Here is a 71,804-nt window from a genome sequence, read left to right on the forward strand (position 1 = left end):
ACTAAACATGAACCATACCTAACAAAAATATTTAGTTATACCATAACTTGTCAGAAGTACCCAAGTCCTTCTGACCAAACCAATTCAAGCACTTGAACCGCAAAATATATAAACACTGTCACAGGTTCGAATAAAAACATAATTTGCTCTGATACTCTGATCAATAAATTTTTCAAAATAGTGATTTAACTGATAAAAAGTTATTAGCCTTTTAAAATATATAACCTCTGCTTAATCTATAAAAACCTGGGCAACTGAAATTTGCAGATTTAAAGGATTCCTGACTGTGAGATTAATCCCCCAAGAACACCTGTATAGGAATGTCTGTCTCCAAATTCTATTAAAAAGTGCTCAATATGGTATATGAGATCTTCAATAATGTAATATTTTCATATGTAAGGAAATAGCTTCCTCTTTATATATTTGAAAACTGAGGTGGAACTTTTTTTTGCCACTTATTTTAGCTGACAGTATTGATCTTCACCTTTAACCCTGTAGAAAAGAATTTTAAAGTGAACAAACTTCACATTTTAAAAGGCATCACTAAGTTGTATAATTTTATGACTAAGTTAACCTCTTGTCCTCTTAATAAATGGACAGCTAGGCTTAAAAATCACCCTTTGAGAATTTTAAGTAAATAGTTGAATAAAACACTACTCTTACTATTTTGAGGAAATGTCTATACATGATCGTGATTTCAGTCGCAAATTTCAAGTCTAAGTTAATAGAAATGTGATCCTCCCCAACCTAATAGGCATAGGCAAAAGACATTCCCCCCCTATGTGAATATAATACACCCCACAGGAAAACACCTAATAAAATCTAGTTTCTAAAAAGAAGCTAAATTCAGGGCTTTAAGTAGAGCAGAAGAATACCAGTAGAGCCTAATTTAAAATGACTCTCAAAAGCAACCTCCCTTTATTTTGGGGAAAAATACACCGCAAATCAGTGAGCTGCCCCATCCCACCCTCAGCTCTGCCAATACTTAAAGGTGCCTAAGTTAAGAAATTTCTGCTGTTAGAACATTCCTTCTTATCTCGGTGAGTGACCTTTGATTTTGGGACAATAGGAAAACAAAAATAGTAAACACTTTCTGGAAAATACTGGCTTAGGGAAAGTATTTTGCCTACTCTTTATCTTAAAATACGGTATTCACTTTTTCTTTCCCATAGCTCACATTTATTTGTCTTCATTCAAGAGACAAGGCAGAATACATTACTATTACTTTTGAATAGTTTCGTAGTCAGTTTGTTTATAATATCAGGGTTGTTATTAATGGTAGTCTGCAGAGGAATGAGCACATTACTTTAAGTAAACTTCCATTCTGAGTTGCAGAACTTCTACCATTTTGACTAGAGGAACTAAGAACACCTCAAGAAAAAGAATTCACAAGGAAAACTATTGTATTAGGGCTATCTTCAAGAGAATGAGATCAATATGAAAAAAAGAAACTTTAATAAAGTTTATTTTCAGAAACAATGAGAGGGCTCTCTATATGGTACTTCTTGTACGTTGGAAATATTTCCTGATGATGCATCTTTAAAAAATGTCAAATATTCCCTCATTGTTTCTCCTTGACTTGCTGGCATGTCAACTGGTCAAGGACGCTAGGAAATAAAATGCTTACTGAAGGCATCATACAAGTGTTTCCCTTTGCCCACCTCTGTATGTTTTCTAGGATCATTTCTAAAGTGGATATGCCACAATTTCATCAGAAAAACTTTATCCACAGCCTGTATGCCAAAGCCAACATTCCTTCTTGATACTTGTCAACATAGCTCTAAACCCCAATAAAGCTACTTCCTGATTCTTTACTAAACCTCCTCAAATTCAGTCCTTTTTACTATCCTGCTCCTTTACTACCTTCCCTCAAACAGGTGCCCAATCTAGTACTAAATTTGAGGACAGGAACTCCATTTGACTACAAATGTCTCAATCACAGAACTACAGAATCTGTTTTACACAATTGAGCCCATCACACCCCACCCAAAATCACCAACACAACATTTTGAACATGTTAAATTTTATTAAAAATATTTAACATTGTACAAATATTCCAATACAGTTATGGTACCTGAACACCATACCAAAAGCATGATCTTTATTAAACTGCTGATTTAATGGTCTTGCAAATGTTCCTATTTTAATATTCTCATGTTACTGTATGCATACCAGCAATGTAAAGTTTGTAGGAGCTTTCAGCTCAATTATACAAACAGCCTTGTAACATAGTGCTAAACATCGTAAAAAGAGTCATTAAAATACAATTCTACCTATCTTATTGAACAGGCTGAAGAGGCTACAGAAGTCTCTTTTATCTAACCATCATAATGAGAAATCAAGATAAGCAATGTTCCTGGAAACCTGACAAAGTTACTACATAAAATGAAAGCCCTTATTTATATTTGAGGAATCTAAGTTCCCCGCCACAATGCCTCTTTTTCTGGTCCCATGAAATGTATCCTGTTGTTAGTGTATAAAAGCCAACAAACTTGCACAGCATTTTCCTTAACTTACATGAAGTGCTCAGAACTACTTGAGTGTTTTACTGCTTACTTTAAAACTTCCAGAGGAGCACATTAAATGCAATCTTTACAGTTCTATACGCTGTTCTGTTCTATCATTGATACATGCATAAAACATGTCCAAAGAGAAAGAAGCACCTTAATACAATACACCCACTGAAATTCTTAAGGTATAATTTCACTGCAGTGATGTACAGCTAGTCTACAGCAAGCTTACAGACAAGAGTTTATATTCATGACACCAACTGGCACACGTTTAACACCTAAGAGATTCTTCCTAGACTGATACACCCAACCAACAAAGGAGGCATAAGAATACTGAGGAGGTTCTTCAGGCATGAAAATCCATAATTACTTTTAATCAGTGCTTATGTTATATTACATTTTTATGGTATAGTCAGAAATGCTTAGTTATTAATTTCCTCAATTTACACTTTACTGTCATGAAATCCCCTACTGAATATAAAATATTTTAATCTTTAGCACTCATTTAAAAATTGACTCTTAATTCATCAGTATCTACTAATCCCACCTGTCATAGGTTTCAGACAAAGCACAAGTTATTAATTTGTATTTCTGCTATGTTCAAGGTCCTAATATTTCAGCTATGTATTTTCCTTTTGACCTAAAGTCATTATTATCAAATATATCTTTAAATTGAGTCAACTATTGTTTTTCAAATTGCTTAAACTTTTAAGTTCCATTTTACAACATTAATATTTCTTTTGGAGGCTTTAAAAAAATTTCTCCCGGTATTTAAACCCTCCTTTCTATCAACACTTCTCTATTTTTACTACTATTAGTGAGCAACATCTCTTAAGATGCATTATATGCTAATATACCCATTAAAATGTAAGTATGATATAAATATAATGAAAATTAAAGGGATTGAAATCACAGTAAAATAAAGCAAATTTATTGTCTGAGACTATTTAGTCTTATCTTTTAAAGTATCTATCTTGATCATTTAAACCCTGAGTATTTCATTGCTTCAAACTTGTAGACCTTTCCTGCTAATCTACCAATTTGAGAATAAAGAGTATAAAGTACTTATTATATGTTCCTATTAAGAACAGAATTACTTAAAGAATTATTTATCTTTCTACAAGGCCAACATAAATGCCCACTTATAGAATTTGGGCATTTTCCCACACTCAATGCCCCACTACTGATAAAAAAAAATAGGAAAAAAAAAGTTCTTACCAACAATTCCACTGGTTATCGTCCCCAGCGAACCCCACCTAGCAAGTCGACATCATGACATGTCAGGTCAGGGCAGCCTCAACCTCGCTTCCCTGATAGTCAGGTGATAAAAGGAAGGAGTTAAAACAGGAAAAGTACACTTGCAGATTTCTGGATAACATCTGAAAATGATTAAAAAACAAAAACAAAACAAAAAACCCAGAGCTTCTGGTAACCTCTAAATAAAAAAAAAAATATATGTATATTTTAAAAGAAAAAACACTCCCAGAAAGAGTAACAATAACTACTTCAAATTAAGTGTTTATATTTAAATTACTGACCTTTACATTAAATATGCAATATTTTTAAAGCTTGGTGTTTGCATTCCAAAACATAAGAACTAAGCAATAAATTTCTAATGGAAAAGTAAACATGCCTGGTTAATGGATTTGTCATTCTGGATTCTCTAGTCAATCACCCAATCCACTAGCTTACTCAGAACTAAGTTAACAGAAGCTCTCATTCTTAGAGAAACATAAACACACTTATAAATCCAGTGCACTCTTTCTATAAGGCTTTTTCACAGCTGCTCACTTAAGAGACTTTGCAGAATAAAAGACATTAACATTTCTTCCACATACTTCAGTTGGTTTTCTTAACGAATACTGGATAGCTCGGTATAATAAAACTTTCTTTGTAAAATCAAAACCACAAATTTTAACATAATCAGCAGTCTTTATAATTGACAAGTAACAGCCTTATAGCAAGTATTTACTGGAAGGATTTGGTTTTACAAATAATACACAATTAATAAAATGTAGATATGATTATCCAAATGGGCAGGAGGCAAATGATGTAATGAGTTTCAAGAGTATTATATGGCTTTACACTAGGAATGGAATTTTATGTCCCTTCTCTTTTGGAATTTAAAATATGTATATAATTTATTTTGATGCATGCTGACCTTTTTAAAAAGAGGGTTCGCCTCCTAAGTCAGATTTCAAAGTCAAATGAGAGAAAAATTATCTACTAACAGAAAGCATTGGGCCTTCTTATGCAGAATAACCCCAGTAACTAAAAAACTGAAAAATATTTATGCTGAACTCTTTTTTTTCAAAAAACTAACTACAGAACCATAGTAATTCAATTTCCATATCAATTGATCAAATAAACTTAAATTAGAAATCTGGCAACTTATTAGAACTTTTTTGCTTTTAAAAAATTAAAACACCGTCATATAAGTACATCATTTAAGCAACTGCTATAAATGAGTGATCAAATAAAAATTAGCATTCCATTTTGGGGAAGGGGTCTATTTGTCAATCTCAGGTGGGTGCCTACAGAGAAGAGGTCTACTTGAATATAAAGTAAATATACTTCCCAACACACACATTACTGTAGCAGGCTCATAAATAAAACCAAATGAATTAGGTTGGGGAACAAAAAAGATGGCAGGAGGGCAGAAAATCAAATTTCCCAGAACTCATACTTTGTGCCTATTTAAAAAATCTTTAATGCAAATATGAAGACCTCCTTAAATTAACATTTTTTTAGGTTTACATATTAGATTGCTAGATTTATTTTTGTGAGAAGATGAGCTCTGAATCTATTTTCTCTAAATGCTGCTAAGGCAATAATTTACAAGACATCAACAAGGGGAAAGCTCTAAAGTGAGATTTAATATTTACAGTTATGTTCTTCTGTTAAATAGCCACAAAAAAACCTATAAAGTAATATTAGAGGAACATTTCTATAGATGAATAAAATATAATTTGCAATTAAAGAAAAGAATTTTGATTTGGAACCCAAGTTTTGTTCTTATGTTTTTGCTAAGGTTTATATTTTAGGATGGATGGGGGAAGCACAAATTACTTTTCTATAATCACTTCTATTCCCAGTCCTAATTTTCTTCGTGACAACTTTGTAGTTGGTACCATCTAATTTTTAAGAAATATAAACAACGAATTTTATTTGTAGACCCTTTCTTCTCTCCAAGAAAAATCAGGGTTTTATTTAAGTCTCATTTAGATTTACAGTTATAGTTTCAAATTGTATTTTCAAAGTTTAAAATCAGCATTTAAAGAATGTTTGGTGTCTTTACTTACACACATGGGCATTAAAAAAAGATGGATCTAAGCTTTACCAAACAGATACCCATGTTGACTTGAAACTACTCTTAAAACAGACTACACAATTTATCGGTTTATAAAAACATAATAGTATTAATAATGCCCATTAACTTACTGTACTATATAATTAAGTGAACTTTTAAAGAGAAATGGGATATACTGACTTTCATCAGCAAATATTTTCTTACTTTAAATCAAGAGCTGCCATAAAACTCAAAACATGATCTAACCAAATTCACAAGGAATTAAGTGGGTAATGATTTTGAAATCCAACTGCTGTCATAACAGACACCAAACAGGAACAAAACACAAAATAAAGGTGTGTCTGTTATTCCCCAATGGCTTATTTTTATAATTTAAAAACATTTTAGACCCACCTAAGAACAAAACGAAAGGGAAAACTTTATGATAATTTAAAAGTGATCCAGACTTTTCTGTACTGTAAAGTCTGGATTCTTTTTGTTCCTCTGATTCTCAAACAAAAAATTCATTCCAATAAATCAGAATTTATAAAGGAAACAGGGAAATAGATGTTATGAATTGGCCAACAAAAACTTTAGCCATTAGGGATAGTTAAAAAAATAAGAGGTATTAATAGAAAGTCAGATGTAAGTCTACTAGATACTTTTAAGCCTCTCTTAACAAGCCTCGTGTTTCTCAAAGCAAATTTACATAGTAATAGAAAATTATATTCCTAACCAGTAACTGAAGTGCTATTTCCTATCACGTATACTAAAATTGAGTTCAGTACGCAGTGCAATTGACGCCACAGTACTAACATTTTTCCTGTTATATACATTCATTTATCCAGCAATAAAGTTTTCAGACAACAAATCATCCTTTATAGAAAGAAATGTGGGTCAAAATAAATTGCAGTCTGCTTCCCTAACCCCATTTTATTTAATGCAAATTATCCAATGCCTGCAAGAATATTCAAAAGCCTTTGAACCTGTTGTATAAAAATAAAGGACAAAATTTCAAAATCAGAAAAGACTATGAGAGAACACCAATCAATGAAGTGTTATTTGGAATAAATACTAGAATTTAGACTAATCCTCAGTCTGATAGCCACGATACATATTGGAATAGACTTTTGCATGAATTTGATCACTCACATAGGCAGTTATAGTTTGAAAACAATATTCCTTGCAAGGATTACGAATAAAATAATGTTTTAGGACACAATTGAATTTGAAATAGGTAATGTTTTGAATAGATTTTTGAGTTTTATTGAAATCTTACATGAACAAGAAATTGGAAATACAATCACATCAAAGAACAAATTGTCACGGCTTTGACGTTTAAGCCAAACAAATTTTGTAGGGCAGATTTCAAAAAGGTGTGAAGTTATAACAATTTAAAAACACAGTTAACCTACTTCTAGGAATGCAAAACATACAATCATAGGTTATTTTCAATACAAGAAAACTTAAATTGGTTTGCTTTAATTTCTTAAAACTACTAAGACAAAGCACTAGCTTGTATTTTTATTTACAGCATACTCCATACTCCTATGTAATCTATCTCAAATCCAAAAAATGAAACTGTCCAAAACCAAAGGTTCTGCAAAATCATGATTTAACAGTGTGCTCAGCTTGTTTTGAAGCTAAAATGAAGCCTGAAACGATAAAAGCATTGTAATCCCCAGAATAAGGGAACTCTGCAAGCCCAGTAATGTCCAAGAGCATTTATGAAAAGAGGAAAAAAATAAAAAGACTTGAGTATATACACAATAGTGATTTCTTCAGCCCAATACAAATGGCAGCAAATTGCTAAAGATGAAACAGTTAAGCCAATTTTTTTGAAGAATGTAGATCTAGAGCCAATCGTATCTTGCCAATATCATTTTCAAGCCCTCACTTGTCTATTTCCACTGTTGCCCATAAGTATCCTGATAAAATTCCTGGTTGTCATTATTGTAACCATAGTTACCAGAATAGTCACCACCTTGCTGAAGCGGCTGCTGAGCGATGGGTTGGGAACCCCAGTTCTGTTGGTTGTTGGTCTGACGGCGCTTGGAATCAGGCTGGTTGTACCCATCTGCCTTTCTCTTGCCTCCTACATTGCCCCCACGATTGCCCCGAGCTCCACGAGAACCACGGCCTCTCTGTTGTTGTGCAGGACCCCCTCTGCCACCCCTAGAGCCTCTTGGTGGTCCCAAAGGTGCCCCCCTCTGTGAATAGCCAGCTCTACCTCTTGGAGGTGGTGCTCCCCGCCCCCTTGGTGGTGGTGGAGCACCTCGCCCTCCCCTTCCTCCTCCTCTTCCTCTTACTGCATAGCCATCATCATAGCCGTAGTAGGGATCTTCATAGCCTCCACGATAGTCGTGATAATCATAACCATAGTAATCGTCATAGTAATCTTCATAGCCATAGTAATCTGGAGGGTAGCCATATCCACCTCTCCCCCCACCACGACCCCGACCTCTAATTGGAGGTGGCATGCGAGGAGGAGGGTGATAGTAATAATCTTCATACCTAACAATAGAGGGAAGGGAGAAAAAGAAAAAACAAATTAGTTTACTTCAATACTCTTCTTGATTTTGTTTTATCAACCTGATTTCTATTATCAAGTTATTCTCTGTTCAAAGGTATATTTGCTAAAATGCAGACTCACGCAGTGCTTCTGGAGGCCTGTCTAGCAGCTTGGCGCTCTTTCCTTTTCTTGTCTGGTGGCTTGGCTAAGACTATTTCAATCTCTTCCCCTTCTATTTCTTTGCCATTCATTTCATCCATGGCCTATACAAAATTAGAAAAATAAATTTATTTTACAAGCAACAGTATTTTAAAACATAACTACATAAACATATCTGTGCCTGTTAATACACGAATTAACAATTTCCTTAAATATTTTAATTTGCAAAAGATGAAATCTAGCCACAAACCTTTCAGGATTCAAATTTTTAAATAATAAATACATGATATTCAACATGTAGTTCTTCTACTGTTCTTCCATAAAAAATTTTAAGGCTATTAAACACAAATGAGGTTACTGAATGAGGTCAGCAGTGAAATTCAACAAGAAACTGACCAAAAAAAAAAGCCTGGGTTTACCTTGCAATACTTAACCTGGAACATACTTTGCCTGAACAGTTAGAAGCACAGAGCCCAGGAAAGGCCTAGACTCAAGTACTCACGTGGAAAGCATTCTATGTTCTAGTCCTTTATTTATGTTGTTCCACCTAACAGCCTCTGCCATACTTCAAGTCTCAGGTAACTCAGTAACAAAATATCGCCTCCTCACCACAGCTTTTCTATTTCCCCATACAACTTTTTCCTCTCTGGACATACATAAATATTCTATCCATAATGAGTATTTAGTGATTTACAAATCTCTAGACAAAGATTAAGTCAGTCTAGATATTAATTCCCCCCCCCCTTTACCACCTTAGCTTTTGGCTAACTTCAGCTAAAGAAACTAAATGAGTCTTGGTATAAATAAAGAATAGAGAATCTACTCTTACCTGGCCATCCTGATTCCCAGATGTTGAGCTAAAAATTTTATGATTTCAGACTTCTCTGGCAACCACCCTACCGTTTTTTATGCAACCAGTAATTTAATACCAAGTGAATCAAAGGAATATTCAGAAGGTATAAATTTTATTAGTTATCTGTGTTTAACACCACTGGCAATTTAAGAAGGCAAACATTAAATTCTATATTATGCTGTGAATTTTATAAGCAATACTGTCTAATTAATTAATGCCATCAAAAAGCAAATCAATAAACTTTAACTAGTCAAAAATTCTTCTATAAGGTACATTTAAAACCTGTACCCTGGGCAGGAAACAAAAACTGCTCAACTAAGAGGTGGTACCACTCTATTGATAGAACATGTAGAAAAAGAACCAAGTCTGAGTCACTGAGGATTTTGGATCCATTTTCCCGGTTACATAAAAAGGCTTCTATTAGTATCCCCCCACCCCTGCAAAAGAGAGAACAAGAGGAAGAAGAACCTGGAAATTTTACCTATCAAAGATGGTGCTGATCCATTATCAACAGAAAGGAGCAATATTTAGGTTTTATGTTCTAGACACTGTATGAAAACACTTTTTTCACACTTTTCATTACGATCATCAAGGAATAAATCAATTATATCCAAGAAATATGTCTACTATCATCGAAACTGATAAAAGTCAAATACTATTAGAATTCTAAAATAAAGGTGAAACTATAAAGAACCATTACCTCAAAACACATCTACTGAATTAAATATGCTGTACTGTATGTAAAGTTATGTACACAGCTCAGTTTCTTTCAAAGGTCCACAAACCAAGGTAAACAAAGTAGTTTTAATACATTTGTTATCTGTTTAGTATTTATAGCAGCTAATTATTATGCCTGTAATATTCCAAGGCATGCTGCTATCAAAACTTAGGTTTGCAAAAACAACAGATTATAAAAATAACTTGCCTGACATCACAAACCTAGTTAGTAATGAGTAGGCTTTGAAATACAGAGTCTTTCTTGTTATACTACCACTTCACAGAAATTATTAAAAGAAAGTTTCAGGGTTCAGCAAAGCTGAAAACTAATTTTATTTCTGTTTTTAAAGTCACTTTATGTATTTAGCAAGTTTAACAGAATTCTAATATTAAGAACCAAAATTTCAAAATTTCTACCTTAACAGCTGCTCCTCTGTCTTCAAAATGAACAAATGCATAATCTTTCAACTTCTTCACTCTTTCGAGTTTTCCAAATTCAGAAAATGACTTTTCCAGTATTTCTTCTGTCACTGTAGTAGCCAAGTTTCTCACAAATAAAACTTTCACCTAATAGAACAAATATACAAAATTGGCATTGGCTACTTAACTTTAGCTCGTCTTAAAGTGTTGCTTCCTATCTTCACGGCATAGGTTTTTCTTCTCTAAAACATTAAGTGCTGTATAAAAACTACCAACGAAATGATTCTGATACTAGTTACCAATTTATATAAATTATTGGTTCCTTCTCCTGCCCTATCATTAAAGTACCTAACACTGTGAATAGCACCTTCAAGAAACCAACATATAATTATTACTAAATTAACTTACAAATTTAACATAGTCCCTAAGTTCCTGCTAAAAAAAGTTTTTCTCATTTTTTCCCCTACAACTAGATAAGGTGATTCTAAAGTTCGTATAAAAAAACAAGCAAGCAAGAATAGCCAGGAAAAAGATAAAAACAAAATTTAGAGACTAGCCCTACTAGATAAAACCAACTATAAAGCTTAAATCATTGAATTAGTGTAGTGTTAATCTGGATGAAGATAAAAGCTGTATCCATATCTCACAATATATACCAGGATACTCCAAACAGACCCCTTGCTTCCCAAAAAAAGGATGTCAGGGGGACTGAAAGTATTAAAAGAAAATAACGTTATAGAAAATTGTACTGGGAAAGGCTTCATGACTTAAAATCTATACTATAAAGGAGTGATGAGTTCAACTCCCCAAAATAAATGACTTCTACATGGAAAAAAATAACACAAGCAAGGTCAAAAAACAAACAACTTATACTACACTCCTTCTTTTACATCAGGGTCCCACAAAAATAAAAAACAGAAAAACTAAATAGAAAAATAGGCGAAATTCCTGATTACATAATTCATACAAAGCAGCACAAATGGCCCTTAAACACGGCCATGCCACTCTGAACGAGCCCGATCCCATATGATCTTGGAAGCTAAAAAGAGTCAGACCTGGTTAGCACTTGGATGGGAGACCACCTAGGAAGACCAGGTGCTGTAGTTGTAAAAAATAAAAATAAAAAAATAAGGGACTGTAAGCTGACAAGGTCCTTGCAATCTGTGAGGTCGACCAAGGGTTGCCTCGCCTAAAAAAAAAAAACAAAAAACAAAAAAAAACACTCATACATAATGAGAAGAAAAATCTTAATGGCTCTGAGATACCATTTGTTATCAGACTGTAATCTAAAAGTTCCACCATACACTATTTTGACAAGGATGAGGAGAAAAGAGGCCTCTTGTTTTTTGCCAATAGGAGGGTAAAATGAGACACCTCCTACAGAGGGGAATCTTAAAAATAATAGATATACATTTACTCTTTGGCCACAACTCTATCCCTGAGAATCTATCCCACAGATATATCTGCACTTATAACAACTGACATCATACAAGCTTATTCATTACAGTATGACGAGAGCAGAAAAAACACAATATATAGCTGGTTGAATATACCATGGTACATCCACAGAATGGAGTATTATGTAGCCACAAAAAAATGAGAAAGAGCTCTAACAGCTGATATGGAGATTGCCAGGATAAATTCTTGGTAAGACATTTTTTCATCTCCAAAATGGCTCCAACTTATAGTCAATGTGATAGGCAAGCACTGTGTCATAGTTTAATGGGCAAAATTTTATAATTTCTTAGTGGTACATATAATGGTATACTTTCCTTAGAGCTGATGCAATATAATGGTAAATAAAATAAATATAGATCAGTAAATACGGTTAAGTTGCCAGAAACCACCTGTGTAAGAAATAAAGAATATATACTTATATTTGTCTGTATTTGCCTAAGGAAACATTAAAAGGATAAACCATAGTCTACTAAAACTGGATGCCCAGAGGGACATGGGGATATGGTAGATTGGGCTACAGGTGGAATTGGGACTTCTCTTGTCTGTACCTCTCTATAGAATTTTGATATTTGAGCTAAGAATATACATTACCTAATCAAACAAACAAACAAAAAAATGAGCATATCTACTGAACAAACTGTTGCCTTAGGTTGAGATTTTATGAATAAAAAATATTTGTGGAGAAAATATTAATTCAATGGGTGAAAAAAAATGTAACATTTTCCACTTGTCCCTCTACTCTACTTTTCTCAATGCTGTCAATACTGAGGTCTAACTCTACATTAAGACAGGCCTCCAATAATTTACTTTTAAACTTAACATGGATCTTTTATTCTTTTGAGATGAAACCACAATATACTATATAAAAATTACTTGTTGAAATTGTATTAAGAAAGATACATTTAGGCTCTTACATTGTGTTTGATTATAAAACTAACCCAACTTGGCAAAAGATCGTCAATAAATTATAACTGATAAAGTGAAGTAACAGTAGCAGCTTTGGTAAACTCCTCATTAGAAATCAAGAAAGGAGTCAGTATTATTCAATCAAATTTATTCAATTAGTATTGTTCAAGTTTACAGAAGTCTCTTTTTCATTCTGAAACTTGTTCTTGACGTTTTCTAACCCTATAAAAAGATTTACAATATATTTCAATCTAAAAGGTTACCAGCGGTATGTGAAAAGCGGTTGACAGGCAAATTAGTAGCTAGCTACACTTGAGATTTTCTCAGGATTTTATTCCCACCTCTTCTAATGTAATATATCTCTCATGCTATTTAGAAAATGTTTTTATAAACAAGCAATTAAGCTACAATCAATTTCTACAAGGTAAAGTCAAAGTTGTAAGGGATCCAAAGATATTTATCCAATCCCAATAAAATAGATGACATCCAGTAAGTTTGCTCAAAGTCACAATTTTATTAAAACAAGTGAAATTAAAGTTAAGCTAGTAAAAAAGAAATCAGGGCTATTTAGATTCCCAGTCCCTTTCCTTGATACCCATCTAACTCAAGGAAAATGAGAAGATACTGAGTAGCACTTCTGAGAGCCTCTGGTTCATTCTCAATGGATCTTCTCTGCTTAACCCAAAGATGTTTTTTGTCTATGAAAACTCTGTTATACTATCATAAACTGGGACTCTCCTCCAAACTATCAGAGTGAGGACTGCCTCCTAAGAATCTGAAATAAAAAGCTGGAGGAAAAGACTTCTCAGTCCAGAAGAATCCAACAACTAATTTATAACCATCCATAGAATTACCACCTCCCTGAGAAGGGAAAAGACATATACCAAAATACTCAAAAATTCACTAAAAGCAGCAGAAATGCAACTCTGATGTGTCCCTTCGATCCCAGGGGTCACCCCAAAGGAAAGCCTAAGAACCAGGATTCATGGCACTATCATTTACCAAGCAAAGATCTTAGCAATGCAAGTATGGGGAGAAGGAAAGTGAGGTCCCTCTACAGCAGTGGTCCCCAACCCCCAGGCCGCGGGCAAGTATTGATCTGTGGCCTGTTAGGAACTGGGCCGGCAGCAGAAGGTGAGTGGCGGGTGAGTAAGCAAAGCTTCATCTGTATTTGCAGGCGCTCCCCAGCACTACTAGCAATGTCACCTCAGCCCTGCCTCAGATCATCAGGCATTAGATTCTTATAGGGAGCACCAGTCCCTGGTGCCAAAAAGGTTGGGGACTGCTGCTCTACAGGACTTATTATGCATGTTTTCCTCTACCATTTAACAGCAAACATGACAACCCTTTGCCTTTCTTCACAGGGAGAATACTCTAAAGGAGCTTGATCATTAAAAAAGAAAAATTAAAAAAAAAAAAAAAGAGGAGAAAAATTAGCTGTAAATCTAAATAAAATATAATTCATGGCCATGTAATAAAAGACACAGTATATAACCCATGAAGATTATAATTCATAAGACCCTGTCATTTTCCCTTGTAAAACTTCTGTATAACTAAACAAGTTCTCAGTGTGTATAAAACGACTTAATCGAAAAGATTTACTTCCTTTTGTACATTTAATCTGCAGCAAAAGGGATGGTTAATGGAAATTCCTGGTTACTAAGAAAGGTTGTTATGTCTGGTGTTAAAGCAGGTCCTTGCCTAAACAGTTAAGACCAAAAGCTGCACTTTGTATTTATTATAAAACTCAAAAATTTGAGCTTGATTCTGAGTATAAAATTTAGATGATAACTGTACCTCCATCCCAAGCAATTGCATTTACCTTAGCCATGACTTCTGGATCTGGTTCTTCCACAGGGTCAGCCCATTCAACTGTAACTACATTTCCCCAAACTTTTACTTTTCCACTCATCAGCCGGCGTCTGGCTTGTGCTGCTGACTTGTGATCCTCGTATTCAAGGAAGCAGAACCCCCGATTCTTCTTTTTGTCATCGGGTTGATGATAGAGAATAACGTCCACCAAACCCTCTGTTAAACCAACAGCCAGATAAATAAGCCAAAAGCATCCACCACACATCTAATGATTAGGCAGACCTAAATCCACTTGCTGAAGAGCAAAAAATAACTGAAGAAGCCTCAAAATGATTCACTAATTACCTAGTAGACAATTAAATCAGTATTATTAGATATGAACTTTGTAACAGTATTTTATGTTCCCTTTTAAGGGGTCGTGAAGATATAACCATAAACAGCAGGTCCAACTTTGACATATAACATTCTACAGTGTCTTAGAATAGTGATATAACATGACCTTATAAGTTACGAAACACTACCAAATAACTTAGAAACCAAATTATTAATATAAATCAAAGAGAACTAACATTCAACAACTAATCATGTCCAAAAATCATCCTTGGCTCTAACTTAAAAGTTGTGGTTTTTAACAAATATGAAAATAACTGCTAAATATTGGTGTCCGTCTGGTCTTAGTTCTGTGCCCTCATCTTTCCATATGTTCCTTCTCAGTAATACCAGCTAGTTCTCACTTTTAAGTACTTTCTCTATCTTTAAAAATGCTTAGATTTTATTTCTAGCCCAGACTTGAAGACATTTCAAATATAACATGTCCAAAACTACACCACCACTCCCCAAATCTGTCTCTCTAGACTTCCCTATCTAATAAATAGTACCATCATCTGGGTTCTCAAGACAGAAACTGAACTCATTCTTGATTTCTTCCTTAACTTCATCTCCCCTACCTAATGCCAAGTCAATCTATCTTTTGCATCTCCAATGCTATTACCTTAGCCCAATCTCTTCTACCGGGACTACTACGAAAGCTTCTATTCTTAACCCCCTCTGAGCCATTACCATATAACAGTAGGAATAATATTCCATAAACAGATGTTATACCCTGCTTAAGACCTCCAAATACCTTCTCATTATACATACAATAAAACCTAAACTCCTTACATGGTCTACTTCACCGCATATAATTCTATTCTTAATTCTACCTTTTAACAATACTGGCCTTCTCTCTGTTACTTTTATACACCAAGTTCTTTCTTGCCTTAGTGCCCTGGCATGTGTTGCTCTCTTGGAATGCACATCTCTTTGCTCTTTACATGGTACACCTTCCTCATTCTTCATGTCTTGGATGAAATGTCACATTATCAGAAAAGCTTTCCATAACCATCAAAAAACACAGATAGCAGCTATTCTCTAGCTAAATATCCTTTATTTCCCTCTTCACAGTGCTTATCAAAATGTGTAAATATTTTTTTGTCTTATCTCTTTCCCCCAAATGTAAGTTCTATAAGGGCAAGGAATAGATCTCTCTGATTGACCACTGCATCCCAGCACACAGCATAAATACCAGCACTTAATAGGCACTGGATGAACACTTGCTGAAAGAATAAACGGATATGAAGCCAGAAAGGAGCTGGCAGGCAATAAAAACATGATGAGGTCAAAGAACTGTGCCATTAGGGCTATCTGACCAACGCAATTGATGGATAGTGGCAGTGGTTTCAAAGTGGGATGCTAGAAGTCAAGATTCCAGAGTGGCTAGAATATGTGGCGACAAGATCCAGAATGTGACCTGGATGTAGGGGAACTGAAGTAGAGGAGTGGATATGAGGTGGTCACAAAACAGAGGCTAGGGCATTAGATGGTTCATCCACATAGATATAAAAGTATTAAGAGTAAGTCGATTTAGGGCAGAAGAGGAAGACAGTGAGCCAGCAGCAATCTTCAATTAATGAAAGACTAAAATCAGAAGAGCAAGAGATGACAGCTTGAAGGAAAGAGAAAGGATAGGTATGTCTGGATGACAAAATATAAAGGATTAGTGGTTTTTAAAAGGGAAAGCAATGGTCTAAAACAGTGTTGAGCCACAGCTGTCATTTAGTGGTATCCATCAGCACTTAAAAAATGAAATGGAATAGAAAATATCAGACTAAAGCATGTATAATAAGTGAAAGCATGGTTTCATTAAATTTTGTTACACAGAAATGTATATAGACTTGTGATATAAAATGCACTTCTGCATCAATTCCATGAATTTAGACTTGGAAATTTTGAAAAATCTGATCTAGAGGAGGCAAAAGGAAAGAGGAGGATAAGAACTCTCAACCCGTTGGCCCTAAAGCACACTGAATGTCAGAGGGGAAAAGCCTTCACTTGAGGGCTACAGGACAAAGACTCTGGCAAAAGAAAAGGTTCAATTAAGGCAAAGAAGGGGACATTCCAAGAAATTTAGGATATGAGGGAACTTGCTTAGTCCAAACCACTATAAAGCAGAAAAGAGGTGATTTAGACACTGAATAGACATTTGAATTCTTAAGATTAATATAGACCTTTTTTTTGCACTAATAAATAACCACAGATTTCCCAAAACTAACTTCTAAATACATTTTTGTTTTACCTGTGACTTTACTGAATTCTTCCAGAATGTTTTCTTTAGTCTTATTCTTCGGAATTGATCCAACAAAAAGCCTGTTGTTTGCCACAGAAATGCACACTCCAAGATGTTTACCAGGGCGGATTTCATAGCTGTCACACTGCAAGGAAGAAAAGAACCAGATACCCCACAACCACCCCTAACTCAGGACTGATCTCGATCTAAAAAAGTTAACAATTTACGGTCAAACACTCCCTGCTTCGTGAACTCAGAGTTCCTTCAGGCTTGCCAAAATATAAATGTGTAACTAAAACAGTCTCATTTCAGCTTAGTTCACTGCTCCTCCATATATAAATGATTCAAAGTTATTCATTTTATTTTTTTAAATATCTTACTTCATGTGGTGACAGGAAGAAATCTAACTATAGGGGGTGAACACACAGTGTAAATATATATATATGCCTTACTGTTAAAGTGTATATCTAAAACTTATTGGATTTCGTTAATGTCACCATAAAAAAAATAAAATAAAATAAAAAATAATAAATAAAAAAAAATCTTATTTCATATTTCAACTTTATCTAAAATTTTTTTCCCAGAGAATTTCAGAACAACTACCAGAGACTTATTATTCAGGGTCCTTAGAAAGGAAATTAGATCTAGATAAGCCATAAGCAAAATAATAAAATATAATGACTATGTTTAATCAATGCAAAAAAAAAGTAATACTTCATTCTACACAAAACAGAATTCTAAATATATACACATAAGGTTTTAAACTGCGTATCAAACACAATCCTTTCAAAATTATATGAAATGACAGGAATAAAAAATGTTTTATTTAAATCACTGTATACTGGTTTCCTTGATAAACTTTAGCTTCTCATGCTTCAACATTACTTACCATTTACTAAAATATGTCATTAAAAAATGAAACCATCCATACATTGCCAGAAATGTAGAAATAAAGCTTTGAAAACTTCTCAATATTAAATAAACAAACTGTAAGGAAATGTCCATAATAAAAACTAAAGTCTGGGCCAAGCCAGAAGTGGAACTAATTTAGAAGCAATTAATGAAACCAAAGAAAGACTTGATAAAAAGGTTATCATTCCAGAAGGATTAGAACTAGACTAAGTGAGGTCTTTACATGTTTAGCAAAAGTTTATGCCAAAACATGACAGTTATTTTAAGTTACTGAGATGGTTGTATCTTAATGCAGTAAGACTGAAGATATACTTAATTTGCAGAACTTTGTTACTACTACTACTGCTCTGAAATAAGGGCAAAAAGTAAAAGGCCCTACAGAAAAGAATTAGTAAACGACTATTTTATAATAGAAAAGAGAAAGATTAAAGACAGAGAGGACTGAAGAGCTCAGAAACAAAAAGATAGAAAACAAGAACATACTTAGAAAATAAATAAATTGATTACGCTGGGACAAAAATAAAAAAGATTCACAACCATTTCCTGAATTGTATCCTGAAAGTCACTGTCGCCTATTGTTGTTTCCCAGAACCTATCTCAGCCTTCACTGCACTTTAAGAATCCTATCCTAAAGTATAACAGCAAGAACTGACATCCTTTTTTGTCCTAAATCAAAAGAGAACTGCAGAAGCCAAATATTCAAATGAAACTTTAGATATTAATCATTCTAATGGATAACTTTTATAATTACGGGAGACTTTCCCTAACACATTATTTCTTGAGTACTTTCATTTTTTTTACTTTTATAATCAGAAAAAATAGAGCAAAGGTTACATACCAGTTCGCTCAATATAAAAACATCCAAAGCAAAAACTAAATAAAATAAAACAATGTTAACCGCAAACATTTTTACTTGAGGTAATTTTCTCAAATAATGACTTGGTAGACAGTGGGTATTTGTTATCACATACCAGTTTAACAGCTTCCTGTGCAGCTTCCTTTCCACAGAAGGTGATAAATGCATACCCTCTGTTCTGACCAGACAGTGGATCCATCATAAGACGTAGATCCCAAATGGGACCAGCCTTTTCAAAAAGGGGCACCAACTCATCCTCATATAAATCTCTTGGTATTTTACCTACAAAGACCTGAAATAAAACCTCTGTATTAGAATCCCAATATAAGCATTTAATTTTAGAGCCATAAAGTCTAACTGCCTTTTCTTTAAGGGGGTGGGGACACAGAGATAGTCAAGAAAAATGGAAACAATTTAAATCTTACAGAACTAACTCTAGTTTTTATTATTATGACTTCAGAATCATCAATATAGAATATTCTATATTAAAAATGGAAACTGACCAGTAAGTGTGCAAAATTTGTACTAAAATTTGAAAATTATGTCTTTTGCTCACAAAAATAAAGAGCATGTATTATCTTCATGGAAATATAATGTCTGTGTTTTTATAAAAATAATTAAATACAAGATTTATGTGGTCTTCCTCAAGTTTTCTCAACTCTAATATCTTTACTATTAAGAACTCCAGTGCTTCAATGCATCCTCTTTCTCCATCAGAACATTAAAAATATAAAAAAATTCTTCACCATATGAAGATTTGGTGTTCTGTCTTAATTAAAATTACATAATAGGATTAAATTGTAATATACAATGTTAAATTAGAATTAAATAATCAGAAACCTTCTCAGTATTTATCATCAGACCACAATTTTCTTCAAGTTTCCACCATGTCAGCAACATTAAAAACAATCTTTTACATTAAAGCATTTGCAATCCACACAGTCTTAAAGAGTAAATTAGTATTTGCATGAGATGAATTTTCTAGTCAAACTCTTCTACATCAACATTTCATATTCTGAAAAAATGACCTGATTAATAAGTAAGTAATAATAGCAATCCAAAAGATGTAAAATTATACTGAATATTAAATTTCTGATGTTTAAGTTCTACAAGTTGTGCTATCTTAATACAATCTTTTTCAAAATAATCGAATTCACCTTCACTGCTGTCTGTACCTGAGGTCTTCTTTGAATCTCTAGCATGATTCTCACGCAACCTATTCCAATTCTTCTATCTCCTTAAAGTCTCCAATGCTCATTCACTAAATCTCATTCTAAGATTGTCTGGGAAAGTTATTGGTTTCCTCATAGTCTTTCTTCTCAGCCTTAAAAACCTTTCTCAGTATCTATTTTCATACCTTTCCTTTGCCTCAGAGAGAGAAATTTACTTCCTTTCCACGGTTAACTCCTTTATCCTAATAAATAAGCTCATTTCTTCTCACCACCTTCTGGAAATCATTACAAACCTCTGTCCTTTCAAGTCTACTTTGCTCAGTACATCCTTTCCTTCCCACTGGTTCCTTCCTCTGTCTTCAAACATGCCAAATCTTTCATAACAAAACAAAATACCAACAAAAAATCCTTACTTTAGCTTATATATCTTTCCTTTCATTTTTATGTGCTTTGAACACACACCCCATGTTTTAATTCACTTGTGCAGTTATTCTTTTCAACACATCTACTATATGCTTAGTACTATGCAGCTACAGTGAAATATATATAAAACATTTAAAGTGTCATCTAAATGATATCCCTACAGAACCATCTAACGAAAACTTACTCTGAAAATCACTTGGCATCTATGCTCTCTCTAAAATTGTCTTCTTCCTCTAACTCTAACACTAAACTGCATGCCCAATGTCATAATGGACTTCTAATAACCAAATTCAAGTCCTTCCTCAGTCTCATTGTCCTTGCCTTCTCAACAAATATTAACATTGGTGATGCTACCTTTTGAAAATTCTCTTCCCTTAGGTCTTCAGAATCCACCACTAACCTGGTATTTAATTACTTCTCTAGCCTTTCTATGGTGATTCTTCTATCCATCCAACAGTCTGTGTGTTTGCCAAGGTTATGGCTCTATCTTCTATTCTTCACTGTATTTTCTTTAAAGATCATATCCATTCCTAAAGTCTAAAACTATAAAGTTATCTCCCAGATCCACATTGCAAGACCTAATTCTGTAACTCCAACTACCTATTAAACATTTCCTCCTGATTGTCCTGGTTTTACCCTCAAATCATCAATAAGTCTAGAGCTCCCAACTTTTGTTTTTTGAATATAGATATAAGTATAGATAAGGATAACAATATCAGAATACTAATACTTATCAATGCATGAAAAACCTGTTCTAATTTTATTCTTCTTCCTTATAATTTTCTAAATATTCCACAATAAAGACATGTTTGTAACAAATGTTTCCTTTTTCCAAAAATCAAAATAACTAAAACCTACCGTTGTCAACCAGCTCCTCTGTTTTTTCGTCATTTCTCTTGGAAGAACATAATTTCTGCTGCCCTCCCCACAAGATGACTGAGGAAATAATATTCCCATTAATAAAAAAATCTCAGATATTTTGAATCCCCCCCCATTCCCATCCATATCCAATTAATGTTTTAAGTATCAGCTTGAAGTTGCTCCAATGCATAATGCCTAGCCTATACAGACAACTGGTTCCCTCTCATAAGACAAATTTTCATGAGACATGGAATCACATATACCTCGGACTCATGCCATGTACTTTTCTAAGTTCTAGAGATAAGTGAACACCACAGACAAGGTCTAGGCATTCATGAAGTTTATATTTTACTAATAGAGACAGACGAACTAAAAAAAAAAAAAAAAAAAAGTATGATTTCAGGAGGTGTTAAAGGCTAACAAATATAAAAGCAAGGAAAAGGAATAAATGAGGAAGATAATATATTTTAATCAAGAGGGCCTCCCTAAAGAGGTTAAATTTGAACTAAGACCTAAGTGAGAAAATTAAGTAAAAATCTAAGGAAAGAGCATTCCAAGGTGAGGAAACAAGTACAAAAAGATGAGAGTACAACTGACATAGCTGAAGAACAGCAAACAGACCAGTGATGACTGGAATGCAAGGCCCAAACAAAGAGTGTTGAAAAAAAGAAAAGACATCAGATTAAGTTAAACCATGGTTAGGAGTTTCGAGTTTTATTCCAAACATGCTGGGGAAGACAAGAGAGGTTTGAGCAAACGAGTGATCGGGTATGACTTATGTTCTAAAAGAAATATTCTGGAACTGGGTAGAAAATGGACTATATGGAGAAACTGGTCCGGTTAATGGGGCAACCCAGGCCAAGAGATAATGTGGCTTGGCATAGCAGAGTGATTGCTATAAATGTAGGAAAAATGGGAGAAATGATGAGTTTCAATTATGTTGGATTCAAATCTACATTTTAGTTACCTTGAACAAGTTTCTTAATCAGTGAGTCTCAATAGCCTCATCTGGGAATAACATTAGCAAGAGGGTTCGATTTCCACGAGAGCAGAGAGCTCACAACCTGTTTCTCATTTTACTCTCAACATTGAACACAGTGCCTGGGATATAATGAGTGCTCAATTTTGAATGAATGTATGAACAGTTACCTCACACAGTTAACTTATATCCTAACCGGATGCCATTTCTTCTCTCCTACTTAAGGACACATGGTCCAGCAACAATTTTATCATCTATTTCCCCTTTTATACATGGACTATTACTATTAGCACACAAGTATATAATAATTTCTCCCTTAATACTGAAATTAAAACTAAAATATATCTTGACTACAATACCTTTCAGCTATTGTCCCATTTTTCTGCTACACTTTGTAGCAAAATTGCTCGAACAACTGTATATAATACTTGCTGTCTCAAATCCCTCCTCTCTCACTCTCTTGAATCTTCTCCAAATCTGGCTTTTAATACCATTCCTGTCAGAGTAACTAATGACATCCACAGTGCCAAAATCGAATGTTGATTTCCCAGTCCTCATCCTACTTAGAAAGTTTGATATAACTGACCATCTTTCCTTCTGTGAAAACTTTTTTCACGTGATTTCTGGGACACCACACTCATTTTTCTCCCACCTCATTGGCTCACTCTTCTCTATTCCCTTTGTTAGTTCCCGCTTATCTCCTCAAACTCTTAAATGTTGACAGGCTGCAGGGATCAAATCTTAGACCTTTTCTCTTAGCTACACACACTTCCTTGGTGACCACATGCAAATTTGTGGTTTTTAAATACTATCTAGATGCATATGCCTCCCCCTACATTTAGAATCTCCAGCCAAAACTCTCTCCTGAACTCCAAGCTCATATAAGCAATTGATCATACAACAGTTAGCAATTTGGAAGTCTAAGAAACATCTAACATAACATGTCGAGAACTTAACTATCTTTCAAATCTGTTAATTTGTTCTTCTCTAAAGCTTTCCTCATTTCAATAAATGGCTACTCCATCCTTCTATGTACTCAGGTCAGAAGCCTTGAAGTTATCCTTGCTCCTTTCTCTCATACCTCCATATCCAATCCATCAATAAATACGGTTATATATGCCTTCAAAATATCCAGAATCTGACTACTTCTTGCTAGCTTCAGTTATACAACCTGTATTAGCGACTCGATAAACACTCATTAACAGCACAGCACCAAAAAAAGCTACTGATAAAAGGTGCCCTGAGATAAGAAATATACAAGGGTAACTGACGTTAATTTTGAAATGCACTTTTTTGGTGTGGCTAGACTCTCTGGCCTAGTCTGATTAGAGTATTTTTATATTTGAGGATATCTGAGTATTTTAAAACTGTTTTGGGAAGTAAATTCTGCTTTATGTTGTTTCTACTAATATAATGCAATGGTGCCCCATAATTACGTGCTTTACCAACCATATTTTCTCCCTACACATTACATACATATACATGTAAAAGCAAAGAAAGCACACATGCAGTGGCACTATGAAAATATATGACACAGAGGAAAGGGAAGAAACTAAGTGGCAGATTATTATACTACTTATATAACACTTGTACCTATATTTTTAGAACCAGACAAGTTTGCATCATTAAGCATACTCAAAGTGAAAAACATGTATTTTCAGCAAAAGTAATTACTTTGATGATTGAATAATCAATTTACAGAAAGGATTCATAAGAGCAAGCTCCTTATACTCTATCATTTGAATGTTAAAAGTCCAGCTGACAGATTTTCCAAGAGAATACTGTTTTATTTTAGAATATCTACAAATCTGTGGTCAACAAAGTACCCAATATTATAATCACTGAGGTCCATAAAGAAATAGACCAAAAATATTGATTATCTGAGAAATAGGAGGTAGCCTCATTTCGAAATCAGTTTAACTTAGGACATTAAAAGAACTTAAAAAGGTTAAAACTAAACAATATTCAAGAATTAAGTATCACTCCTTTTAAAGCATTTTAAGCTCAATTTTTAATTACCTAAATATTTTCTTTTGTTCTCTTTTTTTTTTTAAGGCGAGGCAAACCTTTGGTTGACTTCACAGATTGCAAGGACCTTGTCATCTGACAATCCCTGATTTTTTTAGATGCCTACAGCACCTGGTCCCTCTAGGTGGTCTCCCATGCAAGTACTAACCAGGCCTGACCCTGCTTAGCTTCCGAGATCAGACAGGATCGGATTTGTTCAAGGTAGCATGGCTGTAGACTTTCTTTTGTTCTTTTGTCTAAATATACTTTTACTAATCTGTTGGTCCCGGAGCCATTCTGGCTCCATATGAGCTATTCAAAGTAAACATTCAATCATGGGCAAGTAATCTTCCACCTCCCCTCCAGAACCAACAGAATCTGGTGAATACCATAACGACAGTTTTTCCTTTACTCACTCAGCATCAAGGCTTTAGAAAAGTTTTGGCTGTCTAATAGTGATCCATCGAATATTCTAACAGTAACAGAGGAAGCCCTTTGAGGCTCTGGAAGTAATCGACATAAGTAACCAGGCAGCTCAATAGTCTTTTGTGTATCTACTGGGGTTCTTCCATTATCCCATTTACTTGCTATATTGCAAACATGGAAGCTCTTCCTTATACACATAATTCAATTCAGGCACTACAAAGTCATATACTTTTAGGTTTCCATTAAATAGGTCTCTGTTACTGGTTCTGTAATACCTCCATTAGTGAATAAAACAAAGAATTAGATCTCAATCTACCATTTCCTTTGAATCCTTCAACAGAACACCAGTTCTATGTAGCTTAAACAAATAAAAGCTTACCATGTAGCCGTGATCTCCATGGATGTTACAGTTTTGTTAATGCAGACAAATAAAAATAGAATTTGTTCCCCAAAACAGTTTTATAATACCAGCTGAAGACTATGCAGATATTATAACCAGATTAGGTCTGAGAGCCATGGCACACTAAAAAATACATCCCAAAATTAATACCAATCATTCCTGTATATTTCTCATCTCAAGACAATGCTTGGTAACAATTTCTTGCTAATAATGAATGCTCATTTGTAGGATTAATTTACAGTAGATTTTATCCAAAGATAAACCACGAAGTCTTCTTATAACTTAATTTTGTCAGTCTCAGGAACTGACCCTAATTTCAACTTCCTCAATCAAGAGCTAAAAAATTTTAATGACTGTAATGAAACAAACAAAACAAAAACCTAAACCCCAGAGGATCAAAAAATATCAATTAAAACCAATTTATTAAATCTACCAGAAACCCAATATATTAAAAACCTATTTTTCTGATTTTTCAAAACTTTAATTTTCAACAAGTACAGGTCAAATCTCGGGAAACTTAAATTTATGAGAGGAAGCCAAAACTTTACACTGTGATTCTGTTGTAATAAATTGTATGACAAGAGTGGCTTAGGCTGATCTCATACTGGGATTCTGCTACAATACCTACTGTATGTAATTATATCTAATATAGAGAAAAAAATCTTCTAAAGAAGCAATGCAATTTAAAAGAATGTATACATATTTTACAATTAGCACTGTAATTATAAAATTGTTTTTAACCGGATACCAACTATTTGTTTCTAACTGGATACTCAAAACAATTTCCTATTAAATTGTTCGGATGCTTCCAGTAAAATCTTAGAATACTAGCAAAGTCTTTCTTTATCTATTTAAAGCATAGATAAAATAAGTCTCCAATTAATGAGCTCATTAATGAAAGCAATCAAATAGGCTAAAAAAAAAGTTCATTTTTATAATTATGAAATAGATAACAACCAATTTTACACGAGGTTGTATTTAGCATTGGGAAGAATATAACAGTATTATATAGACTTAATGTTTATTCCTAAGGATTTTATAACTAGTTGAAAAAAAACAAAACTAAGATAAATGTTATAACTGATAAATACTAACATGGATATCATATGCTGAATGGTATACTATAGATAACTTTTTTAAACTGTATTCCCCTCTTGGAGGTATTGTAGGCTGTCTCAAAAACAAGGAAAAGGCACTTTAATTATTTTATATGAGGATTTAATTAAAAAAAAAATTCTGATACTAAGAACAAAATTCAAAACCATTAGACAAAAATACATATGCTGTACTAGTCTAAGAAAGCTGAACTATATTTCTATGTTCTTTAAAAATAAAATATAAATGTAGATTTGAAAGGATTCACTACATAGGCAGAAGATAAAGGATAGCAGGGAGGGGGAGTTAATGAGGGGACAAAAGTGAAAAAAAAAAACGCAAAAATATCATTCACTTGTACACTATGTTTTGATGACATTCACTCCTATAAGGAACATAGATGGCTTGGAGCCCCAATTTCAACACTATCAATAATTACATAACATTAAGTAATTCAGTTTTTTTTTTTTAAAAGAGACTAAACAATCATATATAGCTGATTCAGGTATTAAAAACACAAAAAGCTTAAGAGCCCCTTTACATTTTCTTTAAATATACAGAAATAGAAAAAAATAGACTATTAACTGTAATGTTTAAAAGAAATTCAGGAAACAAAGACCAGTGAATGTAAATTCCACTCTATATACAGAGAACACAACCAGAATTAGTTCTGATACAGATCTAAGAAATTATGTTACATGGTGATGTCTTTGTCTAGTTACGAACTAGAAATAATCTGCTTTTGGCTACCTGGAAAGTTAAGTTTTAACTTTTGAGAGTGTTACGGATAACAGTTTAAAATGAGAGAGTTAACTTTTAAGATTTCTTACAATTCTAACATAAGTAGGAGATATATAATACCACCCAAATATTTAACTGACATCATCACCTAAAGAAGCTACACCCATTACTTTGTTTTAAAGAAAATACTATAAAATTATCATTTAATCTAGTTTAAAATTTAAGTTACAAAGCCACAATTTTAGTATCCAAAGAAAAAAACTGTAACCAATCATTCATCAAATATTGTGTGCCTACTATATTGCTGCATTATGCAAGGCACTAAATACAGACAGTTGAAACACTAAATGAGAAAATGTCCCTGCTGTAACAGAGCTTACGTTTTGGCCCGTAGTTTTCTCCATTTAAAGGATTAAAATAGGCTAGCATGAAGGCATATGAAGAAACCTTTATGAAGGCACAGATGAAGGATGAATTACTTCTTTGTTCAAATATAAACCAATGTGCTCAACCTTTTATTCCACACCCTTCCCTTGTAAAACCCACTCCCATCAATAAATCTCTCAGTAAATATTGAGGACCCTCTATGTGATGGAGGGGAGGGAGGGTAAAGGAGAGAGGAAAAGCACTATTCAAAATCAGACATAAAACAAAACCAAAAAAAGAAAAAACAATTGTTTCTCTTGAATACCTCACCCAAACACCTAAAATGGTGTGTTGCTAGTCGCATAGTTTTAGCAATCAGCTCCAAGAATTCTACATTCTTTTACAAGGTGTTTGAGTATCTACTAGTCACATGATTACCTTTGCTTATGATGGCAGCAAAATACAGATGGATATCCAAAAAAATAATAGCTAAACTTTTAAAAAAGAATCAAGTATTTTTCCTAATTGCACAACAGAGAGAATAATCTACACACTGGAAAGATTTTGGCAAACAGCTGAAGAACACTTACTTCTGTTCCAATTCCAGGTTGCATGCCAGAATACACACTGTCTGGTGGAGGACCACCATACTTCCTCTGTCCTGTGGTTACATCCAGAGTATAACCAGTCCTCTCAAGCAAGGCCTAAAGATAATTTGTACAACTGTTTATTCTTGAATAATATCACAAATCAGTATATTAATATTTTCCAAAAGCACCTCAACTCTTAGGCTATGTATCTTATAATTAGGTTTAAAAAAAAAGTCAAAATTCACACTGGTTCTTCTCACATATTCCTCCCACTTTATTTTACTTCTCCTTTCCATACATTTAATGGAAAGGGTTATAGGCAAATTAAGTCTCTAAGGACACACCTTCTTCTGTTATGAGAACAGAAAAATGGGGCAAGGGTTATTAATAATTCAACACATGCTGAACCCAAGCTACCTACTCATATTTATGTAGCACAGTATTCCTCATTTTGCACCCCCTCTACTTCAATTAGACTTCTTTCCTTACTTGTTCCCTTTACATACCATACTTATATCCACCAGTGATTCTTTTCAAATAAAGTGTTCTCTACCCTTAAAAAAATTATAAGTCCTACCTCTCAAACAGCTTCTCTCATTTACTATTTCTCACATCTTCCTACTTTCTATTATACTCAAACAATTTAACTTCTACTTTGTTTGATCCTTTTGCTTTATATTCCTGCTATACCATAAACTCTGTAAGAACCAGACCATTTCTCATATAGCACAAACTCAAAATATTTGGCAATACCAAATGAATACAAATCAGGTTTCAAAAAGCAAAAACCTCATGTTTCCTGATTTCCAACCTTCCTCACAATATAATATTAGGTATCAAGAGGAATTGCAGAAAAGAAGATATTGTCCTTGCCCTTAGGTTTTGTTAGTTTATATAAAGGGCCTACAGAACAAAGCCACATGGGACAAAAAAAGAAGCATAATCTACCTAGAAAGGGAAGAATTCTTACACCTCAGGTTTTTAAAATTATACAATGTCAAAGCAACAAGAGATTTTAGACACCATCAAATTCAGTAGTTTTCAAAAATATCTCCATTTTTTACCTTTGACTCAAACTGAGCTACTCTACTTTTTTGTTTGTTTGTTTATGTCGTTCTACTTTTAAACACAGAAATACATGTAATATATAAAATATACATAATATGTATATTACACATTTACTCATGGTGGTACTTATATAACATGTAATACACACATATTACATATATTATACTTTATCAAGAGTAAATAGCTTTAGGGACATAATATAGGACTATTCAATGAAGTTATGTTTTTTGAAAAACTATTAATATGAAATGGAATTTTCACATATTTAATTATTTTTAAAATAGTAATAAAAGGATTATCATTTTACAAATGAGGGGGAAAAGTTATAAAAAGAGCTCTATATAAGCTAATTATATGACGGAAACTACAAGTTATATTTCCTATCTACGTAAAACTGTACAAACTTCAACATTAAATAACTATTTCAAATTGAAAAGTCTATTACTACAGCAAAACATCAATGTCCATCTAAGGAATTAGGTTCTCTGGTCTTTCACTAAAAGCCCCATATGTACCTTTCACAGCAGTGTATCTAAATAATAATAATAGTAACAATAATATCTCATAGTTACACAGTTCTTACAACATTCCAGGTATTATTCTAAGTGCTTTACATATTTTAATTCCTTTAATCCTCATGACAACTCTATGACGTAGGTACTATTACTATCCCCAGTTTACAAATAAAGAAACTGAAGTAATAAAAATTCAAAAGGAGGAAAGCAGTTATAAAAACACCTCTTTACCAAGAAAAAAGAAACAAAGTAGTATGAAAGAAACTGAACCAAGAAACATGACTGAGTCAACCCAAGATACTATTAAAGGAAGCGTCAATAAATATATACCATTCATAGACCAAAGAACAAGAAATAAGGGAGAGTCTAAATTAGAGTTTTCCACCAAATAACTAAATGTTTGCCCCTCAAATTCTTAAGTAATTTTCCCTAAATTATTACATTTCTAAACACTAATTTAAAAAAAAAAAGAGAACTATAAAAACCGTTTCTAGGAAGTAAGCATGCTATCTCATCATTAAATTCAATTTTGTCAAGTTTTACCTTGATCTTTGCTTCATCGGGTCCCTTTGTAGACTCTTGCACCTTGCTTCCCTGTTTCTCCCTTTGCCTGTAAGTCTTCATAACTCCACATAAAAATGCACTTTTGTTCTAGAAGAGACAAGTAATTCAATGAAAAAGAATTACTAAGAATCACTGAAGGGTCAAATACATAATTAAATTTACATTTCTGAAAACCAGAATTTTAACAAAATCTCTACTCATTTATTCACTCAACAAATATTTGCTACGTGGTTACCATGTGCCAGAGACTGGAGCAGAAAGCAGTAAAGACAGCCAAGGCCTCAGAGAACTTACCTTCTACACTGGCAAAAGTCTTCCATTTGTTGATATTTAAATGCATATGAACTATCTTTGCCACATGTTCCAAAACTATTCCCCCCACCTACATATTTCCCACCAAGATAATAAAACAGGATCAGATAATACAAAAATCTTTAAGATCTGAGTAACTTAAACATGTAAAAAACAAATAAAATTAGCAAACCTTGGCTTTGATTTTAATTTTTTTTTTAAGTAACTTACTATAAACCAAAGAGGGAGACTTTTACTTTATACCTGTGTTTCTGAAAACTTTGCCATCAGCAGATCCTTTTTTTCTTTAATTTTTTAAAAGAAGCAGAGGTAGTCATAAACAAAAAATACCACTTCTCCACAGGAAAAAAATAGTAAAATAATTTCAGGTCATTAGTTGTTCAAAGACATTTCTGAGTAATGGCCTCACCTGAACATGTGATAAGTCACTTTCCTTGAACTGTTGTAGTACAGACAGAGCTCCTTCTTCATTAAATTCCCTGAGAGCATCAATTGCTCTTTCATCAAGATCGACATAAGCTACCAATCCTAAAAATTAAAAGGGTAACATTACTGCAACAAAAGATTAAACTGCTATCAATATTTAATCAAGAATAGTTACAGTAAATACTATTACTACCACACTACATTTTAACTTAACTATATGCATATAGACAGCTATACAAATACTATATAGAAAGATCAAGAGTACAAACATGAAAATAAGAGATAAAATGTCAATACCTATAAACATGACTTTCAATCTGCACATCCCACAAAAAAAAACACAAAAATTCTAACTGATTTCCCACTCCCCAGAAGGTTTAAGCGTTGGAAGTTAAATTTGATGTACACACTGTACTACAGATTAAGCATTAATATAACAAATCCTGGTCGATGTTAGAGTGGTAAGAACACATTGTTTTTCTCAAGGATCAACCTTCAAATTATATGGACTGTTGTAGCTATTGCTACCCACACAAGAAGTGGGGAAAAAAATAAGAAAGAACCATTTTTACTAAATTCTTTCCGCTCTCCAAAAAGTGTCAAAGGCTTTCCTTCCTTAGCACTAAAGATAAAATGAAATGCATTTGTTTATCTAATCATCTACTTTGCTGCAGTCAGAATGTGGAAAGGCATAATTTTAAACTTTTCTACAAATGCAAGTGCAGCTTGATTAATCAATTCTGAAAATCATATTTTAAGGCATTTTTTTGTTCTTCTGAAGTGTCAAGCTGAGATTTAAAAGATGCTGTGGCATTCACAACACTGTCAAAAATGACAATTTTTTTCAAATGGCATTAAGGATTTTACTGTGGACTTACACATAAACTATAAAGAAAATATACACTGCATTCTATACATGTAGTATATTTACACACAGAACATCTATTAACCTTAAAATACAATTTAAGTCTGTTAAGTGTTATATTTCTCTCCATATACGTATAAGGAATAGATTTCAGAATTGATCCAAAGTAAAATAGAAATATTTAGCAGATTAAAACCGCCCGCGTCCATATGAACTAACGTCAAAAGTGACTCCATTTTGGTTAAAGCAAAAAACAACTTTATTCCGTAAAGTAAATACATTTTAAATAAATAAAATGCCATTTGCGAAGTTGCTTTTAAAAAATATTGCCATGATTTGTTTTAAAAGCTCAAAATGAGCATGTCTAAATAAATGGAGTTTCCTTACTTGAATATTCCATACCACCACAACTCAGGACACCCATCCGTCCACTCTGTTAATCCAACCATACACTCAAACCATCAGCATTTTATCAATAACAAAACACTCTACAAGAGAGCATCTCTAAGCAGATCACTGCGAATTCTCCATGGCAGAATGTCACAAAGTTCCTGAGGACTGATTTTCAAATGGGACCATCACTCAGGAATCATTTTTAGAAGTCATTTTAACATCTGAAATTATCCCGAGCTTTTCAGATTAAAAAAATTTTTTAAGAACCAAAAAAACAGATATTTGTTACTACAGTACTTCAGACACATTTGTGAGACAATTCAGTTCTCTCTCCCAGAATCTGGATAGGCACACAAAACACTGAGGAAGAAAGTTTCCATCCATGGCCCCAAAGGGGAGGACACATTTATTTTTGAACAACATTCCCTAAGGGTAAATATTTCTCTCCCTCTTTAAAACTGCAAACCACTTACAACCAACTATATTAAGATGTTCAAATTTGCTTAAGCACTTAACTATGGGACTTCTAGATTAAAAAAAAAAAAAAAAAATCAGCTGTTACAAACCAAACACTTCCAAAGTACTGAGAGATGTGGATTTCTGTCTATTAGAAACTAGACAGGCCACAAACTCTCAAGGAGTCTGACATTTATTGTCATTTCAGACAATACTGTCTAACCAGTCCTCTTATTTGCCACCTAATCAGACCTAAGCTTATTTAACAATCACTTTAAGAAGCTAAAAGTAGAAAAGTAAAAGCAAAATGATGACTGATTTAGATTAAGGAAAAAAAGTAAAATTTGGTATGCTGAAACATACATTTTAATTGGTGGTAAATCTAAGACAAATTGATGTACTGTTCTGAAACAACGAAGACTGCATATTCAACACTAAGAAGGCTTCAAAATAATGAGATAAGAATATCAAAGTCAAACCCAATATGCCCTCAATGAAGGGAAAGTAACAAACATTCAGCTCTACATAGATCAGAAACAATAAGTATTATTTAACCTTAAAAAAAATCTATAATATTCAAAGTGGTTTGCCCTCACTTTCATAACCAGTCAGAAACAAGAAATGCATATTATACCTGTCTGAAATATTTCATCAAGTCTTTCTGCCACCTTCTGTGGGAGGCCTGCCTCTATCAGTGTCTTGTAGTGTTCTGTGTGAGTTACACTGGAAGTATCCATTGGTTCTTCCTCTTCTTTTAACTGTACCGCATTACCATTCACCTGATTAGCCATTTTATTATGCTGCTGGAAAAAATTCAGGAGCTATATTACATTAAGCCAGAAATAACTAGTTTGTAGGACAATGCATGATTTATCTAAACTAATTTGTATACATGCTGCTAATAAACTCTATCAAAATATTTTATGCCTTTTGTGATGTATCTGACCTAAATTTGCAATAACAATCCTGTAAAACCATAGAAAATGTACATGGAAGCATTAGATCTTTAACGAACTTCATGTACACTAGAGTAAATAAAGGCTTGAATTTACTTAAGGTAGAATCGCTGATTAACAAAAGCAGCTGTTGTGTCCTGACAAGCATATCAACAAATCACCACAAAATCCTAAAAATCCCCTCAGCTCTCAATTCTTATACAGTTTTTAAAAGTTCGGTTTAAAAACATAATGAACACCCACAGACCACGGAGTCAAGGTTTAAGGACATTCAAATTTTCCTAGCTCTGCTTCAAATCCAAGATAGGTGTGAAACAAATATACCCTGTTGTCTCTAGTTCAACACACTGGTGGTTTGGGTTTTCTCCATCTCACTTAAAACAAAAAAACTTGACATTATTTTTTGCTCTAAAATTAATGGACTATTCCCATTCACAGATTTAAAAGAAAAAATGACCAAGTTTAAAAGCTAAACAATTGTTTCAAGTCCACATAAAATAAAAAGTGAGCTAGCTATATAGTTGAGGTTCCTTCATTAAAAAAAACAATGACTACACATTGGATTTTTCATATAAGTAAAATAAAGCTGCGAAACATAATGAAGAATGGACAACTAACTTCTGAATAGTTTCAACAAACATTAATTAGGATAATCTTAGGTGAGATGTCTTAACCTACCCAAATCATTTTGTATGTTCAACCTGTATGTAATGCTGAAATGAACCAACTCCCTGAAGAGAGATTAACCATACAAGGACAGTCTCTATACCTCAAAAGATAGAGAATTAAAGTTAAAGTGCATTTGTCTGTGGTGAAATTATCATGTGATGAAGATAATAAGCAGCAGAATAAAGACAATGCAACGAATACCGAAATGAAGGACATGAAAGTGGATCTCAAGAAAAAGCCTACTTTTTTTGATGAAACTCAAGATAACTAGTCATCTATAAAGAAAATACAAGTTTCCTAAAAAGCACTAAAACTCGTAAGATAACCACACTTCCAGACTGCTTGTCAAACACTGTGCAATGCACCAGGTGCAGTTTTCTGACTTAAAACAACTTCATTTCATTTCAAAGTCCATTAATATTTTGAAGTTAATGAAAAAGGAAGACCGAGGAAGGAGGTAATAGAGTAGAAAAAGAGAAAAATGCAGAAAGGATACTCTGAAAATGAGATAAACAATATGACTTCTTATGATTACAAATCATTATTAAGATTTGATAGCCCGCTAATGTCTATACAGACGCAGATTCTATGGTTAAACTCCGGGTGGATGTTCCACAAGGCAAGCCTTAAATTCCGATGAACTGGCAAAACAAAAACATTCAAAACTGGTACACTTCTGATCAAGAAACTATAGTGTAAGAGGAATACGTTTACTGATTAATACAACCTATTTCTATAAAGATTCATCCTAAAGTCCAAAGTTTTTGTGAACATAGTTTTTTTTCCCATGCTCTCCCACCCTCAAGTACGACCATAATAAGATCATCGGAACTCAAAAGTTCTCATCACAAGACCCTTACGGTATTGCACCTGGAAATACTATTAGCCACAGAAAGAAGGCAAATTTTTAACAGAAAAGTTCGATGAACATCTGTTAAAGTGGTGTGTTTGTACGTGTAAAGCAAAGAGACAAGTTGCATATTAAGCACAAGATAGAAATATTTGACTATCATTTCACTTCAAAGGCTCTCTGCAAGTTGATTCTCAAATTGGTTGAAATTTTCAAAAAGTTTGTAAACTTTAACAAAAAATGTAAAATTAGATTCCAGAAGATACAACCTTTCAGATCAAGGAAAAAACCTCTCTCTTCAAGCCAAATACAATATGCTCATTTAAAAAAGACTTTTAGGTCACGAGAGCATTTAAAACTCTTGTGTCAATTCAACACAATGCCACACAGCCAAACCATATTTCTGATGCAGCAAATATACTAATGTGACTGGAGTTATTTGATCTAAGCATTTTTGCAAAAAGTAGAAATTTCATTAAGATTTAAAAGGGCTACTGGGAGATTAGGGAAGTCAGCACTAACCCCTGACTCTTTCTGAACATCTCTGTGCAAATTCTTCACTTTAAGAGACGGGCTGTAAAAGAACTAACGAAATGAAAACTAACGGTTATCTCAGGATTTCGGAGTGTCAAGCCCTTACCCTATGACTGACTCATGAAACATAAAATTCAGCCTCTTGAGGACAGCAAAAATCTCAAACAGGCAGTGTGAAAGGAATGGACCTTTCAAAACCCCGTGGCTTTAAGTTTTAAATTTTGGCAATACGGTCACCACCGTATAAAAAGAATCGCCTTTCCAATTTGGCACGCCTAAGATATTCTCAGAATTATGTATCTCAGGCGCCGCTTGTAAGGTTCGTGGCCTCTAATAGTCATTTTTTCCTTCAAATCTCAGCTCGCAGCATGCAAAATGGGGGAGGGGAAGGAGGCTTCCTATACACATCATCCTTTCAGCTTCTGCTTCCCACAAAAGTTTTCTTGGCTCAGGTAACCCGGAGTTTGCATCCCGCCCTCTGCCCACCCCACCCCCTCATGCCTGTCCCGACCATCAACACATCCCACTCGTAGCTAGGCCAGCTGAGACAGGAGCGAGGCGGCTCCGGCAGGGAGAAGCGATGGAGCCGCGGGCGCCTCAGGCTGCCAGCGCAGCCTCGCCGCATGGAGCGGCGGGCGGAGGCGGGAAAAGCACTGCCCACAGAGGCAGGCCGCGCGGAGGGCGCCCGGCGGGCCGGCCCGCGGGCCGGGGGTCGGAGGGGCGGGGGTAAGATGAACTAGGGCGAAGAAGCGCCTCGGCGGGGCTAGGCCCTCAGCTGTGCGGCCGGACGAGAACGAGGCCGAAGCCGCCCCCAGCCCATCCCCACCCCCACCCCGGGGCCTTGGAGCGAAAATGAAACTGGGGACCCGGCGCCGAGCCCCGGCCGGGCCGAGTCGGGTCTGATCGGGGCTCCCTGCCCCTCCCCCCACGGGCCGGCGCGAGACTCACCCGGGCAGAGCAGGGGCCGACGGCCAGGCCCGTGAGAATCAGCGCGAGGCGCTTTGAAAACGACTAGAAATGGCGCGCGCGCCACCCCCTGCCCCCCCTCATGGACAGAGACGCGATCCCGGCAGCACGCGGGGTTTCCCGGAACTGCTTCCAGGGACTCTAAGTGGTCGGGCAATCACGTCGCGCGACAGCCTGAGGGGCAGCCCAGGCGACCAATGGGAGCGAGAAGAGGCGTGCCACACCGGACGCTTTGGGAGCCAATCGATGAAGCCGTCGGCTGAGCCAATGAGAGAACTCAGCGCCAATGGCTGAGGCGCCTCCGGGGCGGGGGTAGGAACACAAAGGGGTCTGTGGCGAAGCCCCGAGTAGAGGCGAGGCTGCGGGGCATTAGGCCCTGAGGGGCGGAGACTCCTCCCTTCTTGCCTGCAGCCGAAGCGAGGTCGAAAACCTGGGCCTCGCGCCGCGTGGCCGTCTCCGGAACCCCGCCCCCTACGGTCCGCGTCGGCCTCGCGGCGGCCCTCCCGCCCCATCGCTGGTGCCGCAGCGTCCCTAATCTCCCTCTAACGACGCGGCCACCGGCGTCCGCCCCAGACACGCCCACCGCCACGCGGTCGGGCCTCCTAGGTCATCTTTGGGAATCTAATTAGAAAAAGATTAAAGGATGATTTGGCTGGTCATTTGGGGAATTTCATGGAGAAAATCATTCCTTGGAACTATCATAACACTCTCCCTCTCTGTCCCCCTGGCTCCCTTCTGCATTTTGTTGGAAGCATCTCAATGTGAGAAAACTCAAGTGGTCAAGACTCAAGCAATGTTACGCACGAATGATAGAGCACGGACCATTTTTCTCCGCAACAATGAAGCCAAAAGAGTCGTGCAGGGAAAAGGGCTAATCCCCAGAGGAGACCAATAGCCGTTATCTCTAAACTTGTTTCTCACTCTCCGCCCCTACTAGTTTTGTTCCTTGTCCTCACCTTAGTCCAAACCTGTCTCATCCCACAGCCCTTCCCTCCCTACTCTAACCACAGCTTCCAACGCCCCACCCCCTTTAGGGAGTGGAGAAGGTCACGCAGTGGTCTGCGGGATTTCCAGATACACTCAAACATCATTTGAATTTTTCAGACCCTATCAACCGAAAATTATTAAGTGAAAACCTACTACGTGCCCAGTACCAAGCTAAATGTCTCAGTGGATCCAAGTTTTGTATTGCGGGATGTGAAGCATACGAATGCTAGGTTCTTTAAGAAAAATATAAAATGATACGAAAATATAAATATAAAATGAATACAAATTTAGGAACAGTCTAGGCAGGACATGGTAAAAGTGAGGCACCTTGAAGCTTAAAATTTATTAACTTCTGGCTTAAGGGTTCTTAACCTATTTTGTGCTTTGTGACAGTCTGGTAAAAGGTATGGAAGGGTTTTAAAATAAAATACATAGCATTACAAATTTTATATTGAAATACAATTAGGAAACATATTTTTAAAACAAATTTGTGACATACTACTCTGTTTTTCTTTATGAACACTAAGTGTCAGGATCTTGCGATGAGTCAAATATCTACTGAAATGTTAAAGCAATTAGAAGATATTTCAAGATATCCATAATAAATGTAACGTGAAATAAAAAATGTCTGTGATTTCTATTGACAATGAAAGGTACTGCTAATTCTACTGTGGTTTGTTGCCTACATTTACAGTAGGGAAAAATGCTGAATTTCAGTTGAACATTAGTGAAAATAAAGATATTATTTTTTTCATACCAATTGAAAGACTGTCTCTGAATTCTATTCAGAGACTCTTTTAAGTTCATTGGCTACAGGATAAGAAACCCTGGGCTGGATACTGTAATTAAAGCGATTCTATCACCCAATATTTTCCAGGATAATATTTAAAATATTTCCGGGATAATATTTAAAATATTTCTGGGATAATATTTAAAATATTTGACATAGTCCTCATAAGTATACTCTACCGTGTCAGACCATACGTCTCGAATTTTTTATTTGAAAAATATAGTCATCTGAGCTTGCATTTCAAAATAAATTGTGTGTGTACTCATAAATTGAATATTCCTCAAATGTTTATGGCATGCTCTCTACAGACAAATCGCTGTGTTAAAAGTAGGGAATATGAAATGAATAAAATACAATATCCATCCTCAAAGAGCTTACATGCGAGCTGACAAGGCAGGCCAAATATACAAATAAACATAATAAAAATGAATTGTTAAGGAGAGCTCCAGCTATATCCCTAATCTTTTGAGATAATACAGTGCAACTAAGACATTCCACAACTCTTCCCTGTCACACACTAAACCTGTGGTCTGCGCTGGTATGTCAATGAACGTGCTTTCGCTTCTTGAAACAATTACAGGGCACTAGAATATTCCAATTGAAACTTTGACTTTTACTATTTATGACTTAAAGTGAACAGAGAATGTTTTAAATTTTCAAACCTTCTTACTGGATCCTAGATTCATCTTAGTCATGCTTGTCCCTTAGCCTGTTCCTCAGACTCCAAACAAGATTACATCAATTCAGTCTTTTCAAAATGCCTTCACTTGCCACTAACAAGGATAAACCACCTCAACCACAATTCAAAAGCACAGACAGGAGCAAGGGAAAAAGGAAACAATGTAGAAAGGAAGAAAGAGGAGAAAGAAATGGAAAATGAAGAAATACCATGTGTAGAATGTTAGTGGAAAAAAAGGGCACCAACAACCAACCAACTCCTGCTGACATTTAGGTACCAAGAGCCCTCTACTCAGCTTAAATTGAAATCTTCAGTTCTACCTTGAATTGTCTCATCGTCAAATAGAACCATTTATTTTCTTCATCAAACTTTAATAATTTTTATTATTTTAAAGCACTTTGCAAAACGGTGGTGTTCCAATCAAGGTTGACCAGAGCTGAAGGGTGTTTGTCTTTCATTTAAAAAATAAGGTGCCATGTGGCTGACTTACAATAGCTTGTAGTCAATTTATCTTAAGACCTTATCGCTCACCTGCTTTATTGTAATTTTTCTGGCATTTTTTTTCTTTTGAAGAAGATTATTCTTGGGCTGGCTTGTTGAATTCCCCTTCTAATTCTGAAATTCATCAAAGCTGTTTTAAAATAGAAAGAAAATGTATTTCCATCTTAGTGGCACACCATTTTAAACAACAATTACTGCCACTTTTGGAGCTCCTACTGTGTCGAGTGTTTTACAAATACTATTGCTGATCCTTACATGAAACCTTAAAGGTTAGTAATATTATCAGTATATTGAAGAAACAGACTCAGAGAGGTTAAAACATTTTTTCAAAGCCACATAGCTGAACTAAGACTTAAATACAGGTCCATGGGACTCTAAAGCTACTTCACTAAGCTACTTTTCAATTAAAGTCTCAGCATTGGCAGATTCTTCACTTGTAGAGGTACATATTTTTACTAGTCAAAAATTATAATAGTCAATCTGATGAATAAGTTAGAAAATACTACTTAGGGTCCAAAGCAAACTGTAATATAAGATAATAACATTTGCTCATGTAGTTTGCAAATTGGCTTCTAAATTAAATTTGAGCTTGTTCTGAGAAATGATATTTCTAAGAACAACACTGTGGCCTCACAAGATTAGAGCACTGGGGAGGAATAGTCTTTTGGGTAGGTCTGATAGAAAAGAAAATGTCTCATAAAGATTTACCTATAATGACTTCATAATACTACTTAACACTTGTCAAGCACTTACCATGTTATCTTACTTAATGCTCACAACAATACATAAGGCAAAGTACCAAAAAGTATCATCTCCCTTTCACAAATGAAGAAACTAAGGCCCAAGTCAGAGTTGAGTCAAACTCTGGTGTAACTCCAAATTCCAATCTCTTAATCATTATGCTGCACAGCCAGAGGAGATGAGTCAAAACCAATAATATTAAACCTCCCTCTTTTTAAGCCTTCACATTTCCGAACTTGATGTTGGTTGTCTCTGAATGTGAAATTCTTTTTGTCCTTAATTTTTTTTTTGTCATGAGTTTTCTGTTCTCTTTGGGTTCTGTTAAGGGACTATGGAAAAAGTGAAAAAAGAAAGATAACAAAGTGAGCTCTCCTTTCAACAGCTTTCCGCTTCCCCAGTCAAACTCAAGAAAGCAAGAGTTAAGTTTCAAGTCTAATTAGGATTGTTAAATCCAATTTAAGGGTGATAAACACTTAGCCTCCTGAAAGAATTTAACACATCATTCTTCCCTTGGAAACAGCAGGATTCCCTGGCGACTCACCACCAGGACTTTGATGCATCTACTCACTGACACTGAACCTTGCAGTCATTTAAAGTCAAATTCTAGGAGACTACTGAACATAATATTTGGTCCATCGAGTTCTAATTATTTTAAGGCTTCCCTCCAGGCAGGCAGAAGAGAGCTATGTGTGGAAAATCGTCTATGGAAGTGTTACTGTAAGCTTTTAACCAAAATCCAGCAGAATTCTAAGGTAAGTATTATTACCCATGTTCAAATATACAAGTTAATATACCATTACACAAATAAGGTTTAACAGATCATGAGTCCTGCTTCCTCAGTATAGCTGATGTTTTGTTTTTAAAAAATAATAAAATGTTAAGTATTGTAAATAGACTACGTGTATATAACTAAATTCTCATTACCCTTAAGCTAAAATATCCATTTGAAGAGGGCACGTGCTCTCTAATTATAATTAATAACAATAATATAATGTCTTGTACTTAGTTTTTCCATTTATAAGGAGTTTCAAATATAGCATCTCACTAGACATCTTTGCTACATTTGGACATCTTGAAATGTGCCACATCCTTGGCCCTGTGACTCTCCTCTCCTAATTCTTCTCTGAGTTCTATTATACGAGGGCCCTCAACCCCCATGCCACAGACCAGTAGCAGTCTGTGGCCTGTTAGGAATCAGGCCGCACAGCAAGAAGTGAATGGCAGGTGACAAAGCAAGGCTTCATCTGTATTTGCAGCCACTCCCCAGCGCTACCATCACCATCTCAGCTCGACCTCAGATCATCAGGCATTAGATTCTCATAGGAGCACTAGTCCCTGGTGCCAAAAAGGTTGGGGACCGCTGCTGTAATATTTCCTTTTGGTCCTCTCCTCTGTCCATTGTTACTCATTGGTGGTTCCAGGATTTCATCCTTGACGCTGTTTTCACTTTCTATCAGGACCACCCCTTTACTTGCACAATCTCTACTTCTACCATCTTCATATTAGCTAAGCCTCTTTCTTTATCGGCAGCCCCACTTTTAATCCTAAGCTCTGCACTCATATTTCCGACTACTTGCTGGGTATATGAATATATGTTTGGATGTAATGGATTCTTCAAACCCAACAACTAGTCTCTAAAAATAGTTTTTGTCTCCCACCATTTGCCCGCTTCCTCACTGAGCTCTACCCAAACCTACTGCCTAGTGGTTATTCCTCCAGTATGCCAACTGCTGCCTCAGCACTCTTATATTTGCTCTTCAGGAAATTAAGTACTTAGAAATTAAGTACTTTCCCCCACATATCCTGATTACTTTCAGAACTTGTCTCTAATGTCACCTCTTAAGAGAGGCTTTCTTTAACAACTCTTTCTAAAATAGGAGCTCCCCTTTACCCCCCACCTTCCCTTATTCCATTTTTTTTCACTGCACTTGTTACCACCTGACATTATAATACATCTTTGTTTATGGTCCATCCCCTCCGCAGTCAGAATATAAGTTCAACAAGGGTAGAGCCTTCATCTCATTCAGTCCTACACTCAATGCTGAGTACATAAGCTCCTGTTCAACAAAATCTTGTTAAATGATTGAATTAACTTTTAACCTTTATACCCAACCCATACTCTTCCTCTTTGTGGATTCTGGCTCCATTCATAGCATACTCATGCATCCAACAAAATCACTCACCGCAGAAATTTGGATTTCATAGGTTCTGACTCCTTATCATAAATCATTCATGGAAATGTTTGATAGTATACCTGGAACCATGTCTGGAACAAGAGTACAGATGGAGGCCAGCCCCCTTCTTTTCCTGTTTTGGCTCTGTCCCATTCCAGAAAGGCCCTCACATCCACATGCATGACTGCCCCACCTGCAGGTCCGAGCTCTGTCCATCCTCCCAAACCTAAGGCCTATGGGTACACATACGCAGGTTGGTATACTCTCAAGAGAACGAACCCGAGGAAGAGGCTCAAAAGTGGGCTGTTTGGGCAAAGAATTCCAAAGTTCTGGATACTGGGAATTTGTGATCCGGAAGAAGAACAGGAAATGTGAGCTCTGATGGGTATGTCTCCTTGGCCCCATGTGGAAAAGTACAACTGGAGTAAGGCCAGATCAGAGCCTCAAAAGAGTAGGTCTCAGGGAGGAGGCCCCATTACTCTGATCTAAGGGTAGTTATTGCCTGGGCTAAAACCTGAACTCCAAGATAGTGGATGTAACTAAACAGAAATGAAGTTCAGAAAGCATGCTTCTTCCTTGCCTTGCCTAAAAATCAAAGATTTAAATCTTATGACTCAAGAGCTATCAATGTAGAGATTTAGAAAAGGAAATCTTGGGTAAAAATTCTATCAGAAAACTAGACTTTATCAAAATTTAAAACTTTGGTTCTTTGAAAGGGACTATTAAGAGAATGAAAATACAAGCCAAAGACTTAGGGGAAATATTTGCAAATCATATATCTGATATAGAACTTATATCCAAAATATAGAAAAGACTCTCAAAATTCAATAAAAACAAGGGATCTAAAACTTTCATTAGATTCTCAAAGGAATCTTATCCTCTCCAAAATGTTAACAACCATTGGCTAATGTGCTTGGCTTGAAGGATTTGGAGATTGACCGGAGTCCAAACTTAGAGCAGGGAGCTTAAAATCCTGCCCAAGCTCCCCATATTAACAGCCTGCTTTGCAACATGTCTCCAAAATTGCATAGAAAAAAAAAATCTATTCCTAGGTAACCCTCCAAAGATGACAATGACTCATCAAGTACAGGGGCAGGAGTCTTTATTACGGCTTTACCTTGGTGGGCAGTGGTGAATCTCACTACATCTAGGAACCTTCTTCCTCTGACATAAGGCCCCACCACATACCCTATGACAGAATTTCTACAGTTCTTTTATGAATAGCTTATATGGTCATCAGCCCTGCTGAAGGAAATGAAGTTTATTTTCCTCTCATTTACTCAAGAAATATCTACTGCCTGCCTACGCTGTTAAACATTTACTAGGGGTTAAAGATACACAGATGAGCAAGACACAGTGACTTTTTCAAGGATGTCAAAGTCTGATGGAGGAGATGAAAAAGTAAACAGGCAATAGCAAAACAGGGATAAAGAGCTTTAATTGGAATAAACCCAGGGAACACTGAAAAGAACACTTGATCCAGTCTGGTGGGCAGGGAAAGGTTAACTGAGAACAAATTAGGTATGAGACCTGAAGGATGAGGAGGAGTTGGCCAGAAGAGTAGAGAGAAAGAGATGCAGTTCAGAGAGTGTTGCAAGTGCAGAGAACAGAAGCTGAGGAGAGCAGCAGAGGCCACATCATGGATGGCCTCCTCATAAATCACACTGAAGGAATTTCATTGTATGCTGCTGGTGATAGCAAGCATGAGAAGGTTTTAGACAGAAAAGTGGCGACAAGGGATTCGCCCTTCAGAAAGATCATTCCAGCTGCAGCAAGGGAGAACAGACTAAAAGGGGTTGAAAATAGAAATGAGGAGATTCATTAGGAGGTTGTTTCTGTAAGGAAGATGTGGCCTGGTAATGGTCTGAATAATTGCAACTAATATTTTGAGCCCCATTATCTCATTTAATCTTTGCGACTCTATAAGGTGATGGGAAACCCAAGGAGCAGAAAAGCTAAGTAATTTACCCGAGGTCACATGGTAGATGGTGGGAGTAGGGCAACGTAGGCGCACTTGAGAAATATTTAGGAGGTGGTAAGGTCATGTCTGGATGACTAATTATTCAACTAATATTATTGATTTGGGGAGGGTGGCTAAAGGAGCAGGAGTTGTCAAATATGATATGCAAGTTTCTAGCTTGGATAACTAGGCAATGACTGAGTTAGGAAATATAGGAGAAGCAGGTGGGGACTGGTGGAAGGAAGTGGTATGTTCAGTTTGGGGGTTAATTTTAAGGTGCCTGGGTAATTTCCGAGTGGAGATGTCTACAAGGCAGCTAGCTTCAGGGGCCAGTGTGAAACTCAGAGAGAATTTGATGTCATCAGCCTCAATCTCTCCCAGAAGGAAAAATAAAACCACCTTTGGAGAAGCTGAAAATGATACAAACTTTGAACATGAAGCATTTAGGAAAAGAGATAATGAGATTAACTGCTAGACAATTTTAGGTTGTTACAGGGTAATTTTCTCCTATTAATTTTATTCAATTGTTTTCACTAATGGTCTTTTATCTTGGTGTGCTACAGAGCAGCCCAAATTGGCTACTGTACTGCAGAGGTGGGTATCTAACCAATGCTTCAGAGCCCATTTTTCCTAGGGCACTGGAACTCCTTTTTGGACAACACTAATTTTTGAAACACTAGGGAAGCACTTAAGAAATTATCATTTCAGTGCACCCAGTGGGGTCCTAATGTCCTTGAAGCAGAGCCCTAATAGACGCTAGCCTCCTAGAGAACAGCGCCAGAAAGAAACCTGCTTCATTATAATAATGGTGAAATATTAACATTTCAAATACTCTTAGAGGAGAGGTTCTGGGTAAATTTCTCCAGGTGGACTGGCTTTTCCTTACCAGAAATTAAAAATGCTAAACATGTAGAATGAAGAGAGTTTTAAAAAAATGTTTTTAAAAGGTTTCTTTTCCAAGTCTTGACTATAGGGTTAATTCAAGTTTTTCCCCCATATTTGCATTTTTGTCCCCTTTAAATTACTTCCACTTCCTACTTTTGTTTAGATTGGCCCTCCGTTTGAAAAGTTTTCATAAGAGAAAATTACTTGTAAGCAATTTGAAAATTGTGGCCACACCCTGGTAACGCATAATCACTGCCTTAGGCAGACTGTGCAACTCTGTCATGAATAGAGAGCTTTGACTGTTTCTAAGAGGTATCTCTGTTCTGGAATCCCAATACTGGTTCAGTAGAAATTGTTTTAGTATTTTTGATACCCACAAATATCTCCTTAAAGCAACAAGGCCTCCTTTCATTTTTCTTTTTGGATGTGGGTTTTGCTTCCCCCTCCTCCCCTTTCTCCAAAACTAATGAGTCACTCATACCAAATATTTCCATGTTGCTTTGCCACCAGCTGAATCTTCATAGGAATCTGTCTAGGTTTTTGCAATTTCTCAAAATATGGCAATATTTGTGAAGACAATGTACCCTCAGATTTCCATAAGAGCATCTGTACAAATGAATGAATGTAAAGACAACTGTGCCTAATTTTAATGAATCTGAGGAAAAGCGATTTTATGAATCAGTGATGGATTACTAAAATAATTCTCAGGTTTTTGATTTTTAAAAATTATACTTTTAATTATAGAATATTGTTAGAATAATACAGATGTAGATAAGACACTAGGATAACTGTGACCAATACCATAAGGAAAACTGCTCTACATACGCATTTGTTCATTCACTCTCCACAACCAAGGAAAACAGGCACAAAGTGTTCAGGATATGTGCAGAAGTAGCCAGAGTCTTGGGAGCAGAAGGCATGCAAGAAGCATTAGCAAAGAGAGTCCGATGCATAACTTCTACACAAAGTTCAGCACAGCAAATGGACAGCAACTGGCAGAAAGAGGAGACAGAGCTGGTCCGGCCCTTGCCCTTTTAACTTCCCAGCTGGAGTGTATGTATGGAGAGATGGCTGGGGCACTTAGAAGCCAAAAGCAGCAGCAGGAACAGGTTAAGGTGGGGCAGGAGAGTAAGGAATAAAAAGGGGGTAAAATACAGTTAGGTCATGGAGATGTTGTCTTCTATGGCCATTCCAAAGCTGATGCTCATAGTGGCTCACAGAAACAAGAGAACTTCGATATTCATTAAAACCATCAGCAACACTGATACAGGAATAGACATATTTGAATTTTAGTCACCAAGAACATGTCAGTCATTCAACAATTAAAATATGAATACCCAGTCTGCTAGGTTCTGTATACAACAAAAAAACATGCTCCCTGTCCTAGTTTATATTGAAATAGGAGTGGCAACAGAAAGCTCCTTGGTAGAGTGTTTTTTCATTTTGTTACTTTCAATGTGTCATTTGTAAGGGATGCAGTCCCTCACAGCTGTGGGTCATAACTCACTACAATACACTATCCAAGAGAGACCACTGGTTCCTTTTATACCAAGTCTCAAAGAGCTATGGCCAAAGTATTTTTCAAATGTTACAGCACTCACAATAAAGCACAGTAGAAATAACTTGGGGCACACTCGAAAAAAAAATTCCTTACTTCAGTCCCATCTCCTAGGCTGGTCGATTCCCTCCCACTCCCACCCCCAAATGCTTGGATAAGCACCAATATTTAGGATATTCTTTAATCTCTGTTTGGGCTGAGATAAGGACACTACTGGGCTTACTCTGGGTCAACTCTTATTTTAACCACTTATATCTGTAGGCTGAGAGAATGAAAATACATTCCTACCTAGGTTTAATTCCTTATGACTAGCCCAAAGAGAAGATATTCAGTCTGAGAACAGGACAATCAACCTATCTGTCCAGTCATTACCTCTCACAATTGACTGATACATACATAAACAAGTAAGTGCTTAGTTCAGTACAAAGACAGAGCTTATAGGAGAGTGAACACTAGAGCACTAGTGTTTAAATTTTTTTTTTTTTTATAAAGAATGAAAAAAAGGACATTCCTCACATTGGAGTTATGTCTGTAGTTCTGTCACAAGATCAACATCACCCCAAAACATGCTAATTCTGTGTGAATTCAGTTTCTATTGGAAAAACCACAGGAATACACATTTTACTATACATACACATGCCCTTATGCAAGCTAAGAGAAACACTGGGATGTGGCCCTTATCAAATCCTAGAGTTAGCAGTATAGGAAGAATTGATCTGAAAGGATAGAAGGGAAAGAACACAGAAATGACTCATGTTCCTTGAGAAGGGGCTCTGTGCTTCCTTCCCCAAGGTCAATTCCACTTGCTCCTTACACTCCACCATCACTTATGGTCCTATCTTTCCTTGAAGATATTTTCCCTACAATATTCCCTACAGTGATCCTCAAAGAAAATAAATTCTGATTAATGGCAATAACAACAGTGGGCATCACTTGCTAAAGTCACCATCCTTGGTGAGTCCTTGGTCCCCACACATGTGTTTCATTTTTTCTTTCAATCTGTATCTTCGGTTAGCTTTCACAAAGATGCAAGATTCTAAAAAGTTAATTAGAAACAATGAGGAGAAAAAGTATGATCATTGCCTTCATTGTGCAGAATCCAGCTCTCAGGAAGTCAGAAAGATACAAATGCATGAGCAACTCAAGGAAAAAGCCCTTTGAAGGGGGAAGATGTGTGTGCCCAACTACTGTAGTGAGTGAATAAGTGTGGCAATTCAGGCAGTCTCTGGTTATCTTTTTCCAAAGCAGTTGTGACCACCATATTACAGTCCAACATTTCCCCTAGCAGTTTTTTCGGCCAAGGATGGGAGAAATAACTTCTAAAAATTATACTCCGTTTCCAGGCCTGAGCATTCACCAGCATTTATCCCCTAGTCTTCAGATTTCCAGTTACTTGTGGGGATGATTTCGATGAAGTAATTGAGTGAACAAAAATCACTATTTGGGGGAGGGGATAACATTCCCTAAGCTGTGGGTCACAATTTCAAATACCTTGTTTTCTTTGATGTTCCAAAGTGTGGCCCACAACAAGGAAATTTGGTACAGTATAAGAAGCTCAGTCTTGAGAGAGCTCTTTGATATCAAATAAAATTGTACCTTCAAATGAACCGTTTCTCAGTCATAATTACAGGACTTAGTCGGTGTGAACTCTCTTATGTTTAATAAGAGCTGAGCTCCGGCTGAAACTCTTCTCACATTCAGTACATTCATAAGGCTTCTCTCCTGTATGAACTCTTTGATGTGTAATGAGGTTAGAGCTCTGGGTGAAACCTTTTCCACACTGCACACACTCATAAGGCTTCTCTCCTGTGTGGGTTCTCTGGTGTTTAATTAGATCTGACCTTTCACCAAAGCTTCGCCAACATTCGTTGCACTCATAGGGCTTCTCTCCAGTGTGAATTTTCTGGTGTGTGATGAGATGAGAGCTCCTGCTGAAGCTTTTCCCACAAGCGTTACATTCATATGGCTTTTCCCCGGTGTGGGTTCTCTGGTGCTGAACCAAGTGTGATATGCGGCTGAAATTCTCCCCACATTCATTACAGTGGTACGGCTTTTCTCCCGTGTGGGCTCTGCGATGGCGTACCAAGTCGGAGTTCTGACTGAAATTCTTTCCACATTCATCACATTTGTAGGGCCTCTCTCCCGTGTGGACTCGATAATGTTTGATGAGATCGGATCTCTCGCTGAAGCCTCGCCCACATTCATTACACTCGTAAGGCTTCTCACCTGTGTGGGTCCTCTGGTGCTGCGCTAGGTGAGAGCTCCGGCTGAAGCTTTTCCCACATTCTTCACACTCATAGGGTTTCTCCCCTGTATGAATTCTCTGATGTACACTGAGGTGGGTCTTGTTAGAGAAAGTTTTCCCACATTCAATACATTCATAGGGTTTCTCCCCACTGTGGGTCCTTTGGTGTTGAATTAGGTGAGATAGCCGGCAGAAACTTTTCCCACACTCGTTACATTTGTGGGGCTTTTCTCCAGTGTGGATTGTCTGATGCTGGATGAGGTGAGAGCTTCTTCCAAAACTTTTCCCACACTCATTACAGTCATAGGGCCTCTCCCCAGTGTGTGTTCTTTGATGCTGAATAAGGTGTGAGCTCCGACTGAAGCCCTTTCCACATTCATAACACTTATAGGGTCTGTCTCCAGTGTGGGTTTTCTGATGTCGATTAAGGTCTGATATCTGACTGAAGGCCTTTCCACAATGAGAACATATATGATATCGGATGCCTGTGTGAACTTCTTTGTGGACAAGCAGATCCGTGACTTGTTGGAGAGGATAGCTTACCCACTCTTCTGCTGTTAAATCTCCCCACTGTCTTTCTGATCTATCCCTGCTTTCAAAGACTTCTTCACTTTCAGGATTTTCCTCAGTATTCCCAACAGGTCTTTCAGATGTAGTCCCAAATTCTACATTTTCACTAATCTCTTGCTTTGGGTTCACCTCGTTCTCACTTCTGATCTCAAAATCTGTAATAAAGGGTAAATAGTAATAGTAGTAGTAGTAGTAGTAGTAGTAGTAAAAACACAAAAATTATCTGCTATCTGCAAGGCACTGTGCTAAGTTCTTTACATGAATTACCTCAACTACCCTGAGAGTCGGGCATTATGATGATTTCCACTTCCTGAATGAGAAGTTCAAGACTGAAAGAAGTGACTGGCAAAAGGTCATATAGTAATAAATGGTGGAGCCAGAATTCGAATTCAGGTTTGCCTATAAAAGTTCATGCTCTGTATCAATATAGTTAATGGTTCTTTATGAAAATTGTATATATTCCTAGTGTTCCAAAAGAAGAAAACCAAAAACAGAATATGAGACTCTAAATTAGAATCTCTAATAGCCAAGAGCCTAGATATTTTATGTGCAAATGCAGGTGTGTATATGTGTTTATTCTTAACTGATCAAGCCTTCATCATTATCATTATATAATATTTACTAAGAACCTATTGGGTTAGCATGGAAAAAAAATGAATTATCTATTTATATTATTAGTTGATAGGAAAAGTGACTATGAAATGCTACTACCTACTTTCCGATATTCTTTTAATGAAAATAGGTAGGGGTGGGAAGGCTGAAGGCAAAAAAAGATATCCAGCTCAGAACATTCTCAGCATTGACTAAGTACAGTCTTCAAATGAAAACCAAAATATACAACCACTGTGTATAAGAAACTTTCTACCAGACACTGCATTTTCCAAGTTGTGTTTCTTAGTATACTCTTCAGAAAGAAGTTGCTAGGTGTGCTGGGAAAAAGGATAAATTAGTTTGGTAAATGATGCATACAACATCCTCTTAGGAATTCACAATACCTGATAATGCGTTAAAGGATCTAAAGAGTCTTGAGGTAAAAGATCCTTATAAACATTATTTAACCCACTCTCAAACTTATTTAGGCAAGTATCTTGTTTTTCTTTCTTTTTTGATGCTTCCATGCTTCTAATAAGTGCTCCCTGGGCAGAACCATAGACATGTAAACTCACATTTCTTTAAGATTCTAATTTCTTATTTTTGTTGGATTGAGTGGAATATTTGGGTTACAGACTGCAATATACCTGGGTAGATAATTTCATTTCTAGTTGCTTTTCTAAAGGAAGGAGCCAAGAAACTTGGGACATCAGAGAGAGCTCAAATTAAAAAGAAAATCCCTCATAGCTGCCTTTTGTTCTGGAAAAGGCTATAGGAATAAAGGTTTCAAAAAAAAAAAGGATTAGTCTTAATGAGTGACAGGTGACCCAGTGAACCATATATGGTTGCTAACTTCTGTCGAGTCTAAACAGGAGATAAAGTGAATCCAAAGCCTGTTTAGCTCAAGAATATACTGTTTATTTTAGTTACACTCAGACCAAAGGATAACTAACAGAAAAGACGGGTTTGCAGACCATCAAAAAAAGTAGTTTTCTCGCTAATAGAATTTGTGATCTCATTTAGTTCAGGATTCTCCCGGAACAACATTTGACATACTCAAAATCTATGATCAACTCTGAAACATCTCTAGACAAGTACGTACTCCAGGCAAATAAAAGACCTGAGGCAAAGCTAGTGCTCTGAAGCCAAAACAAACACAGAAAGGTGGCTGTTGTCTTTCCATGAACCTGGATCAGAACCCCCTCATCTTCTAGTAAAAGCCCATTTACAGGGGCATTTATATCCTGGCAAGCACCATTATGTCAGACCTGTTTGGTCAGTAATCTGTACAAACAGGCTAGAGAATGGCAAATGACTCAGGGCACAAGAAATCTGAATGTTTCTAAAGTGTGCAGAAACATTCTTTCTTTTTAGACAATATGACCTTGATGTTCCTACACTCAAAGATACGCCTGAGGACTCAACTCAAGCCAATACCAATTAAGCGCTTTAAAAATCAAACAAGTAGGTTCTGTTGAAAGAGCTAAGCCACTTTTGACACAGTCTCAAAAACGTGAGATGAAGAAAAGTAGAGAATACTTACTTACCTAATGAGACAACATTTCCGTAATTCTCCTGCATAACATCCCTGTAAATGTCCCTTTGTGTAGGGTCCAGAGGTCTCCATTCTTCCCGGGTGAGGTACATGGCCATATCTTCAAATGTCACAGGTGCCTGAAATCACACAATGCTTCCTCATTACTTGGTATCTGAGGTAGTACAGTTTTTCTTCTTGAAATTAGAGACATGGCTAAAATCACTGAGGAGGCAAAAGGTATTAAGTCTGATCTGTAGAGTCCAAAGAAATAAATAAGCTAAAAAGAGATGTAGTAAAGAAGGGAGCAAATTAACAGCTGATTGCTCTGGTCCCAAGGCCAAATCGCCCTGCCCCACTCTGGAACCTCTAGCTGTACTTTTCTCAGAACACATCTAGCACCTACATTGTTCCATACCTTTATTCACAATGTTCCTCTTTTCCTGGAATATCTTTCTCCGAGTAGAGAAATCTTACTACCCTTTAAGGCTCTGTTCCAGTCCCAACTATTCTTCAGTGGCCCCCATCCCTCTACTTTGCTCCACTCCTTCCTCAGACCTCTCAGAATTAATCATGCCCACTTCTTGCTTCCCACACCACAGCATTTTGTTCCTTCGGCAAATAGAGCTCTTATCACGTTGTATCATGGTTAACCGGATGCCGTCTGTCTCCCAACAGATTGTGAGCAGGCGGGGAGGGCCCGTTTCATCTATCTTTTGTCTCCCCGGTATTTAAAGGCATACAGCAGGTGTTCAATAAATGCTTGTCTGTGGCTAAACTGGCCTAGTACTGGGTCCCTGGAGGCAGAATACCGAACTGAGCTAAGAACTAATCCCAGGGAATTTCCCACAGGGATTTGCAGAGCAAAGAAACGCTGGGACGAGATGGGTAAGCAGAGGCAGGGTCCGCGAAGCCACCCCTGGCTTACCTGGGACCCAGCCATGAGCAGGGTGGCTGCCATCTCGGGCTCAAGGATTCGCCTCCCAGGAGAGAGAGCAGGAAAAGCAGCAAGCAGACAGCGCTAAAGGAGGCGAAAAGCAGGGCGTGAGGAACAGAGAAAAGGCCCTGCCCACTCCCCAGGGCTGGAGTTCTGGCCGCCAGACGGTGGGGAGGGCCCCGGACCCGGGCAGGGTCGCTCTCCTTCCTGACCCTCGAGCGCGACCCGCCCTCTGTGTCTCCGCCACCAAGGGGTGGAGGCAATGCCGGAATTTACTAAAGACAGGTCCCTGGCTCCGTCTCTCCCCGGCCGAGGGTCAAGCTGCTGCAGTCTCAGGGAGGCGGCTCTCAGCCCAGCCCACAGAACGCCTCTGCTCTTCTATCTTGAGGCTGGGCCCTTTCCGGCAGTTGCCTCAGCCAATCAGCAAGCGGAGACCGAAAAACGCTCTACCAATGACAAGCCGAACACTAGGCCCGCCTCTTGTAGCCTGGCTGGGCACCCCTAACAGGCCTGCGTCTAGCCCTGTGGCCTGCCGGGAGTTGGAGTTCCAGTCCGGCGTACAAAGGCCAGTTAGGGGCCAAAAGCCAAGGAGGGAAAAGAACAAAAGGGTGAAGAAGCACGTCCTCCTAGCTAAGGCGGAGTATCTTCCGCTTTCTTCTATTGGAGACCATAATCCGATTAAGCCAGGAGGTTGCCCTACTCTTCCTCACGGCCCTAGAAGCTTATCTTGAGTCGGACCTTAACTGCAACGTCGGCCCTCGTATAGGTGCTGGCTTGTGTTGGGTTCCGCTGGGGATTAGCCCTCATTTGACAGCCTAGGTCTGAAAGGAAAGCGACAGCCGCCCACTCCCCAGGGGAGACTCGGTGGCCGCGCTGGAACTTTAAGCTCCTCCCACACACTACATCTCCCAGCAGCGCCGCCGGCATTCTCACCCCGCTACGCCGACTACAACTTCCAAAAGACCCCGCGCCGCCAGGGGGCCAAAGAGCGGGTCCGCGGCTGGGCCAGGCGGTATCCCCGCTTCATCGCTATTAACCCTATAGGGGCGTCCGACCGCGTCCTTCTAAAGAAGGCGCCCCTTGAGGGAGTGACTGAGTTATGCCTAGCGGAGGGGAAGCGAAAACCCTGAGCGAGGGTAGAGGATAGAGCGCGTAAGGAGGATCGAGCCAGGCCTCAATTCTGGGAAGGGCCGTCCTTAACATCCCGAGGGCTTATTTGTTAAAAGAATTCCTGGCGGCCTCCGGCACCGTTGGGATGGATCGTTGGCCTCTTGAGGGCCAGAACCGGGTGGGCCCTAAGGATGTTAATAGTCCTGACCGGCTGAAGATAGGAAGCCGAAAACCCGAGCTGAGAACGAACACACTTACCTCTCCTGGCCCGCAAAAGATCCACTAGATCGTGGGCTTCCAAGATCCGAGAGATTCTAACAGATTCCAGATCCGCAGGCAGAGTTCTCTGAGACTTCAGGCGTTCGGAAATATTCTAGAGATCACTGGCAGATCCCGGATATCTCAGACCCGCAGGTAGATGTCGAATCCGTAGACTTGCAAGCAAAGCCCAGAAATCATAGGCGGATCCCAGAGACTTACAGATTCCCAAGACCTCAGACTCTCAGGCAGCTGAGAAACCACAGGCTCATAGGCAGATTCCTCTGAGACCACAGCAGCTAGCCAAGAAACACCACCAGCAGCTAAGCTGCATTCAACTGGAGTTCTTCAGAACGGAAGGGCTTGCAACCTTCCCTTTCCCAGCCAGGATGAGAAAATTAGACAATGGAAGCCGAGCACTAGGGAAAGCAGGCATTCTGCGTGGAGAAGAGCTCTGAGCTCGCCGTAGCCTGGGAGAGGGAAGTGATGGAAAAAGAATATAGCAGCTTATTAGGGACTCCCACCCTCTTCAAGTTATAAATATCCCCAGAACCTTGGCTACGTGCCCAGAAGCCTGTTGTCTCTAACTGTACAGGAGACTTCTCTGCCTGGGCTGGGAAAGGGGCTTTTCTTTTGTTTTGCAGTTACGTCCACCCACTGAGTGACTCGATTTTTTTTTTTTTTCCTGAACATGACTCCAGGCAATGCTTTTATTAGTGAGTGTCCTGTTCCCAGTGCCCAGTTATTTGTGATTAAATTACTCAAGTGTCTAAAAGGAACTTAGGACCCTACCCAGCCATGAGGCTGACTCTCCTATCCTAGTCCCACTCCTCTTCTCGCCCCCAGCTGTGAGGCTAGGAATTCTTAAGATACCACAGAATTGTACCATCTTACCTCATCTAAGATAGATATGGGTACCATAGACACACAAAAAATGGAATCACAGAGGATCCTCAAGAGGCAGTGTCCCTAGTGGGAAGAGTGTGGGCATCAAGGTCGGAGAGTCCAGGCTGTGTATCCTTTGGAAAGTCATTTAATCTCTGCAGGCCCCATTTCCCTTTTTGTAAAATGGGGTAATCACACCTGAGGTGGTGGTGATTACCTCAGGAAGTGTAATGACTTAAAGCATGCCACACACAGTGAACACCCAGATGATAGCTGTTATTAATCCTGCTTTGAGTGGGAGGGGAGACTTCCAGAAGGCCTGTGGATATTTTCATTGGCTAAAAAATTTGAGACATCAGAGTGGCTTGATAGCTGTGAGGAGCTCCTGGTGACCTTATCCTCACATAATGTTTCTGCTGGAAATCCTGAGAGAAGTGGAGGTTTGACCAGTTTGGTGGGTTCCAGTGAATTGGTGTATTGAGCCCAGTAGAAGAGAGGTATTTAGAGCTGCCAGGGACCCAGGAAGATAAGGCCTCACCTTCAGGGAAACCTCTGGAACAGGAGGAAGGGGATCTGTTCATACTTCAGCTAATTGCAGGTTTCTAACTGGGCCTAATATGAGGTGAGCTGAGCTGAGGCCTGAGTCCCTCAGCCCAGCAGGGCTCCCTTTTCATCCCTTCTCTGACAGATTGCTTTGTAAACTTTCTTAGGTCTTTTTTCCCCCTTGCTCCAGTGCTTTAAATCCTTCTTTGTCCTCTGCTGTTTCTTTTATTCCTCAGGGCTGCCTGGGGGCAGGGCAACTCTCTAAGCCTGGCTTGGCTGCCTGCCTCCTTCTGTAAGTGCTGTTCTCTTTCTTCACCTGGGACCCTCCAGAGGGGTGGAGAAGAGAGGCTGAGAGCTATGGAAAGCGTGACTGCATTTGGTGCCCCTGGGGGTTGGGGGTAGGGAGCGGGGACGGGGTGGTGGTGGTAGGGAGTGGATGAGTGGATGAGGGGGAGGAAAGAAAGTGGGTGAAGGGCTTCCTGTTGCAGCTTTCAGCTGGACTCTGAGGATTGGGGTCACTGGAGGAGGAGGTGGCTTCCTGCCCCATTGTTCGGAACTTCATTGTTTCTCAGGAATACTTACTGTATGTGGGTTTTCAATAACCAACTTGGAAAGCTGTATTTGTCCCATATTCAGCAAACAATGAGCACCTACTGCGTACAGAGGCAACAGCACAGCCTATCACTGGGGAAAGGCGCCAGGAGAACCCATTTGGCCAAGGTCTCCAATTTAGGCTTTGACATTATCTCCAAATGGGCTTATACGTCATGTCAGGTCCACTGACCAGTTTGATCAAAGACCCTCCTTGTATAACCTTAAGCTCGTCTCTTATTAACAGACCTCTGTGCCTATGGAGCACTATAAATTATATTTCAATAAACCCTATAGTTATCTCACGAGCCACACAATTACATTGTAATTTTTTGGATTAGAAAGATTAATTTATCAAACGTTTAAAAATATGCCTCAGTATTTGTGATCTTGTTTTGTCAACTCTTCATTTTCAAATATACCAGTAATATAAAAAAAAATCAAAGTGACTCGGACTTCTCGACACCTGCTAGGAGCGGAGATGAAGCTTCAACACAGCTGGGGACATGGAGGACACACTGACTTGCAAACAGTCAGTGCAGTCCAACTGCTGCAGTATACAGACGAGCTAGCTAGTCTGTACCAAGGACAGGGAGGACTCATAGCTGGTGGGTAAGGGATGAGACTTCACAGAGGAGGTGACATCTGAGCTGGCTTGCAAAGACTGTAGGAGTCTTGGAAATGGGAGAAGGAAGGAATGGACAGCATTCCAGTCTTCAAGAACAGCATGTGCGAAGTCATGGAGGCATGAAAGGACAGAGCTGTTCCAGAATGGTCAGGATTGGGTATGGCTAGAGGGAGAAGTGTGGGGGTGGAGTGGCAGAGGAAGAAGCAGGGCAGGGACGGTCTCTTATGTCCCCTTGCCACCTGCCTGTTTGACTGTGGATCAGCAAAGCTGATGATGATAGCGGGCAGCCTAGGGGCTGGCCTGAGGTTATAAGAGCAGACTGACTCTGCAGGAGGAGCGGGGAGTAGAGGGGATAGGGAAGCTCTTTTTGACCTCATGCATTTCAGCTGGTTCTCTCTCAAGAGAATCAACATTCAAAAAAATGTAAACAATTACATTAAAAATGTACAACAAACTTATTTAGTTTGTTTAGCTTACTTAAAAGGCATCAAATAGGCTCATATTCACTGGACATGTTTACTGTGTCTCTTTTCTGCACCAGACACACTATTGGGAGATGAGACACCGCCCCTCACAATGACTGCAGGGCTGCTGTGGAATAAATGTGGGAACGGCTGCAAAACCGCATGGCACAGAGGAGGAGGGCCTTGGGACACAGTGGCCTTCATTGTTACGGGGGAAGTAAAACACATCATGCTCTGTGAGTTGAAGCCATATTTCAAAGTGGCTCAGAGCATGAATAGGGGCCTGAGTTCAAGTCCAGATTCTGTCTCCTGGAAGCAAATTACTCTCTGAACCTTGGTTTTCTCAGTCCGTAAAAAGGTCTAATAATAAAATATATAAAGACAGAAAGCAGAATAGTACTTGCCAAGGGCTGGGGGAGGAGGGAAATGGAGAATTGTATAGCTATAGAGGTTCAGTTTTACAAAATGAAAAGAGTTCTGGAGATTGGCTGGACAACAATGTGAATGTACTTAACACTGCGCAACTGCATATACCCTTAAAATGGTTAAGATGGTGAATTTTATGTTATGTATATTTCATTAGATTTTTAAAATTAAATTAAAATTTTTTTTTAGGTGAAGCAACCCTTGGTTGACCTCACATATTGCAAGGACCTTGTCAGCTTATAATCTCTGAATTTTTAATTTTTTTCGCCTACAGCACCTGGTCTTCCTAGGTGGTCTCCAATCCAAGTACTAACCAGGCCCGACCTTGCTTAGCTTCTGAGATCAGATGGGATCGGGCTTGTTCAGGGTAGCATGGCCATAGACTATTAGATTCTTTTTTTCAAAGAGCATAATAAGAGTAACCTAATTCATGGAGTCTGAGGGTTGGCTGAGCAATATAAGGTACTCCGCTATACTCATAGTAATATTAGCTAACATTTACTAATCAAATACTTTGTGTTAGGCATGATTCTAATGAATCACAATGACCCTTGGAGCTAGGTGCTATTGCCATCATTTTACAGATGAAAAATGCAGGCATGGAGAAGTTACATAAGGTGCCAAGATACTCAGCTAGCAAATGCTTCATAACTAATAAATAGTATCGACACTCATACAAAGAAATCATCATCATCATCATCATCATCATCATCGTTATGGTAGAATGCAATGTAATGATTAGCGCTTCGCGACACTGTGGGTTTTCTGAGGAACCATCTCTTGTGGTCAGGAGATTAGAGAAGGCTTCATAGCAGATGTGTAGTACATCTGAGATGAGCCTTAAAGAATGGGTAAGATCTGGGTGGGGTGGAGGAGGGGGAATCAGAATAGTCGGGAAGGCCCATCAGGTTTTCAAGAACCGGGCATTATCTCCCTTAGGCTAGAGCAAAAGGGCAGCAGGTATAGAAGATACAGCATCAAAGACAGGCAGAAGGCAGACGGAGGGGAGCTTTGAAAGCCAAACCAAGGAGTTTGGATTTTATTTGATAACTGGTGGAAATCCACTGAAGGTCAGTGGAAAAGTGATGCTTAGAGATATGCAAGGCCGATGCAGGTAAGGAGGGAGTGCTTTGAACCGGGAGAACAGTAGAAGGTCTTTGCACAAGTCCAAGAAAAAAGAAAACCTGAAAGACAATGTTGATAGCGATGGCAATGGAGAGAGGGTTGGACAAGGGAGAGACTATAGGGAACTGATCAAGCGAAGAGGGCAAGGGGAAAGGGTCAAAAATGGTCCTAAGTAATGAACTAGTAGTCGACAAATAGAAAAAAGACAGAAGAAGGGATTTAAGAAAGAGAAGATGTGAGTTCAGAGTAAGATTAATTGTATTGAGAGGTCCAGTGGGGTGCTTGGGGGAGATATTCATAGGTACTTGGTGACTAAACTCAGGGCTAAAATTAGAGATTTGGTAGTCTGGATGAGACTACTAAGAAAGAATTCTCATTTTGTACAGTATTTCAGGTTTCTGTAACATTTTGAAACACTTTCTAAATTGGTCATTGGATCTTGAATGTACTTTTGTTTTCAAAGTCTTTTGGCCATAGCATTCCTGGTGAGGCCTTCCCTCCTCTAACCCAAGCATGTTGTCTCTCTGTTTCACCTCACTTGACCTTGTCTTTTTCCTCCTGTAAAGCAGCAATCTCCCCTCCCCTAGGAAGCCTTCCCAGGTGGCAGAGGTTAATGAATGCTAACTCCCTTGCAGTTCACACCATATTCATCTTGGATGTGCAGGTGGAGATGGGGTTAAATCATGTGTCCCAGCCAACAGTATGAGCACAGACTGTGGGACAAGAAGGAGCACAGCATGGCCACTGTGGCTGGAGCACAAAGTGTGGGGGTGAGGCAGAGGCTAGCCCTGCGGGGGGCCTTGTAGACCCTGCCAAGAGCAGTGGGGAGAAAAATGGAGTTTTAAATGGGGGTGGTAGAGTGGGGAGCTGTAACATGACCAGATTTGTAGTTTCGAAATGCCTATTCTGGATTGGCGCAGCGGAGAGCATGAATTGGAGTGGGTCACAAGTGAACACAGGAAGACCAGTTGGGAGGGGATGGACGTCTGCTAATGAACAGGGTCTAAGGCTGATTCAGGCCTTTCTATGTCCTTTTGTGAATGCAGATAGGTACTGTGCAGATGTACGGACTAGAACTGACTTGTTCTTTGGCTGTTTAATCTGACTCATCTCCTTTATAAACAGTAAGGTTATTGAGGGTGGAGATTCAGTTCTGTATTTTTTCCTAGGCTGTAAATTCCTGACTCCAGGAGCACAATGGATATTTAAACCGTGACTACTGAAAATCGCCCCAGGGTCCCTCCTTTCAAAAGCCCCAAAGTAACATTTATTGACATTATTAAATGGATAGTGGTTGCTTTTTTATTCCACTCTGGGTTTCTAGACATTTGGATGGAGGATTAGATAATGTCGAGAAAAATCTGGATGCCTAAAACTCTTATTATGCAGAGTGGTCTGTGGACCAGCAGCACAAGCATCACCTGGGAGCTTGTTAAAAATGAGAAATCTCAGGCCCCATCCTAGACCCACTGAATCAGAATCTGCATTTGAATGTGATTCCCACCCACGTTAAAGTTTAAGCAACACCCTCCACATTTCTGTGGGTAATATTCGTACCTCAGGCATGTATCACATCCCATCTGGTGTGGAAAGTCTGTGCCTATGATTTCTTTCCCTGCCAGGCTGGGAATTCTTGGAAGGTAGAGGCCGAGCATTGTGTATGGCCCTGGATCTCTCATTACCTTGAGCACAATGACAGGAAGCAGCAGGCCTGGGTTTCAGTCCTGGTTCTGCCGTTTATGGGCTGTGTGTATTGTGTCATCTGTGAGAGGACTTTCAGTCCTTCCAAAGGATCCATCCCAAATCTGACTGTTGAAAAGCTGAAGATGGTGGCAGATTTCTGTACACTGTTTATTCACAGGATTCATCTACAGGAGGAGCCACTTGACGAATGGAAGGAGGAAGGTGATAACCAATTCAGAGTGGATGACGACCAAGGCATATAAGGAACTTGGGCTGAAACTTTTCCCAAACAGCTGCCCTAAAGATAAACCAAGGCATACGGAGAGACCCAGTGGCCTCTGCACAATCACCCTATGAGGTAGACACTAGTACCACTTCCATTTTTACAGTTCAGGAGATGGCTCAGGAGGTTAAGAGACTTGCTCAGGCTCCCAGAAGTTCACTGGCTCCTGTATTTCAGCCATTTGAGGAAACACAGAATCCAGGAGCTCAGCCTGGGGCCGTCACGGGGCCAGGGACAATCAGAGACTAAGATCCAGGATGGGTCCACCAGAACTGCTCTTAAGGCCTTTCCGGAAGGTTCTAGCTTTGCCTAAAGTTCCTGTCAGCTTAAAAAGCAAGTAGATGTCATTATGGGAGAAGCATGATAAGGCCCCTTACCCTGAAGACTTCCTCTGAAGTTCAGGTCACATATGGAGCTGTGAGGAACGCATTGCACCTCCCCGGGTCCACAGAACTGAGGGACACCACCATACCCTTCACCCAGAAAGCCTCAGCTGAAGACTCTCTGTTCTCTGCCTAGAGGGACTAGGTCTGGAGTCCTCAAAGGCCTCCAAAGCCAGCTAGGAACAGGGAATAGCAGAGGGTTTGGGAGATGAGGAGTAGGGAAGAAATCTTTCTACGTGGCATGGAAGTCATATCTGCCTAAGCCAAATCACATGCCGACTTCTGCATGTGTGACTCTGGGGTGGGGTGGGATGGGGTAAGAGTTACATAAGTCTGGTATTTTTCAATTCAGAAAAGGTTCAGATGTGAGGGAAGGGACTCAGAGCAAAGGTCTGCCAGCCCGCCGTCAAAGATATAACACCTCAGTTCTGAGGCTCTGAAGTCTCGGAGTTTCTATAGGAGGTTTGTCAACACAGACTCAGCATCATACCCCAATTAGTCTCCCCCTATTAGCTGATCTTTATTAATAAGTGATGATTACTTTACAAAACAATCCTCCCTCTGATCCCTAATACCCCATTCAGAGTTCAGCATTTTTCTTCATTTTAATTTTTATTTTTTCTCCAGTTACGATGGCTTAAGTGCTTTCTCTTTGTTCTTCTTCACCTTTGTTCACTGAAATCTTGGCTGGCAGTTCTATCAGCAGAACTACAAAACCAAAAAGGCAACAAAATTTTAGAGCTTTCCCTGTACCATCCAAGGAGGCTAGGGGCAGGGGGAGGGAACGTGAAAAAGAAGGAAGGGTCTGGAGCCACACAGCCGAGTCTAAATCTAATTTCTGCCATGATTAGCTATGTGACTTTGAACAAATCACTCATCTGTAAAATGGGTTCATAATTCCCCCACAATGCGAGAAAGATATCAGATACAAATAAATAGAATTTTGATGTCGGATATGTGGTGGGCTCTCAATTCAAGGTCAAAATATCACTGTGATTATCACTAATCACTTGAGTAGACTTCAGGCCTTCCACATGGCAATGTACACTACATGAAAATGTCAGAAGCCAGGTAGCTGCCACCTGTGGGCCCTGCCTCTCCAACTAATAAGAATGAGGCGGGGAAGAATTGAGTTTGGAGCAGGCAGAACATCCTTTCCTAATAGTAACAATGACAAAAGCAACGATTTATTGAGCACTTATTCTGGGCTAGGCAGTATTAACATGCATTAACTTATTTCATTCTCGCTATCACCCTAGGAGGTAGGTATTGTGTCACAGGTAAAAAAGCAACTTGGAGAGGTTCAGTGACTTGCCCAAACTTCCATAATACTATAGATGACAGACTCAGAATAATAAGAATGGTGGTTTCTATGTATCAGAAACCTATATGCTCAGGGCTTTTTTGGTATGGTTGTACAGGTTGTTCACTGCACAAGAGCGCCTGGCCAAAGGGGCAAGATGGGGCTGAAACTCAGCCCCTGCTCTGTTTGCCAAGCTCTGTACCCTGATGCAAGGCTGTGTCTACCTGGAGGCAGGGACCTTTTCCTAATTTGACAAAGATACCATATTAGCTATCATATGCTTTACGTGTATTACATTCCCTAATCTTTAAAACAGCCCTGTGGGCTAGAGATAATACCCTCATTTTACAGATGAGGAAATTCAGGCCTAGAGAGTTCAGGTCACTTAGCTAAGTCACCTTGTAAGTGATAAAAAGCTAGGATTTGAACCTGATGCTGCAGCCCATACTCTAAACCACTAGGCCACTATATTGGCCCCATCCTTAAGTGCTCAATAGATGAATAAAGGAAAAAATACATAATCGTATGACTTTTACTTTAAAAAATATGGCAGTTATAATGGAGTCTCAGGGCTATTGAGGCCCTTATTAAAGTTGTAGAAACTAAATCAATCAGGAATTTGGAGCATAATCTTTCAGAGCTCCGAACTATGTGACTTTATGCTCGTTGAGTATTATGGTAGCTCATTTCCTCATCTGGAAGTGAAAGTACTAAAAAGGAATGTTTCTCATAAAGTGTGCGTGTGTATGTAATAATCTTCACATCAACCATGGGAAAAAGGCATTATTATCACCCTTTTGCTCAGGGAGGTGAGTGATACGCTCAGGGTCACACAGCAAGTAGGGCGAAGTAGAGACTTGAAACCAGGGCTTCCGACTCCCAGCCCATGCTCAGTCTTGGGCTCTTTGCTAAGTACCCTAGAACTTTTGGAGTACCTGCTGTCTGTCTGGTGGCCCAGACATCAAACAATGCACGTGCAAATCAGACTGGAAACTGACATTAATCACATGACCACACTGAGTTCTTTCAGAAGATGTGGCAAGAAGGAACACTATGAGAGCAGTCTTTGCTTGTCTCCCACGCCTAAAAACAAAACCTCTGCCTTTGCAGGAGCTGGGGCGGCCCAGGTTACAGCCTTGGGTGATGTAAGCTTTTCCAGAGCTGCCTTGGGACCGGAGTATGACCTGGGAGCACAGGGAGGTGTGTGTGTGGGGGAGCAGGGGTAGTGAGGCCCCTCTGACAGGGATCAGACTTCCTCGTCCCTGGCTGTGACCAGGTTCAAAGGAAATACCATCTGTGAAAGCACTTTGCAAAGAGGTGTGGTCGAAATGCAGAATGCTATTGTTTTTCCTCCCCTTTGGGGATCTAGGGGAGGAGAGGAACAATTCCATCTGTGCTGAAATGACAGACTTGCCCATCCTCTGATAAAATGTGGGCTGCTGCTCCCACCCCAGCTGGGTGCCTTCCAAAACAAAAACATGCACGTGCACTATCTCTCTGCCTCACCAAAAACAACCTGCCATAATTTCCAGCTCTGCAGACCCCCTCTGCACAGGCCGGTATACTCCCCACCCCGCCCAGTGCACAAGGCCCCTTCTTGGCTGTGAGTACACTACTCCTTATGTGGGACAGCATCTGTGGATGACAGGGAAGGGAAGCAGACCCAGACATACAGACCTTCCAGCGATTGCCGCATTCATTGCACAGGACAAAAGTAGTCATGGGCTCATCAGCGCTTCGTGTCTGCACCTGAGAGAGAGAGAGGCCCATTCGCGAAGTCACTCCCCTGCTCTAGGACCTGCCATGGCTCCCAGTGTCTGTAGGAGTAGGTTCAAATCCCAGAGCTTGGCACTGTTATTCCCATCCCCCTTTGATAATTCCCTTATCACTGAGAGCTCCATACTATATATTTTCCTCTCCTCGTGCAGGTCCATCAGCTCACTTCTAGTATCTCAGTGGCTCGGCCTGGCCTTTGCTCTTTCACTCTTGCTGATCCTTCTGAACTGATCTCTCTTCTTTTGCTTCAAGACTCATCACCTACAAGAAGTATGCTCTGACTCACCTCTGAACACACCCTATAGGATATGCCTCTCTTGTGCGAGCTGGAAGCACTCTTAGAAATCACCTAGTTCATTCTTCATTTTACAGGTGGAAGAATTGAGAACCAGGGAGGAAAAGAGATTTGAAGATCATTGAGACTATTTCATGTTTTCTAGTTTCTCAACCCCTTAACTTTATTCAGGTAATAGGAACTGGGTTTCCCACAGCAAATCCTTGGAATTTCCAGATTTAATTTGTTCTACTTTTCTATGACCAACCCTGGATGGCCATGACACATAGCATGTTGTTACTTTGCTGACACTCGGATATGACTGATGTCAGATGAAAGTCTGTGGGGTTGGAGGTAGTCCCCTGGCTAATGAGCGAACCCAGCAGTTAGCCAAGAGAACACAGCTTAGCACAGCCTTGTCACTGAAAAGCCATAACATCTGAGAAAAAATAACATTGTGGTTTCTCTATGCAGAGAAAACATTGCTAATGGGTGATGTATTTCTGGTGGGAGATGAGACACAGGAAGCATATCCCTCCACATGGAAGTGTGCTTGGAGTAGGGCAGAAGCTTCCACAAACATCTCCAAGTTCCTGAATCAAAATTCTCTGAGATGACTCCTGCATGGCAAGGCCGAGCGTGTATCTGCTGTAGCCACTCGGCCTTGTGCTCTTGATAAATCTTTCTTAACAGATGGAGGAATGAACAGAATTCTAGAATGACTAGGTGCCAATTAGAATTTAAGAATATTGGTGGCGCAAGGGCATAACATGTGCACCCTGAAACAGGAGGCGGTTCCTTGGTTTTAAGTCTTCCAGAGAAGGTGGTCTCCACAGCCCTCTGTGGCTCCCCACATCTGGGCAATGGTCTTCATCCTTAGGATTCGGGGCTAAATCCCTTAGGCTTGACACACCAAGTTGGCTGTATTGCAGTCAGAAAGGTCTGAATCTGGATTTATTACTATCGCTGCCATTGACTATCCTTGCCATCTTGGACAAAGCTGCAAAACCAGTCCCGTCTGGGCCTTCGCTTCCCCATGTGTCAAATGAGGGAGCTGAGTTTTAGACTGTTATCTTTCCAACCATCTGTGTGACTCTACAATTCTGTGTCCTGTGAATCTTGTTCCCCTTAATCTTGCTTCAGGGCTGACCAGAACATACTGGACAAGTCTCATAGACACAAACTTGGGTGATCGTACATGCAGAAGAATATTTTCTAGAAGCCACAGGTGCATCACATTGTCAATTAAGATCTGCCTTTCTCTGTGCAGTCCTTTCCCCCTCTGGCTCCTCCCTGAGCTCTCTCTGGTTCTCCACCTCTATGCCTCTTAGCCTTTCTACCATACCTGGTTGTAGGTACAGTTCTTTTTCTTGCATTTGCTGCACTGGAAGAGGTCAGTGGTGGTGCCGCCAGTCTTGGCCATCTGGTGCTCACGGATAGCCTCCTGAGTCATGGCATTCCTCAGTTCCCGCAGCTCATCACTGGCCATTTCCTGGAGAGAAACAAGTCTGCCTTTCAGGGCTGGGGAGTCCCAGGAGCCTTGCCCTATGCCTGGTTTCTAGAGCCTGAACAGAAGAGGGGAGAACATGCTGGATTGAGTACAAGGAGCTGGAGGGAGGCCTGGACCCGTGGCCCTTCTCCAGCTCGGAAAAGGCTATACTCGAAAAGTCCCCGCTCTGCCTTTGGGTGGAAGAGCAAAACTGGGGGGCTCTGCTTGGGTCAAGTGCAGAAGGGCATGGACAGGAGAGCAGAAGGCAAACAGCTCCCGCCCCAGGATCAACACTCTAGTGCAGTGGTCCGCAACCTTTTGGGCACCAGGGACCAGTGCTCCTATGAGAATCTAATGCCTGATGATCTGAGGTGGAGCTGAGGTGGTGATGCTAGTGCTGGGGAGTCTGCAAATGCAGATGAAGCTTTTTACTTGCTCATTTGCCACTCATCTGCTGTGCCGCCTGTTTCCTAACAGGCCACGGACTGGTACCAGTCCGCAGTCCAGGGGTTGCGCAGCCCAGGGGTTGGGGACCCGTGCTCTAGTGTACATTTCCTCAGATCTGGTGCTCACCCTGCCTGCCAGGACCTTGAGTACCTGCCTGAACTTTCCTGCTTGAGCTGACTTGACCACTGACCAGCCGATCTAAGATAGTCCCCTATCCTTCCAGTCTGGACTTGACCCAGGGCCTGTCTGAGCTGCAATCACTGCCCAGCCCATTCTGCCTTGTGGGAACCTTTGTCTCACTATGACTTGTTGCTGCCGTTCCCATCCTCCTACAACCTGAAGCTCCTAGGTTCACACAACTAACTGCTCATCTGTGCTTGCAGAACATCTTCAAGTTCCTACAGAACAGTCTCATGTCTTGTGTCAACTTACTGCAGACATTTAGTGTCTGCATTGTCTAGGTCTTGCCCTTCTTTATCCATCTCCCTGGCCTTTTGGCTCTCCTTAAACTTCAGCCAGAGGAGAACAGAGAAGAGGACACTCAAACCAAAGAGAGGTCTAGCTAAGGTTGGTTTGGGGGTAGGAGGATGGAAGAAGCTAATGTTAAAATGAGGATTTGATATTAGCTAAACATTTTCATTGTTGCTATCTTTCCTGACTCCTTAAACCATGGAGAGCAGAGCTGGCACAAAGGTTAAATGATTTTAGTGAACACTAAATCTGATGCTGACTGCTGCATTATAACCACTTGAGCTTCTTGATAAAATGCAGATTCCTAGGAATCTAAAATTCAAAGGGCAGACCCAGGAATGTACATTTTTACTAGTGCTCCCAAGTTATTCTGGTACACATGAATGTTTACATGCTACTGTGGTAAATTCAAGGAATAGGTCCTAATCAACGGCAGGAGTTTATAGAAAAACAAGTCAATCCAACACCATTTGAGCAAAAAGCAGCTGATTTTAATCTGGGGAGATTTTCCAGAGAATAATGCATTCATTCATTCATTCAGTCTCTGTTGGATGTCAATTTATTGAATGTCTTTAACTGCATTGGTGAGCTGGTAAACTGGCTTCGGCCATAGGGGTGGCTGATTTGCAGCATTTACCAGTTTCCATGGTGTATATACTTCCACCATGGCCAACTTCAAGCTACTAATTTGATGTATCTGAAGGCAGAGTTGGGAATAGCTACACATAATCATCTTTTGAGCTGGTAAGAGCTGGCTTCAATATGCCACTGCCTCTAAACCCTCAGGATTCAGATAAGAAGATTTGGTTCCTGTCCCCAGGTAATGCTAATCTGGTGGCATAACCTCAGCTAAGTATCAAAGCAAAGGCATACAAAATGCAGGGAAAGCCCCAGAGTTTGGGAGCTAAATGCTTAGGGGCAGGGAAGGCTCATTAAAGAAGCTGACACCTTAACCAGTCTTGAAAGATAAGCAGGAATTCCTAGGGGAAGACAAAAAGAATAGTGGAAGTATAAGATCAGAGGCTAAGAATAACATGTTTCAGAAGGGTATTTGGAGTGGGTTCAAGGTGAGGAATGTGGGAGACTTGGCTGGGGGTTGGATTGTGGAAAGAGAATCTTGTGTGCCACCTAAGAAATAGAGAACAGGAAAAAAATCTATCCACTCACTCACCAATCCATTACCTATCTCTGCCCTGACTCATTTAGACGGTGCCAACATCAAAAATACATGGAGTAAGTACAGTAATATAGAAAATAAGGTAGAAAACGAGGAAAATAAAGGTATGAAGTGATTGAAACTCCTCACATTGTCAACACTCTTAGAGGAGGGCCCAATTGTGAATTCGATTAATATTTGTTGAGCACTTATGATGTGCCCGGCACTGGTGTCAATACTAGGTGACCAGTGAGCAGACAAGATCCCTCCTTTTGTGGGGCTTGCGGCATGTCCACTCAACAGCTCTAATGGATGTCTCAGAATCTACTCCTTTCTTTGATACATCTGGGTAGACAGGAAAAGAGAGAATGAAGAATGAGGGCCTCAGGTGAATAAGGAAAGAGACACGAAAAAGAAGTTAGCGAGACACAGGGATGCACAGAGGGACGTCCATCCACACAGGCATCTGTTGACTCAGGCTTCTCCCTGACAGGAGTCCCAGTTCTCTGTCCACAGCTCCACAAGCAGCCCAACCCCAAGCTGTTATTTTTCTTATTGGAGCAAAAATGGCCCTATTTTTCTTATAGAAACTTCCTGCCTAGGGCAAAAGATGACCCCAGGAAGAGGATCTCCTTGGCATCCGTTGCCTGGGTTGCTGGCAGAGGGGTCCTTGGTGGCTGGCCCTGGCAGTCCCTGTGGACAGCCTACTAGATTCTTGGCTTATTCTCCTTGGCCTGGTCAGCCTCTTTATGGGCCTGGGCTGGTCAACTGATTCTCTTGCCCTGTTCCAGTGAACAGTCCTGGGTGGGGCCTGACTTCTTCCATGTGTCTGGCTTGGCCAGTTGCTTTCCTAGGACTTCTGGAGCCCGTCTTTGTCCTAATCCAGACCTCCATCTTCTGGAAACTTGCTGGATTTGGCTCAAACCTGTGTCTACACCTTTTTCTTGGTTCTCTTGGGCCTAGTTCCCCAACATGGTTCTGGAATTGCCTGTAAGACAGTCTCTTGATAGCATTCTCACTATATACACACAAAGAGAGGCAGAAGGACACCAGAGCCACAGAGTGAGGGACAGAGAGAAATAAACACAAGGCTGGTTTTCCACAGCTTCACCTTGCAGGGAAGGAGAATACACTGTAAAGCCAAACTGCAATTTGTAACTGTAGGCATATATTGTTATTTACCTAAAAAAGTCAGATATTTTAAATTAAGCAGAAAGATAACCTTGGTCCACTTGTTCCAAGTTTTCCATTTTATTCTAAAACCAATATTAACTTTCTTATCTTGGGTATTTGAGGAAATCAGTGAACTCTCTCCTCAGAAAAATATATATACACACACTCCATAACACATACACACCTACATACACCGACATAGAATAACCACATGTATACACTAAATATGCACAGACATACTAAACACCAAACACACACCACACACACACTACACACATCAGACACACATACCACACACATAACAAACACCCAGAGGCACACTCTTGCCAAGTTTCAGAGGATTCCCAGACACCCTGAGGCACACCGAAACTCCGGGATGCCATGCAGTTCCCTTCCCCTTCTCTGGGCCACCTCCGCTTAGTAGTGCTTTGGCAATGCCATCTCCAGGTGCCTGTGGGAAATCCCTCATTAGCTCTGGCAGTGAAGAGCCGCTCATACCTGAGTGTGTGCAAAAGGTCTTTCCAAGATGTAGACTCTGAAATAAACAGCTCTCAGTTCAAATCCTTGCCTGTCACTTATGAGTTGTGTGTGGCCTCAGTGTTCTCATCCAGAAAATGGGGATAATATTTCTTCTTTCATAGCACTGTGCTGAGGGTTACATGAAATGCTGGGTGAATGTGCCTATCGTATACTAATTCTGGGGAGGGCTTTTCATGTATTAACCTTCTAAACGCTTCACGTATATTAACTCATTCAATCTTTCATGAGATAGCTATTCTTATTCTTGTTTCACAGATGAGAAAACTGAGGCACAGAGGTTAAGTAGCTTGTCTAAGATCATGCGGGTAAGTGCCAGAGGCAGAATTCGAACTCAGGCAGTGTGGCACAGCTCCAAAGCTCCTAGCCACTACACTCTACTTTCTCGAACAGGCTCGTTCCCTTTCCTTTCCCTTACTGACCCCTTTAAGCTGGGTCCATCCTTCCTTCCTATAAGTTCTCGTGATGGCTCAATCATGGCACTTACCACCTGTTTTATACAACTTTGTAAGTATGCATGTCTCTCCACCTTGGGCTGTGCTCCCTGGACAGGGACTCCTGTTTGGGCTTGGGCCCACAGCTGGGTAACGGGACATAGGCCTGAACAAGGCGGAAGATGGAGGCAGATAACAAAGCAGTGAAGAGCAGGTGCTCTGAGGCCAGATAACTTGCCTCCTGGCTTCGGTATTTTCTAGTTGTGTGTATAGGTAAATCAGTTAACTCCTCTGAGCCTCAGTTTCCTCATCTGTAAAATGGGGATAATAAACATTTCTACCTTAGTTGGTGTGAAGAAAGAATTGGCCAGTGAACCTAAATTGTTTAAAATAGTACTTAATATGCATTAGCCATGTCCATGATCCTGATGGTCCAGAAGCTTTGAGACACGAGGAGTCTGAGAAGACGGTCTGGCTGTAAGAGGCCCCTGGCTCATCTTCATGGAGCCAAAAGCCACCGCCTCTCAGACCTGCACAGAGCTGGAGGAGCCTGGCCTCCCGCCCCACAGTGCAGAGGTCCCAGCCCCAGGCCTCACCTCTGCTGTCATCTTGGCAATGAGCTCGGCAGAGATGGCCCCACTGAGCACGTTCCGCCGCAGCCCGGGGTTCCTGGGGTCCTTGAGATTGCTGATTCGGCTGCGCACACGGTTCCGGTACTTCATGTCTGTGCTCTTGAGCTCCTGGTAGATATGTGACACAGTCAAGGGCCAGCCAGCCACTCACGGAGGGGCACAGAAGGAAGGGGAGACTCTCCCTGAAGCCCGAGGAGCCCATGGCCATCTCTTCCTCTCCTTGGACTTGTACAGGGGTCAGGTGCTTTTGTGGCCTCTGACTCTCCAAGTGTGGGTTTCACTTGATATTTGGGATCAGCCAACATACCAGGGACAGGAAACAGCCTCCATGGTGAGATCAGGTCACAGCAAGCACTCTAGTGTCATGGACTCTGGGTTTGCCTGAGCCTCTTGTGTGACCCCAGGTGAGTCGCATGACTTCTTTGTGCCTCGGTTTCCTTATTTATAAAATACAGGGCTGTTAGAGGATTCAGTGAGTTAAGCTACATGATGCGCTAGCATGGTGTCTGGGACATATCGAGTACTCAACATTTAAGGGCTGTTAAGATGATAACAATGAAGATTACCTCTAGTTATCTAGAGGTTGTTGAGTCCAGCCGGCAGAGGAAAACATAAGATTAGGAGCCACGTGTTTCAGGCTCTAAGAAGTACTGCAATAAAGAAATCGCTGAGTTTTGTTTAATCCGGTGCTCCCAATTCTCTAGTAATATACCCTTTTCTGTAGTAATACTTATTACCATCCCCTGGACTCTACTTTGGGAATTGCCAATCAGAGTTATGTCTCTCATTAATAGATGAGGAAGCTGAGGCTTAGAAAGGGTGCAGGCCCTCACTCAAGGTCACAAAGCAAATTCCCGGCAGAAACAGGGCTGGAAGCCAGACCCCCTCCTAACGGTAATGCTCTCTCTCCACTCACCCAGCAGGAAGTTGCCCCTGGC

At 39.1% G+C, this 71,804-nt stretch overlaps 3 protein-coding genes and 3 pseudogenes across 14 annotated transcripts in view; 1 reads left to right on the top strand and 5 right to left on the bottom strand.

Annotated features, from left to right (window-relative positions):
- Nucleotides 1-7,037: 7,037 nt before the first annotated feature.
- On the bottom strand, nucleotides 7,038-36,782 carry HNRNPR (heterogeneous nuclear ribonucleoprotein R). 9 transcript variants are annotated; one of them, XM_011357567.2, is made up of 12 exons: nucleotides 36,626-36,781; nucleotides 33,303-33,468; nucleotides 30,938-31,056; nucleotides 30,196-30,303; nucleotides 28,070-28,183; nucleotides 21,463-21,540; nucleotides 19,125-19,301; nucleotides 17,251-17,386; nucleotides 14,647-14,852; nucleotides 10,458-10,607; nucleotides 8,453-8,574; nucleotides 7,038-8,313 (listed from the first exon to the last, which is right to left on the bottom strand). In XM_011357567.2, the coding sequence occupies exons 2-12, from the start codon at nucleotides 33,457-33,459 to the stop codon at nucleotides 7,701-7,703; spliced, it is 1,980 nt and encodes a 659-aa protein (XP_011355869.1). In that variant the 5' UTR covers nucleotides 33,460-33,468; nucleotides 36,626-36,781; the 3' UTR covers nucleotides 7,038-7,700. The 9 variants fall into 9 exon arrangements, with proteins under 9 accessions (XP_011355869.1, XP_011355867.1, XP_011355868.1 ...); XM_011357565.2 differs by having other exon boundaries at nucleotides 14,647-14,861; XM_011357566.2 differs by having other exon boundaries at nucleotides 14,647-14,861; nucleotides 33,303-33,471; nucleotides 36,626-36,778.
- Nucleotides 11,449-11,567, top strand: LOC111738274 (annotated as a pseudogene).
- On the bottom strand, nucleotides 24,572-24,690 carry LOC111738238 (annotated as a pseudogene).
- Nucleotides 36,783-46,069: 9,287 nt separating the features above from the next.
- On the bottom strand, nucleotides 46,070-54,751 carry ZNF436 (zinc finger protein 436). Of its 4 annotated transcripts, none has more exons than XM_011357574.2 (5): nucleotides 54,164-54,751; nucleotides 52,787-52,879; nucleotides 51,872-51,998; nucleotides 49,313-49,888; nucleotides 46,070-49,228 (listed from the first exon to the last, which is right to left on the bottom strand). In XM_011357574.2, exons 2-5 carry the CDS (start codon nucleotides 52,817-52,819, stop codon nucleotides 48,552-48,554), a joined length of 1,413 nt encoding a protein of 470 aa, XP_011355876.1. In that variant the 5' UTR covers nucleotides 52,820-52,879; nucleotides 54,164-54,751; the 3' UTR covers nucleotides 46,070-48,551. The 4 variants fall into 4 exon arrangements, with proteins under 4 accessions (XP_011355876.1, XP_023385179.1, XP_011355874.1 ...); XM_023529411.1 differs by lacking the exon at nucleotides 54,164-54,751 and adding an exon at nucleotides 53,534-54,142; XM_011357572.2 differs by lacking the exon at nucleotides 54,164-54,751 and adding an exon at nucleotides 53,072-53,423.
- Nucleotides 54,752-57,965: 3,214 nt separating this feature from the next.
- On the bottom strand, nucleotides 57,966-58,084 carry LOC111738342 (annotated as a pseudogene).
- Nucleotides 58,085-61,669: 3,585 nt separating this feature from the next.
- Nucleotides 61,670-71,804, bottom strand: part of TCEA3 (transcription elongation factor A3) — a 33,745-nt gene continuing 23,610 nt past the window's right edge. The window contains exons 5-8 of the mRNA XM_011358030.2: nucleotides 70,831-71,012; nucleotides 65,873-66,019; nucleotides 64,155-64,226; nucleotides 61,670-61,882 (exon numbers count right to left, since the gene is read on the bottom strand). Of these exons, the coding sequence (XP_011356332.1) occupies nucleotides 61,874-61,882; nucleotides 64,155-64,226; nucleotides 65,873-66,019; nucleotides 70,831-71,012 (410 nt within the window). The 3' untranslated portion in view covers nucleotides 61,670-61,873. The remainder of the gene's footprint in view (nucleotides 61,883-64,154; nucleotides 64,227-65,872; nucleotides 66,020-70,830; nucleotides 71,013-71,804) is intronic.

This window comes from Pteropus vampyrus, unplaced genomic scaffold (assembly GCF_000151845.1).
Source record: "Pteropus vampyrus isolate Shadow unplaced genomic scaffold, Pvam_2.0 Scaffold36, whole genome shotgun sequence".
Classification (NCBI taxonomy): domain Eukaryota; kingdom Metazoa; phylum Chordata; class Mammalia; order Chiroptera; family Pteropodidae; genus Pteropus; species Pteropus vampyrus.

Bases quoted from the DNA above. Each gene is read 5' to 3' on its own strand.
- HNRNPR (XM_011357565.2), bottom strand. From the start codon at position 33,459: ATGGCTAATCAGGTGAATGGTAATGCGGTACAGTTAAAAGAAGAGGAA. The intron at 14,862-17,250 runs GTAAAACAAAAA...ATCTGGCTGTTG, and splicing joins AGAATTCAGTAAAGTCACAG to GTTTAACAGAGGGTTTGGTG. The intron at 8,575-10,457 runs GTAGAAATTTTG...AATTTTGTATAG, and splicing joins ACAGAGGAGCAGCTGTTAAG to GCCATGGATGAAATGAATGG.
- ZNF436 (XM_023529411.1), bottom strand. From the start codon at position 53,722: ATGCCGGCGGCGCTGCTGGGAGATGTAGTGTGTGGGAGGAGCTTAAAG. The intron at 51,999-52,786 runs GTAAGCCAGGGG...GTGTGATTTCAG, and splicing joins TGCTCATGGCTGGGTCCCAG to GCACCTGTGACATTTGAAGA. The intron at 49,229-49,312 runs GGGAGAAACCCT...GAATTCATACAG, and splicing joins ACACCAAAGGACCCACAGTG to GGGAGAAACCCTATGAGTGT.